The 72,089-nt window shown below is 36.2% G+C and overlaps 4 protein-coding genes across 9 annotated transcripts in view; 1 reads left to right on the top strand and 3 right to left on the bottom strand.

The window, feature by feature from the left end:
• Nucleotides 1-9,141: 9,141 nt before the first annotated feature.
• Nucleotides 9,142-9,744, bottom strand: LOC141594883 (uncharacterized). Its single transcript, XM_074414870.1, has one exon. It carries the CDS (start codon nt 9,742-9,744, stop codon nt 9,142-9,144), a length of 603 nt encoding a protein of 200 aa, XP_074270971.1.
• Nucleotides 9,745-52,586: 42,842 nt separating this feature from the next.
• LOC141596610 (methionine aminopeptidase 1A) lies at nt 52,587-63,126 on the top strand. 6 transcript variants are annotated; one of them, XM_074416809.1, is made up of 18 exons: nt 52,619-52,738; nt 52,825-52,897; nt 52,998-53,081; nt 54,111-54,161; nt 54,870-55,043; nt 55,525-55,600; nt 55,783-55,830; nt 55,970-56,014; nt 56,413-56,512; nt 56,907-56,958; nt 57,042-57,083; nt 58,684-58,745; nt 58,821-58,919; nt 60,606-60,679; nt 60,764-60,833; nt 60,947-61,012; nt 61,489-61,577; nt 62,820-63,126. In XM_074416809.1, the coding sequence occupies exons 3-18, from the start codon at nt 53,008-53,010 to the stop codon at nt 62,895-62,897; spliced, it is 1,200 nt and encodes a 399-aa protein (XP_074272910.1). In that variant the 5' UTR covers nt 52,619-52,738; nt 52,825-52,897; nt 52,998-53,007; the 3' UTR covers nt 62,898-63,126. The 6 variants fall into 6 exon arrangements, with proteins under 6 accessions (XP_074272915.1, XP_074272910.1, XP_074272914.1 ...); XM_074416811.1 differs by having other exon boundaries at nt 52,635-52,738; nt 52,825-52,889; nt 52,984-53,081; XM_074416810.1 differs by having other exon boundaries at nt 52,635-52,738; nt 52,984-53,081.
• Nucleotides 63,127-64,131: 1,005 nt separating this feature from the next.
• LOC141596608 (protein GRAVITROPIC IN THE LIGHT 1) lies at nt 64,132-67,362 on the bottom strand. Its single transcript, XM_074416806.1, has 2 exons — nt 67,260-67,362; nt 64,132-65,750 (listed from the first exon to the last, which is right to left on the bottom strand). Exon 2 carries the CDS (start codon nt 65,682-65,684, stop codon nt 64,416-64,418), a length of 1,269 nt encoding a protein of 422 aa, XP_074272907.1. The 5' UTR covers nt 65,685-65,750; nt 67,260-67,362; the 3' UTR covers nt 64,132-64,415.
• A 2,737-nt stretch (nt 67,363-70,099) lies between these two features.
• LOC141596609 (uncharacterized) overlaps nt 70,100-72,089 on the bottom strand; it is a 6,147-nt gene continuing 4,157 nt past the window's right edge. The window contains exons 7-10 of the mRNA XM_074416808.1: nt 71,456-71,565; nt 71,276-71,373; nt 71,099-71,168; nt 70,100-70,346 (exon numbers count right to left, since the gene is read on the bottom strand). Coding sequence (XP_074272909.1) covers nt 70,257-70,346; nt 71,099-71,168; nt 71,276-71,373; nt 71,456-71,565 — 368 coding nt within the window. The 3' untranslated portion in view covers nt 70,100-70,256. The remainder of the gene's footprint in view (nt 70,347-71,098; nt 71,169-71,275; nt 71,374-71,455; nt 71,566-72,089) is intronic.

Raw genomic sequence — 72,089 nt, 5'->3', positions numbered from 1 at the left:
TCTTTTCTTTTGTTTTAATTTTTTAGACGAAACCAAATATAATCTTGTTCAAATTATTACGAGGCGATGGATTTTGAGTGGTATACATAAATAATGAGGAATACACGTACATTTTGGCTGCGAAAATGGTTATGGCAAGTTTAATTGGCTGGGAGTGTATACGTACATTATCTCTAACCATAACGAATCAAATGACCCATATCACATAAGCATATTGTGTGGCCAAAAGAACAAGATTAGTACAGAACAGTGGCGGATTTAGAGGGGCTAGCAGGGTGGATATTGGAAATTTTCGAATTTCTTAGTTAAAATTTTTAAAAAATTTTGAGGTTTACTTTATGGCAATGCATTACTAGTTCGCCCCTGCTGGAATTTTTCGCCCCCTTAACGGAGAATCCTTACTCCGCCACTTAATACAGAATAACATATCGTACAAAATATCATATCGTAAAAACAAAAAAGTTCGAATCTCCAATTCTCAATATTGTATTGCCCTTGTGTGGCTCATTTGACAAAAAGAAAGTGGAAGATATAAGGAAGAGGTCTTAGACTTGTGGTTAAGAAGAAGGTAGATTGGATAAAAGGTTTTAGGTTCGAATTCCCGATTTTCAATATTGTATTGCCATGGTGACTCATTTGAAAAAAAAAAAAAAAAAAAGTCTAAAATACATTAAGCATGAGCTCATAACAAGGATTATTGTTCGTTTCTTGGTGATTTTTGTATGTCTTGTACATTTCGGATGGAACTTTTAAATTTTGCTCGTTTTATTTGTGGTCTTTCCAAGAATTGGCCAAACAAGATTGTACTAAAATTCAATGTTACGTAACTCTCCAAAATTCATATGATTGAGCAAGTTAGGGAAAACTGGCTAGTAGTAAAGGTACCACTCGCTACCCCAAATCTCTCAAAAATGGTTAAAATTATCAATCTTTACTACCCAAAATTCTTAAATATGGACCTTAGCATAGGTATAAAACAAAATGATAGGAATTTGCTATCCCAAAATATTATTTCTAGCTACTGCAAGGTACATTCCTCAAAATTCAAATGTAGGATATATGACTAATACCAAAATTACAATTCATATATCAGAAGGTAAATAATACGGAGTAACACAATTACGATTTATGTAGAAATGAAATTCATAAAACTTATGATGGGGATAAAAGAGATAAGTTGAGGAGTTTGACGTAAACAAAATCACTGTCCTAAAGTGATTATGCCTACAAATACTGTTACACACGGATTTAATGGCATTCAACCTCCAGGATTACACGACGTCTCCGCCTCCAGTGTACTACAGACTTGCAGAATAAGAACCACATGGACACCGCATAAGAGGAATAACACACGAATAATCGTATAAAGTATGGAGAAGTAATTGTCTTGTATTTCTTGCCCCCTCAAAATGAGAAAGGAGTTGCAAATATATACTTGAAAATGAAAACGTAAAACAAGGAAACCAAATAAGTTAAAAATGGTACTCCGTTGTTAAGTAAAAACACCAAGTTATTGAATGATGATTGAAAAGAATTAAAGGAATTAGCATGGAAATTGGGCGCCCAAATTATTTGCAAAAACCTGTAGAAAGATGGTTTAATAAGTTATTGAGATCATACCTCTCGTGATGAGAGAGAAGAGTATTTTAATTTTTATTTTCCATGTTATGTCTCCCAATAATTTAAGGAGACACGGTCTATCAGAAAACTTACTGAATCTTTTGTTACTCCGGATAAAAAGCATATTGTGCCTAACTCACAAATGAGCCATGTGTGGCAGAAATTTCGACAAAATATTTTCTTTTGTGGAAGAATTTAATTATGTGCGATAAATTGTAAAGACTTCTTTTTAAGTAGTGGTGTGACCTTAAAATAATAAGTGGTGTGATAATAATACTAGGGACGTTCTAAATTCCGCACACAATTTTACTAAATTCCGCGTATTTTTTCTCCTTATTTCAAATGTACCCTCCTCATTTCTCACCCCAGCCAAGAGAAAAATGAAAAAACCCAAAAAAAATAACACATCTCATTCTCCCTTCATCCCCTCCCAATCACCCACCCCCTCTCTCATTAACACCATACTCCAATGATAACTATTTGCAGCAACCAAATCTGGCTAATGCTTAAGAATACAAAGTAAGAGAACACACACCATCTTCGATTAGCATCAATTAAATCGATTAGCACCAATTAAAATCAAAAGCGTAAGAGTAAGTGAGTCTTACGGGTTATTTTAGCCGAAATTCGTTAATAACGCGTGATTAGTATAAAAGGATTCCGTCATTCTTTTTAATCACTTTTTTACTTTCTAAAACCTTTCAAAGAGAGAAAAAGGAGTTACGTTGCATTGTTCTTCGCGTTGTTAACAAATCTCAAGGGCTAAGATCGTCGGATTGTCTTGTTCTTTACGTCGTTGAGTTCGTCGCGTTAAGGGTAAGATTCTTGTATAATTTTTATAATGTTTCGTTGAGTTTTTTTAAAACCCTAATTGGGTAGATTTGGGGGTTTTGGGTGTATTATGTTGATTAGGTGATAATTATATGAATATGTGTTATAGGAGGAGGATTCGTAGAGGAACATTATTTATTAGCTGCTGTGACGGTCTTGTGGTTGCTATTCCAGATAGGGTTTCCTTACTCGGTTATTGTTTACATTGTATTGTTAATGGTTGATCATTGTTGTTGATTAATATCATATCGGAATTGGTAATTGGTAATTGTTGTGGTATAATGTGGTTGGTTGTATAATTATCTGTGGTTTGCGAGGTGCGTCCTCGACTGAGTGGAGTCACTTGCGGGAGTGGCTTCACGCCCTTGATTCGCCCTCTGTGGAACCCGCCACAGAGGGGATGTGCACATTTAGGAACTTGGGTTATCGCTAGGATGAGATGAGCGGGGCTTAGGTGGGAACGGCTGCGGTCCCCCACTGGCGGTGTGGAATACTTGTTGCGATGGGTATTTTGGCAGGACTACACACTTTGTAGTCAGGTGTGTGGAGTTATGATGGAGGTTGGATGATTGTTGTATTGTTTTTGTTGTATTGTTTTATGTAAACAGTAACTGACCCCGGTTTAAATGTTTTGAAAACTGTGGTGATCCATTCGGGGATGGTGAGCAGGTATGAGATGGTGCGCATGGGATAGCTGGGTTGAATTGCCACGAGATGTCTAGAAGTCTTCCATTGTGTCTTAAACATTCTTTTACATTATTTGGATTAGTATTTTGGGAAACTGTTGTATTTTACTTTATTAGTTTTGGTTTTGGACTTGTATCACTTTAAACATATTTATTAAAGTATGTTTCTTTATTGTCTATTTGATATACATTGCCTCGGGTAACCGAGATGGTAGCATTCTCGTGCTTTAAGTGGTCCTGGTGAGGCACTTGGAGTATGGGGGTATTACACTTCCAATGCTACCTTGAAGTTTTTAAATTCCGTCTTTAATTTCCGTATTTCCAATTTCTTGCACTGTAATTCTTACTTAATAAACAAAAGCCACAAATTAACATTTAAGTTATCCACGCTCAAATCCGCTGCCCCACTCGATCTCATTTTTTTCGATGTATGGACCTCACCCGTATTGTCTCACGACTCTTATAAATATTATATATATTTTTTGTCGACCACTATACTCACTATTTTTGGCTTTACCCAATTAAAAATAAATCCGACACCCTTATTACTTTTAACCGATTTAAAGCAATCATTGAAAAATACTTCCAAAAACCGATAAAACAATTCTACTCCGATAACGGAGGTAAATACATCAAATTAAACCCGGAATTACTAAACGACGGCATAACCCACCTCACCTCTCCACCTCATACACCCGAGCACAATGAGTTCGCCGAAAGACGTCATCTTCATGTGGTTGAAACAGGTCTCGCCCTCCTTAGCCACGCCCATATGCCTCTCCAATTCTGGCCTTACGCCTTTGTCACGGCCACTTATCTCATCAACCGATTGCCTACACCCACGCTCCAAAATAAAAACCCGTATAAATTATTATTCAATCAAGACCCGAATTACAAACTTCGCCCGTTTGGCTGCCTATGTTACCCATGGCTCCGCCCCTATACCCATCACAAACTCGAAGCCAAATCCCAACCATGTGTCTTTGTTGGATAATCCAACACCCAAATCGCTTACCTCTATTATGAACCCGTCACCAAGAAGCTTTATACATCGCGCCATGTTCGATTTTTTGAAACCGAGTTTCCCTTCCCTACCCTAGCCAACTCGACCCCATCCTCCCTTCCCTCGACGGATCAGTGGTGCGAGCTCACCATCCCCCTCCTCGAACCCGCTTTACCTATCACCAACCCACATCCCTCGACCCCTCCTCCCTATGCCAGCCCCACCACACCTCCCTCACTGTCATCACCAAATCCCCCCCCCCCCCTCCCCCTCATCCTCTCATGTTGATCCCACTACCCCCACCTCGCATATATCCCCCTCTACTACTACTCCGACATCTGCACAACCCGACTCCAACCCCCCCCCCCCCCCCTATTAGGTTCTTTAACCCTCTTATTAGACATTTCTAATGAAGATTTAAGTTACTAATTAATTTAGATGTGAAGAATCTAGTTGCATGAAAACAAAATAAGAGTAAAAGGAGAAAATGATTTTTCCTTACATTTGAATGAGACGGAAATATGGGCACAAGAATGGACTCCTTCCAACCTTGTTCTTGAGTTATGAATATAAGGATGGTCCTCCAAGTTTCAAAGTATAAACTCTCCTTTTAGTTGCACCCAAGGCTTACCCTTAACACTAATATATAGTTACTAACTACGTAAAATATATTAGTAACCTTAAATTTATTCTAATAATATTATTATTACTACACTAGTAATATTTTGTGATATTAGAATTTTCTAGAACAAAATTTAAGCATAAAACTATTTTATGGTGATAGAGAAGGAGAGATTTTGAGCATCATTATTTTTTAGAATAATAAGTGAACTTATTCTCTCTTTATGGGAGAGGGGGGAGCCGGTTTTTCATAGCATGGGGAAGGGAATGGATTTTCCTTTTTGTCTTACCAAAAACTATAGGCTAGGTTTAGTTGAGAAGGTATAATGATTATGTTTAACCATTAAATAATCAACTACACAGCCATAAACCTACCCTCTTAAAAAACCGGTCCCTTTACCATAAAATGGACTTCCATTTTATTTTTTTAATTTATCAAATGTAATATTGTAGGTCATGTGATATGTAACATGTCATTAGACATTTTAATGCATATTTAAAAAATTAAATATCATTTTAAATCAAATAAATTACATTTAACAAATTAACAAATAATTCACAATTACATGTATATAAAATGGATCACATTAGGTCTAGTTAATATAATTTAAAACATATTGTAATTATGATTAACCAATTATTCTTATCTCAATTGTTTCATAAACATTAATCAATTTTAGTAATATAATATTTTAATTGCTATATTAAATCTTATTTAATCGCATTACAATAAGATATATAATTCTCACTCATTGATAAACCTTTGTTCAATTTAAGGATTTAATTAATCTATATCGACATACAATCAATTAACTTATCAGTTAAGGGAATTGTCCTATAGGTGTGACCTTAAGGGATCAACTGATCACCACCTTCAAACGATAGTAACGTTAAACTCTAGTCAGCCAATCGTTACCGATTAATGTTGATCAGTTGACAATATATTGAATCATCCCTTGTGTATTCTTAATATGAGATTTAAATATGTGATCGCACTATTGTTGAGGATATATACTCCAACAATCTCCCACTTGCCCGACACTTGTCCGAGACATGTGTGCGTCACCAATTCTCTTGTTCTATTACATCTCCCACTCCAATGATAAGTGTCTTGGAGGTCGTACTTGCATGTGATCATATCTAGAGTGGTTTCCTTGATCTAAAGAGTAACTGTTTGAGCGGAATTATTTGCCGTAGATACCTTCCGAGCGTGGCCACGCATTTCGAGTTCACTACTCCTCGAGTGGCCCTGAGATTTAGATAACCATGACAAGGGGTTGGACAATTCCTATCACACTGTTCCCTTTGTTCAGCCACAGTTCATAATGAACCAAAAGATGCCTATTTGCACTCCATATTCGAAAGTCGTAGAGCAAAAATCAAAGCCAATCAGAAACTATGCCAACTTGGGCGAACAGTCTCTAGTCAAAGAATCGACTCAAAAAGAATACTATGGTAACTCTCGCCACGACCAGGCTACATAAAAATTACCATAACTCTATAAGTAGTCACTGCCCGACAGAGGGTCTCATACAGTCTGCCTATGTGATCGACTAGTCATCTCTTATGACCCTATAGCACTTGAACTTGCCATCAGTTGACTCACATTCTAGTCACTAGGAGACGTCACCTCATATAAGTGACTACGGGCTAATACTATGTTAATCCAGTTCACTTTAACAGGGTTCAACGTTGTCCTTACAACTTATTTGGAAATAACAAAGTAATATAAAAGAGTTTTAAAATAAAACTCAAACGATAAATGCGATTATCACATATGAACAATCAATACAATAGTATTGCTTCATATCTCATAATCTTAAGGATATAAAATCCATGTTACTTCATGGTAGTTTGGTCAAACCTGCAATAAAAGCTTGGTTAGAGGATATAAAATATAATCCACTCATCTCAACTTCATTAAATTGCAATTTCTTTCCTTCGATGTAATCTTTTAATTACATGTATTTTCTAAGTACATATCTAGACTTGAATCTAGGCTTGGGCTCTTTTACTTGAAACATGCTCCCACTGTTATCATATAACTTGTGATAAGATCCATGGTTTAAAGGATTTACTTTTAGACCCTTTACAATCCATCTTATCCTTACCGCAAGGTACTCAGACTCTATTTGTAGAATTCACAATGGCTGACTTTTCAAGGTTGTTCTCGCTATTCGCACTTCTGACAATTGACTACAAGATCAGCCTACGAAACTTGAGCTTTTTTAACCCTTAACACAAAACTCCATGTTTCTATAAAATATAAGTATGAATCCTTATTTCTATTCAAGAACTCAAGGATGTATATAGCGGCTATCCATTGACCCTCACATGGATTGAATTGTCTTGCTTAAAGCATACAATTTATCAGTGCTTGCGCATATCTTAGCACATTAGGTCGATCCAATGGCGAAAAAATTGGGAATCGATTTCATGCGTTCAAAAATTTCAGATTCAGTGGATAACTGTGACTCGGTTCAAAGTAATCCCACAATTCATTGGAATAAAATCCCTCTTAAATTTATCCATGCTAAAATCATGAAGAATGTTATCAAAATAAGATTTTTGACTTAGTGCCATATCTTTTTAGATATATCTCCATAGATCTAGATATCTAATATGTGATGTGCCTCACCTGAATCTTTCATCTGGAAATGATTTCCCAACCACCGCCCCTTTACAGAGGCAAGCATCGGTACATCATTCCCAATGACTATTATGTGAAGACAATTTTTGTTCCCACTAAACCTTATGTGTAAACATGGTTCTTCGACACATCGAGTGAAACCATTCTCTATTATCACATGAACTAAAAATAAGCTCCAACTAAAATTCATGTATAATTATGGTTCTTTGAAAAATCAAATGCAACCATTCTCTATTATCACATGACTGAGAAAAATGATTTTTACAATCTTTTAATGCTTTGCTTAAAACCACATATGGATCCCTTAAGCTTACTTAGCATGTTAGAATTCTCAGACTTAAACCTAAGATTAGTGTCACACACACACACACACACACACACACACACACACACACACACACACACACACACACACACACACACACACACACACACACACACACACACACACACACACACACACACACACACACACACACACACACACACACACACACACACATCCTCATCTAATACCTATTTAGAAAAGCGGTTTAACATCACTTGCCATGTTTCATCAAAATGAAATGCGACAAGAGAATTTGGTTGGATTAACATCACCATGTTCATATACGCTATTCTATACTTGAAAGCTTTACTTCAAAGAGACCAATATCTTAAATTAATTATTCTTATCTTTACGTATAGAATCTATCACGAATTGTAAAACCAAGATTTCTTTGCAATAAATTCCGATTTGGATCACTAGCAACAATTCATTCAATAGATAATAGTTCTATTACCTTCTAAAAGCAACTCTATTTATAACATGTGGATGATTTTTTAGAACATTTTCTCATGTCACTATTCTACAAAATAAGTTTGTAGCAAATTTTCTCTCATTCTATCTTTTTAGAAATACACCTATTTTCCAAGAAGATAGCTTTAGGAGCGACAAACAATTTTGTTCTTTTGAATGCAAAAGAGCATTAGGCACATGTTATTCTTGAGTTATATATTAAAAAAATGTTACTATTTTAGAGACTAATCCCTTCCATATCTTGTATGGAGTCTCGTTTGTGATTTACATTGCGCGTTTTCACTTTAAACATCCATACTAACATTAGATTTCAAATCCCCAAATATGAGTTCAATAACTCATTTCAACTCTCAATCGATTTATCTTACATTACATAAGAAATGTCATGGTGCCATGAATCCTCTAATTGGGAATCAAATTCACAACTTAGGTCTTTACCATATTGAACAAATCATCATCTTTCAATATTATCGATTGAGTTGAGTCGATTCATTTTATGTTATAAATATTAATAGAGAAAGAGGAAAGATGTCTTTAAAACTTAAAATGCCATAAACCGAAATGACTAGGGTTGAAAGCCAAGTCATCCAAAACAAAATACAATATTTGTTCGGAGATGCAAAATAAAAGAACCTTCCACGTCTAACATGGAAACAAAATAAGTTTTAAAGACAATGTCATAACATAACTACTATTATGAAGACATATTCAAAATAAAACGCCAAGCCAAGTCCATAGGTCTCCATCTATGCGGCGGCTACTCTAGCTTCCTTTGGAGATACTCCTCATGCTTGCTTAGCTTTTCAACTTTTCCCATGCTCCTAAATTCAATAAGAAAGGCAAGAAACACAATTAGTATCTTAATACAAAGTTGAGTTGGAAAATTAATATCAATAACATAAACTTTTGGAAGAAATATTACCTACTGGAGTCACACGTCCAGCTTTGATGTCTTCCAAATATTTAGGGCAATTGCGCTTCCAATGGCTATGCCATTACAATAATGGCACTTATCTTCGGATTTGACTCCCCTTTTGGGTTTGGAAGAGCTATTCTCAATAGTTTTCCCCTTACTTTTGTAGGGAGTGGGCTTCTTACCCTTATTAGCACTTTTCTTAAACTTTCCCTTACTTTTTGCATTGATGTTGAGCACATCCTTGCTAGTGCTTGCATTAAGCCCCATGTCTTTTTCGGCTTGCACAAGCATTTTGTGTAACTCATGGAGATCGGTTTTCAAGTTTTGCAAGTTATAGTTTACCCTAAACTGAACATAGCCCTTGATTCGGCTTAAGGAATGGAGCACTCGGTCAATCACGAGTTGCTCGGGGATCTCAACCCCTTGCAACTTGAGGGTCTCAACATACTCAATCATTTTGAGCACATGAGGACTCACTTTTTGTCCTTCTTTGATATTGAGGTCAAAGAATTGGGAAGCCGCTTCATACTGAATAATCCAAAACATGGGCACAAGTCTAGTGTAGATTTCATAGGTGGTGCTCATCTTTATGGCACTCCTTTGAAGATCGGGTTCCATGGAGAAAATCAAGACATTCTTGACCGCGGCGGATTCTTTTTGGTATGTCTAAAGGCCTCCCTAAACGCGGTTGTTGACCTAGTATTAGAAGTAGCGGGAGGAGCCTCGGTAAGGATTTGAGCTTGTCATCACCTTCCGCGGTTAAGCGAAGTTGCACATCCCAATCGGAGAAATTTGAACCATTCTTTTCGAGTTTGAAACGATCCATAAAGGATCGAAGCCATGAAACGGTAGTGAGAGGTGGTGCGGACGAGCTAGAGGATGTCATTGTGATATATCAATTGACTACAAAGTATGAGATGAAGGAAAAATTAACATTTATCATGAAAAAGACTTGTAAATATTTTAAACAAGTTTAGCATTTATATAATGACTTCCACCCAATTATATAAACGATTCCAAGACCCAAATTCATATTAACTCGGTTGTGAGTCAACGGGCCCTCTACATCCTTACTAATATAATTTGGTAGGTTAACTCATTTAACCGATTCTACATTTAGAACTCTCGGTCGATGAAATTACACTACGTTCATCTTTAGTCCGGACCTATTGAGACAACGGTCCCTCTAATACTTCCGTTGAGATTAACCAAATTTTGAAATGTAATAACATTTTATTGCCCCACTTACCTAACGTAAAAAGAAAGCACCCCGGTATAGTATTTCAATACCGTATTGTACCCCTAATGAAATTGGGATTCATGAGTTCCTACTATTTGGTAAGGCTAAGTCTCAATTTTATAAAATGTGAAGGTCTTGTCAATTTATTATCTATCTCTTTTATGTGAACTAAATTAGTGATCTATCGATAATTATAATTGACAAGGTCGATGATTTGAAATCAAATGCATGAGATGTTATGGCGATTTGGCATGCATGCAAACATATAAAGAAAGAAAATATGCAAAATAAAACAAATTCCTAGTATGTCATTTCCTAAAATAGAAAATCTAATAATCTATACAAATTCGGAAACCAACTCCTTTACTCCCTTGCAACTTCATGTGACACGCCTCCCAAGGGAAAAACACCGTCTTGATCGGAACTCCTTTCCGAATGGCTCCGTCTTTAGGAAACTCCGGAATTACAAAATAATAATAAAATACATAGATATTCTTATTATACATTTGTAATAAAAATAAATCTATTAAATTACAAATCGATGATGCGAAATCACATTAAAATTACAACCAAATTGATATTCCCTTTCATTACGGGTAATAGCAATTAAAACTAAGGCCATACTAAGACAAATTACATTATTCAAAAATTACATAAATTTAAATGAAATTCATCCCTAAATTATGCAACAAAATATATGTATTCAAACATACAAAATGAATGTGCTAAATCGCCTTACTAGATTATATATAGCTCGGTTTTTATGGAAATGCGTGATTTTTAACTTATTAAAATCACTAATTAATACTTAAATAAAATTTAAGGCCAAGTAAATTATTCTAACTGTCTCAGGACTCAAAAATTAGTCTCCAATAAAAATTTGACAATAATTCAACTTGGTTATACATTGTTGCTCGTATTTAACCCCATTTATCATAACAATTATGAAATAATTCCAAATTTCATTACAATAATCTAAAAATTTGAAATTTAAACTTTGGAACATTCTGAAATATTACCATTACCCTTAAAATATCAAAATTATGGGTTAAAAATTTTGAATTAATTTAGAGAAAAATATAGTTGCGATTTATCGGTTTTATCAAATAAAATACCCAAATCATACGAAAATTAATCTAATAAATTTTCCAACTTTACATCTGATGCGTAGGACATAAATGCAACCTAAAATAATTTTCTCATACCATGGAAATTAATTTAGATATTTTTGCTAATATAATCTCGATTTAATCCAATTTTAACCATTAAAATCATAAATCATGCAAAATTAATCGACTTAATCTCAAATTTTACATACAGTAAGTAAAATATGCATGTGAGATTATATTAAAATTTCATGGTCAGATTCGAACTTTAACTATTTTTAGTTAATAAACCAACATTTTACCCACTTAAATGTAATTATTATACTAAAAATCATAAAAATAAGCAATAAACTTCCATAAACCATTAAAATGACCTAAAACATTTTAGGACCAGAATTTATACATGCATCAAACATTTCGTACATATGTCATATTTACACAAATTTTCCGGTTTTTATTTTAGTCATCAAATAACTCGTAAAAAACTCAAAAAACGATTTGCATGCAACAACAAAACTCTGATACCAATTGTTAGGTTCTTTAACCCTCTTATTAGACATTTCTAATGAATATCTAAGTTACTAATTAATTTAGATGTGAAGAATCTAGTTGCATGCAAACAAAATAAGAGTAAAAGGAGAAAACGATTTTTCCTTACATTTGAATGAGACAGAAATATGGGCACAAGGATCGACTCCTTCCAACCTTGTTCTTGAACTATGAATCTAAGGATGATCCTCCAAGTTTCAAAGTAGAAACTCTCCTTTTAGTTGCACCCAAGACTTACCCTTAACACTAATATAGTTACTAACTAGGTAAAATATATTAGTAACCTTAAATTTATTCTAATAATATTATTATTACTACACTAGTAATATTTTGTGATATTAGAATTTTCTAGAACAAAATTTAAGCATAAAACTATTTTATGATGATAGAGAAGGAGAGATTTTGAGCATAAGCATTTTTTAGAATAATAAGAGAACTTATTCTCTCTTTATGGGAGAGAAGGGAGCCGGTTTTTCATAGCATGGGGAAGGGAATGGATTTCCTTTTTTGTCTTACCAAAAACTATAGGCTAGGTTTAGTTGAGAAGGTATAATGATTATGTTTAACCATTAAATAATCAACTACACAACCCTAAACCTACCCTCTTAAAAAACCGGTCCCTTTACTATAAAATAGACTTCCATTTTATTTTTGTAATTTGTCAAATGTAATATTGTAGGTCCTGTGACATGTAACATGTCATTAGACATTTTAATGCATATTTAACAAATTAAATATCATTTTAAATCAAATAAATTACATTTAACAAATTAACAAGTAATTCACAACTACATGTATATAAAATGGGTCACATTAGGACTAGTTAATATAATCTACAACATATTGTAATTATGATTAACCAATTATTCTTATCTCAATTATTTCATAAACATTAATAAATTTTAGTAATATAATATTTTAATTACTAAATTGAATCTTATTTAATCACATTACAATAAGATATATAATTATCACTCATTGATAAAACTTTGTTCAATTTAAGGATTTAATTAATCTGTATCGACATACAATCAATTAACTTATCAGTTAAGGGAATTGTCCTATAGGTGTGACCTTAAGGGATCAACTGATCACCACCGTCAAACGACGGTAACGTCAAACTCTAGTCAACCAATCGTTACCTTTTAATGTTGATCAGTTGACAATATATTGAATCATCCCTTGTATATTCTTAATATGAGATTTAAATATGTGATCGCACTATTGTTGAGGACATATACTCCAACACTACAACCCCACCACCGCATCCCCCCCCCCCCCCCCCTTCTCGGGCTGTAACCCGACTCTCCAATAACATAGTCAAGCCCAACCGAAATATGCAAAAACCGCGACCTCCTCGTCCCCCCATATCACACCCTCCACCACCACCAAGCAAGCCCTCATTGACCCCCGATGGAGAACCGCCGTGCTTGATTAACACCAGGCCCTCCTCCGAAACCAAACGTGGTTACTTGTCCCTCGTTCCCAAGCCTAAAATGTTGTTGGTTGCAAATGGGTGTATCGCGTGAAGTATAACCCGGATGGAACACTTAAACAATAAAAAGTGAGACTCCTCGCCAAGGGTTTTCACCAACGACCCGGTGTCGATTACTCGGAAACCTTTTGTCCCGTTATCAAGCCCGCCACCATTCGCCTTGTCCTCTCTCTTGTCGTAGCCCAACAATGGCACCTTTACCAAATTGATGTCAACAATGCCTTCCTTCAAGGTCACCTCACTGACTCGGTTTTCATGGACCAACCTCCCGGCCTCATTGACTCCGAGAAACCCGATTATGTGTGTTAACTGCATAAAGCGATATATGGTTTAAAACAAGCCCCTCGAGCCTGGTACATTGAGCTCAAAACTTATCTCCTTTCTCTCGGTTTTCGCAACTCTATATCTGACCCCTCCCTTTTTATCTTACACACCTCGGCCATCACCCTCTTTGTTCTTGTATTCGTCGATGACATCGTCGTTACTGGTCCAAACACCAACCACATTCGCGATTTTATTACTTAAATATCTCAAAAAATTTCGCTAAAAGACCTCGGTCCCCTATCCTTCTTCCTTGGTATTGAGGTTACTCCCACCAAATATGGACTTCACCTCAACCAAACCAAATACCTATCGGATCTCCTTCACAAATTTAAAATGCAAGACAGCACACCTGCCACCACACCCATGGTTGCCCACCCCCCACTACTTAAGGAACCTGATCAACCGGTCGAGGACATCGTGGATTACAGGGCGATTGTAGGTAGCCTACAGTACCTCTCCCTAACCCGTCCTAACATCGCTTATCCCGTGAATAAACTAGCCCGATTTCTTACTCATCCTACCTCCACCCACTGGACTACCTTGAAGCGCCTTCTGCGCTATCTAAATGGCACTCTCCACATTGGCATTCACCTCCACAAATCCACACCCCTCACACTCCATGCTTAATGTGATGCAGATTGGGGGCGTGACACGGAGGATTGTGTCTCCACCACGGGCTTCCTTGTTTACCTTGGCCGAAACCCAATTTCCTGGTCTTCGAAAAAGCAAAAAGCCCTTTCCCGTTCCACCACTGGGGCCGAGTTTCGAGCTATAGCCGACACTACCTCGGAGCTTCTATGGCTTGTCTCGTTACTTACCGAGCTTGGTTATCATCATGCCTCGTCGCCTGCCATCTACTGTGATAATCTATCAGCTACTCACTACTCGGCAAACCCTGTTTTTCATTCGAGAATGAAACACCTCGCCCTCACGAAAAAAAAAAATTAAAAAAAACTAGAAAAAGGATAGACTGTCGCGATAAACACAAACCAAACAAACAAAATAAACATCGATAAACACAAACACAAACAATAAGACAATAACGTCGACTGCACCACGCCACCACCTGCCGTCGGCCTCCTCCTTGGCTCATCTTTTCTCCAGCCGTCCGTCACCGTCTGCCTGGACTGTCTCACGGCTCACTGCCTCACTCCATCACTTGCCCAGGTAGTCGACTAGTCGGTATCGCTACGCCAAATAATAGGTGCAACAACGGTTAGATAAGGTGATATACTGTTGTAGTACAAAATACGGAACTGTTATTACATTGACCGTTGTTATTTTATGACCACGGTTGTTAAAAAGGCGGAACCGTTATGAAATGTAAATAACGGGTTCAAATAACCGTAATATAATATTAAGAACGGTTCAAAAACCATTGTCTATAATATTGAAAATGTGGTAGTATTAGTTGGAATGCTCTACGGAAACCTATGACAACAATTTTACTGAAACAAAACCGTTGTAAAATATTAAATATGACAACGGTTTATGCTTAATAAACCATTTTAAATATCATGAATTCGATAACGGTTTTATTTCGTTATATTATATTTTTGGCCGTAGCATTATGGATGAATATGTCAACGGGTTTCGATGTAAATGCGACCGTTGTCAATATATTTATTGACCACGGTTTTATTTTTAACCGTAATCGAATTTATAAATATTTTTTAAAAAAATTGGTTTAGCGAGTTCCAAAAGCCATTCTTGAAATGCTAATTTTTGCGATGATGCGAGTTCAATTTGAAATGCTACGCAAAATAGCATTTCGATAGTTCGCATTGCAAAAATTCAATCCTGCAACATCAGAATATTACACAGAATGATCTATTCAACCCAGCATCAAAATATTATAAACAGGGTGACAAAAACTAAATACACATGGCTCTATATACACACATACATAATGATCAGACTATGATCCGTTAATAAAAGAAAATAAGTGGTCCACTTATTTCTCATGTCGGCGATGTCTTCCTTCGAATAGGTTGGGTCTTTGTTGTTGATTAAAGGTGGGAACTACAAATCAAAATAGACAAAATAAGTGGAATATTACACAGAATTAAACCCAAGTTACGTTTGAAATAGTTATTGAAACACACTAACCGGTGACTTTATGCTGGTATACTTTCAGGTGATAATCTCCCACATGGACCGACAACAGAAAAAGGCGCATTGTTTGCTGTCTGGTCGTAGAGGAGACTATTATATAAATCACATACAAATAAGCTAAATTAGATCAAGCTCTCGCATAAACATAAAATAAATGATAGGAGTAATTATTAAGAATACACTTACTATTATACGGACAATAGTTGGACTTGATGATCCAATTGCTCGAAACACACTAATTCATAAATATATACAGGAAATTATAATTAGTATTTGGCTCAGTATTATTGATGGGACATTAAAAGGAGCCTAGTCTTCAAAGGTCATACAATAACAAATGACATTATAATATAAGGTTGTAAACTTATTCAGTTATCATCTTTACAAATTTTTCAGTGGGACTATGTCCGCAAGAGTCAATCCAGTACACTATGCTTTTTGTCACATTGATTGTCGTTAGCAGCCAATGCTGCTATGAAATATTGAAAATTGAACTGTTAGTTCATATACATGCATGTAAGCATGTTAATAAATAAATAGAATCGTGATTCATTATAATAAAGTACTATACATACAAATTCTCATTGTATGGGGCAAACCATAGGCTTTTGGGCGTCCTCAACCGTTGAGCAATTTTATCGATGTGTTCTCCGTATGTGTATTCAATCACCTTTTGAGAGAAAAATTCAGGTAACAAGAATCCGTAGTCATGAGAAACATAGTTCCCCTCAGCGATGTGTGTACACATATACCTATTACGTCAAATGAAACGAAGAATGTTATTTTCATTGATGATTTAAATAAACATCACTATTCGTAAAACCAAATGACAAGTTTAATTAATGAACTTACTTCATCCAAATTACAATGTGCATAACAACTAACTCGTCAAGGTCGATAAACTGACACAGTGATTCCCCATCCATCATAACAATCGTACCTTCGCCCATAACATCCTTTTTGATCTCAATCATGAGTACATCCCCAGTAGCTGCCTTCCTTTCAGCCAGCTGGTGCAAAGCTACGAGCGTTGTAGTATTCCATTTTTGCTTATAATCATCGCTCTGATATTTACCTTTAAGAGGAATAGCAGGGTTGTGTGAAGCAAAAGTAGATGGCTTATAATGTACGTCGCCCGTTTTAACCCCGGTCTACAATTTAAAAAAAAAAAAAAATATATATATATATATATATATATATATATACACATACATTACACGAGACGTCATATATAATTTAAATAACCAAAACAAAGGAAAAACTCACAATCTATTTTTCAAATTATTACTACCTTTTGAATTTTGGGTGGAGAGGTAGTCGAATCAGTGACTTTGGGTGTTCACGTAGTAGTCCTAACTTCAGCCATAATGGCTTCGTGTAACTCCTGCAAATGTAAAAATTGAAATACTTACTATATGTTAAATAAGGTTATCCTAATAAATTTAAAGGCATTCATTATATAAAATGCGTTCGCTTTAACATAACTACCCCGGAGATGTCAACACTAATGAATGCTTCAGGCCGGTGCACAATAGAACCCACGACATCTTGCAAACGTCAATTATCACTAAGTGGTACTATTAGAGTACCATACTCCTCCAGATATAAGTCGGTCACTTCCACTTCCCTCCATTTCTGACGGAGGGCAATGCCTTCAACCCCAACTTCTTGAATTTGGTCGTAATAGAATGATGCTCCCCTAGCAATAGCAATTTTGCCGGATGCTACTGCAGGGGCATTGTAGTAAAGAACACAAGGCTTTTTGCAAACGCCCTTTACTTTTTTAATTAATTAGTATATATGCATGCACTACTTTAATTAATAAATATAATTAATTAGTATATATACAATAATTATAAACTAGTCGTAGTAGCTAATACCTCGTCAAAAGCCGGATTTGGAGATAATAAGAACGTGTCATCATCAACTACCTCCACCTCCTCTCTCACGGTCTTCATGGCTTCTTATTCAATTACCCGAACTCAATCTATAACCACCTCTGGAGCCATGAAAGATGCTCTCTTCCTTTGAAATGTTCTCTAGGTTCTGCTTACTCATCGTCTTCATAAAATGAATTGCATCGAGTAACGTAAGCATATTTCTTAACTTATTAAATGATTACTAATAAAGTGTTCCCAATGAGTCGCAGATAAATTACCTCAAACTTGTCAGACTGCCTATAAGCGATCAAGTTATACAAATCTTGCTGGCTGACATATCAATACTTCTTCGTTGGTGGTTTCTTGTTTATCTCCCCGGTTTTCTTGTTGAACAAGTGGTTTCGAGCAACCTTTAACTTCCATGCTCTAAAGGATTCCCCTATCTTTTTTTTAGGTAACCATCATGTTCTTGGGGGACAGTGTAAGCTGCCTGCATATATGGTGAGCATATTTTGTTAATTTCGGCTAATAGCACATATCGAATACTAAGATAATTTCATTTTACTGCATTTATTATTGTATATACATACCTTTATTCTCCCCCGTAGCTTTTCCTTCAGGTCTTTACTCAACTGATCGATACGCGGTAAACCGAGAGGCACATACTCTCTTACACAACAACCAATCTAACTCGCAAATTTTGCAGCAAAGATACCATCCGGCAGCCTCGTTAATTAATCTCATTGAAGTTTATTAGGTATCCCTCTCTCTATTTCTTCTAGGGAAACCCTATGGCGCCTTCGCCCAGTATCCGATTCCAAATTATTCCCATCCTCTGAATCTTCTTCGCCTGACTTTTTCCCATCTTTTCTTTTCCGCTTTCCACCCATATCTAAACCAAAAATTAATAAACTACTAACATTAAGCATTAAGTCGACATAGCAGGAGCACCGTCTCAAATAAATGATCACACAGTATACCTAAAAATATAGGTGTTGTTTAACACACAATATACTTAAAATAATAGGTGTTGTTTAACACATAATAAACCTAAGATAATTAGGGGATAATATCACAACTAAAAATGAAAATAAAGACATTAAGTTAATGAGACTAAGGAGTAGGGTTTATTATTACTTCTTCGAAGAGGAGAAGTCGGGTCCGGTATGGCGATGACGGAGGGGACGGCAGAGGCAATGGGGATGGTGACGGTGATGGCGACGGCGTCGGAGAATACTAGTGGTTCTAGGAAAACTCAGTGCTCGAGGGTTTTAAATGTGCAAGGAGAAGATTTGCATATATGTTGGTTGAAGAATTATTTAATTGAAACTAATAAACACGGGTTAAGCCAAACTGCCTTCTTTATTTTGCAATATGACAACGGTTGATTAAAAAATCGTAATTATTTTCATTATAATACAGCGGTTGGTGTGTAACCGTTGTCATTTATCTTTCATTGTGTCAAGTTTTTCCCGCCAAAAAAAAAGCATCTTCCATATTTGGTACTCCCTCCATTCAACTCCACGTTACAAGTTTCTCTTTTGTACACTATTCACAAGTGAACATTCAATGTCGATTTTCTCTCGATATATAAGTGAAAATATATTCATGTGAGATCTTATTTGATTCGTCTTTAGGAGTACATTAAGAATATATAACGTTTATAATTTTCGCAAATACGTAGCTAAAGATATTACCGCGTAAAACACGCGTTAGCAAACGTGAAAAAGCAAACTTGTAATGTGGAGTTGAATGGAGGGAGTATTGAGTTTGTACAAAGCGTCTTGATTGTAACGGACATTATCCGTCACCAATAAGTCTCACTTGTGACGGATATATCCGTCACAAGCTTATGACGGGTTAAGTATCTCCCACTTGTGTAGATAAGACAAGTCTAGGGAATCACAAAATGTTTGTCTTCACCTACTCAAGTGGATAATATTTGACCCGTCACAAGCTTGTGACGGATATGTCCGTCACAAATGAGAATTTGTGATCCGTCATAAGCTTGTGATGGATATTGCTCCTCTCACAATAAGGCAACTGGGATAGCAAGTGGGGGAAAATGGAAATTCAAGACTAAATTATACACAATCCAATGTAATTAATGCATATATTAAAAACTTATTTCCTTAATTAGTTTCCTAAATACAACCCATTAAGCAATTAATAAACATATCCCTACCCTTTAAAAAGAGAGGACTTGGTGGTACTGTAGCTATGAATAGTACCACCCAAGTCCTCCCCTCCACCGTTGGATCTACCTTTTAAATCTCAATCCTCCATTTTTCATTTGCTCACAGCCACAACTTTCCCATTCATTCTAACGCTCTACTCCACTCATTCCCGTTTCACACTCATTTCTCAGTTCTCACTACTCACTCTCACACACTCAGTTCCTCTCAAATATCACACTGTGATGATGATGGACGATGTCGACTTCTTTCTTCATCACAGTTGCTGCGCATCCATATAGGTAGTTATCATCCATCCTCTATGATGTTTTTCGCTGTTGATTGTTTACATTGTTGTTTTTGTTCAGTTTAATATTATTTGATCTGATTAATTGTTAATTATATTGTTGTAGTTGAATCAGGCGATCTTTAAAAATTAGGGTTTGTTGATTTCCCCTTCTTTAGTACTATTGGTTGATTGTTTTCATTGTTGTTTTTGTCCAGTTTATTTGATCTGATTAATTGTTAATTATATTGTTGTAGTTGAATTAGGCAATCTTTAAAAATTAGGGGTTTGTTGATTTCCCTTTCTTTAGTACTATTGGTTCTTTGTTCCATATAATCCGCCTAATCTTAAATTAATGCGCTGACTGATCCTTGTGCTTTCAGGTCCTGTGGAGATCAGCAGCGCCAAAATTTGCGCAACTGACCAGATTTCGCGACCCAATTCTCTTGATCGTCCGTACCACCAGAAGATTCTCTAGGCTATACTTCGCTCGGTATCAGCATTTATCAGAGTGCCATAGGTGTTTGATCTTTCACGGTATGTCTTGTAACTGGGACTTGATTAGCGTTTTGCAATCGTTGATTACTTCAAGTGCTATTATTATTTTTTATTACTATTATTATTGTTATTGTTATTGTTATTGTTATTGTTATTGTTATTGTTATTGTTATTGTTATTGTTATTGTTATTGTTATTGTTATTGTTATTGTTGTTATTATTGTTGTTATTATTATTATTATTATTATTATTATTATTATTATTATTATTATTATTATTATTATTATTATTATTATTATTTATTATTATTATTATTATTATTATTATTATTAGTTTTGTTACTATTATCGTTGTTTCTATATTAAGATTCGTCGTCCTTTACCAGATGGTGGCGTTCGACAGTCCATTTAGCCTCATTTGTTTCCCGCCGCTTGCAAATTTGCTTATCTCCATATTTTCAGGTATTCGTCTATTTCTTGATTCATGTTCATTTGTGTAATAATATCTGCCATGTTGCAATCTTCTTTGTGCTTAATAGTGATTCATAGATTAGATAGTTAGGCTCGTTGCTTTTGATTCTAGGATGTGATAGGTTAGCTCTTGTTTTTGGATTGTTTGCAGGATGCTTTTGAGAACATGATGATTTTGTCCTTAATTTTGGCATCTCTGTATCTGATTATAATATTCATTCATAGGTTTTATATAACATTTTGGGTGCTTTAGAGTTGTTTGGGAGTGTTCGGAATTTAACATTAGTGGAGAGTAGACGGAGATCTCGAAATCACTGCGTAGAAACACCCCCCGTATTATTGTATTCTGGGGTTTTTTAATCACTATTGTTCAAGTTGAACCATTCTTTTGCCATTCGCATTATGTACTTTGTGGTTTTTGAATCACTAATGTTTTCAAGTCGATGCATTTTTATGCCACCTTTTTTTTTAAGTCACTAATGTGACCCCTTTTCGTTCCATGTTAAGAGTTCATCCATGGGGTATCACGACTATGGTCATGCTTTACATCAGGTTGATTGATTAGGGTGTTTATTTATCGTGCTCACCGTTGAACATCCCAATAAACCTAATTTCTCCTATGTAGGTATTATGTACATGTAACTTTTGATTTATGTTGTCGCTTTGTTATTCTTGGTTTATGGTCTTGGTTTTGAACTTTTTTGTTCTTTTTTTTATTCTACTATTATTACTGTATTCCTAGGGTTTTTGGTTGCTAATTGAAACTGGCTTTAATAACCAGGTTGTCGTCGCGGTGGTTGGAGTTGTCTCGGCTACGGAGTTAAACATTGAGCTCGGAACATGAGGTATTGGTTCTAACCCTAATTAGTTATTTGTTTTTTTTAGCGTAATTCCTCTTGCGTATACCCATCTTATCATTTACTGTTTTGATTTTGGTTTTCTAGCTTGGTTGCTTACAGTTTGCAAATATTCAGATACAAGGTTGTTTTCCATTTTTCGGAATGCCTCGTTGTTGTTTTTTGACGCCTCTGGATATCCTGGGGTTTTGGGTTTACCCCTTCCCCTACCATAGGTGAGCAATTTTTTAACTGTTGCCTTCCTTTTATTGCTTTTATGGATTTTCACTTAGGTTCACCCTCTATAAACCTATCATCACAATCGTTTTTTTTTCTCTTTATTTGTTCAGGAAGAAAATTCATTCGGGTAAGCCTATCAAAGTACAACCTGAGCGAATATATTGAACTTCCGAACAACTGCAGCCGGTTTACTTGGTTTCTTGATGCAGATAGCTGAGTTTTGAAAGGTATGGATTACAATCCGAGCTCGAAAATTAAAAGTAGTTGTTGATATAATGTTCTTACTTTGATTTTTCCTTTTGATTGCTTTAAAAAAAATTATCGTTCAATTAGTGTATTGGATGTTGGTAATCACATAGGTTTCTTAAAGACCGTTATATGAGTAATTAGGTCTGCTCTGGTGTTTTATTAACATCATTATGTTTTGAATTCCTTATTATTATGATTATTGCTTTCTGGGATTTAATCTAATTTTTTTACTTTTGATCTTTGTCTTATTGTTTTGCCGAGTATTAGGAGTACTTATTTGTTGAATCACCGAATTAAATACTTAATTATTATTTTTAATAAACTTATCTGCTTTTATGTTTTCTGATCTGGATTCTGGTTTAGCTCTGATTTGGTTTTTCTAGAATTCAGAATATTGAGTATAAGCAGCATAGTAGGATCTTGATGATGGTGATTGACAATTTTGGATGACTATCAATTTAGTTGGATTAATGACTACGCGTAGTCGCTTACGACAACACAGTTTTCCCATATTAAATCATATCGTATAATTTTCCTATATCAAATCGAATCTTACTTGATATTGTGAATGGTGGTTCCTTTTCTATCTATATGATATGATGGTGAACGTAAGCATAGGGTCTTAAACTGGGACTCTGATATTCCTTTCAAGTTTATCACTCTCATCGACTTTACCCCCTTTGCCCTTCCACTACTATTTACATCACCTCTTAAGGCACTTGGTTATGTTGTTATTCTTCTACTCTCATGTCTCAAGGTATCAACTTTGGAAATTGAGCTTTAGGATCTATGCTATTTTTTTTGGTAATTGCATTTTTGATACAACAGAGGGTCGATGTAAATGAATAGCTAGCTGATGGTTTCATGAAATATACAGAACTAGCCTTTTTCTGTTTTGCCTCCTCCATCAATCATTTAACAGATTTTGTTCCTTCGTGTTATGTCTTTCTCCATTTTCTAATACTTGTGGGGTGCAAATACTTTTAAAGGTCAATTTTAGGTTTCTTTTATGGGTTACTTGACAATATTACCCTTATTACGGATGACCAACTTCACATTTTCTATATTTATAAAGTTATTCAGACTTTCTGGTTTTGACAATCATTCTACTTTTAGTCACACATCGTTTGTATTGTACCAAAAGCCTTGATAAATGCTAAAGTTTTTGTACACTTTATTAGTATCTTTTGATGAGTTAACCTTTCCTCCGCACTTCACCCAATTCGAAAACATAGAATGTAGCCAATTGAAGCTTTGAATGCTTGGTTATATTTTCCTAATCTGGTATCTCATTCCCGCATCATATAAATGTTGACCCGAGCTTTCTTTCCATTTTTACCAGTTTTTCCCGGGCACATAGATTATTGCTTCAGAGAACTAGCAGGAGAATCACTTTCAGATGAGCATGGTTTTCATCAATGCCCTTTTTTAAGAAATATCGATGATCCAAAAAAAATTTCCTTCACATCTTCGCTGGACTTTTCTTTACCTGTAAGTCATGACTTTTCGAGAAATTTGCTGGAAGGATTTCGCCTTTAAAATGTATCTTCATGATTAAGAAAATGTTGATTATTTTGACATTGATCTAACTTAAATTGTTTCACTCATTTTGTTGTTTCCGTTGTATAATACTCCGTTGTTGCTTGCTTTTTACATTGTGCTAACTTGTTCCACTCGTTTTGTTATTTCTGACGCATTTCATTTGTTATGTTTGTGTAGGTAGGTAGATCTAAAGGTCTAATTTTTGAAGATGGGCCCAATTTTGACACGGCGTTCTGGTTATTTCATGGGCATGATGGAGTTGTCCCACTTTCTAAGAGATCATTTGTGCGGTCTGAGAATCTTAAACATGGCCCAACTGCTCCTCAGTTTAACTCATTAGGTGCGAAGGTTGCCACAATCAGCCTCTCAGGTTTGAGGTTTCTTTGGTTTTGACGCATTCTCTGAGAAGTGGAAAAACCAACAGAAGAAGTCTCAATCATCAAAGAAGATTTCTTCTTCAAAGGTAATTTAAGTTACTTCCATTTCCAATGAATCGATGGGCTCTCTATCATCCTGGCTCCAGATTGTGATAGAATAATGCAAAATGCCTTGCTAATCAATTGGATTTCTTTTTATATGGAGCAACCATTGAAAGCAATTATCATTATGAGTTATCTGGATCCCGGAAACAATATCCTGATACAGGGGTAAGGTTATGAATGTCTGATCCCTCATTAGTAGGGCTGAGCAAAACCGGTTATCCGCTCCGGTTTTGCAAACCGGTTTGGTAATCGGTTTTAAAAAATGGTTTTTTTTCAACACCGAATCCGCTCCGGATTAATCCGGCTAACCGGTTTTTTCGGAATTTAAAAACCGGATCCGTAAACCGGTTTACCCGCTCCGGTTTTTATAATCGGTTTCAAGAAAGATCCACAATCAAATGCATAGAAACACATAGAAAAATTAGGTTACCGGTTTAAAAACCGGTCTCTGGTTTTAAATTTACATTATTTTTGACTTTTAGTTTCTAAAAAAGAAACCAGTTGGTTTCAAAAAAAACTAAAAATAAAGAAACCGGTATAAAAACCGGTCCCCGGTTTTGAATTTTCTACAACCGAATCCGCTCCGTTTTTATAGTAAAAAATACGGTTCGGTTACCGCATCGGAAAAAAACCGAATATTCGGACTCCACAATTCGGTTTTCGGTTTAAAAGTACGGTTCAAACTTTTTTGCTCAGCCCTACTCATTAGCCCGTCATTTACGGAACCCGTTAGGAACCATGATAACAATGTTGTTCTATATTTGATGAAATAAACTAGGCTTTTATGTTATTCTGCATCATATGAAATCAAAAAGCCCTTTATCTAAAATTTATTTCATCTTGTCAGTTGTCACACATGACAAAAGTCTTGACTTCGTTGAATCTCAAATCTCATAATCGCTGCGGCGGACATGTGAAACATAGTATTGATCCTGTATTACCCCTGGAAATTATCTAACATGTTGATTAATATCTATATTTCCAGGGAGGCGACGGAAAGTACGAGTGATTGAGTAACGAATGGCTACATCAGGGAACTGTCTAATTGCCAAGTCGTATAGGGCCGTGAGTAGTGTTGTACAAAGAGGCAGCTTATTATTGATGCTACTGTTTGATTTATCGCGTCGTATCCTTGTATTTAGTTCACTTAGTGCATAGGATATTGTGTTGCTTTTATGTGTTCGCTTCCCGACTCCTAATCTAGCGACATAGTCGTCGTCTTCTTCACACTTGATTAACTATTGCACCTCTATTAAGCAAGCTTTTACCAGTGGATCTTGTATGAAACATCTTACATGTGAGACCACCCTAACCCTTGTGTACTACTTATTCGAGGCAAGTTCATCATGCCTAGAGAGTATGACAAGTTATTTAAATGATCATGTATGTGCGACCAAACCAATCCTTTTATGAGCCATTACTCTCTTACGTAGTAGGTTGTGACAATTAATCGTGTTTAATGCAAGGGGGATCGAGATTTAGGCATGAACTTGCTTGCATTTTAGCCCCCCACTAGAATTTCAGTTGGCGGCCATGTTAACAATCGGCGACGGTAGATGCCAAGTCAACCATTCAACCTACACCTTTTGGTGGCTTCCCATCGCCAAAGGTAGCTGCCATATCGACCTTTTGCTCTACACCTTCTTGTTTGATCTTGTTGCATGTATCCGTGTTTCTATCCTTGTGCTTTCAGTTTGCATAATTAATGTTCAATTGAAAAGGAGTGTTGACCTTACTAGGACTTCAGGTATTCGCATATTTGGCTTCTTCGATAGGGACTGTTCATACTTCAGGTACACTATCCAGCTCTCGTTCTTAATTCTGACTTTTGGTACTTACAGATTATGTTGTCAATCTATGATACTAATTGTGTTTTGGCTTGAATCTTTGTGATTTTAGTTTAGCAAACTGATTCAACAAAAATTGAATGAGTCCGCTGCAAGTATGGTTTTACATTACAAAAACTATAATTGTCTGTTTATTTTTTACACTCACATTTATTTTATCCGCTCTCAAGTGTACTTGGCCTGATTTTATTGTTGTCTCTGTATTTTGTATTTTTTTGGACTGTTTTGTGCATTTATTTTCAATCACTATTTGCATCGTTTGGATAAGATTATAATTTCAAAGTTGCCTTAATGGGTGAGTAGGTTAGACGCACCAATTGGTGGAGTTAGTGAAAGATCATAGATCCAAATTAAACTCTCTAATAAAAATTAAATTATCTCATAATTTATCATTTAAGTGATCTATGTAACATGCATGCAAATATAAAACCATAAAAATGAAAGTTTAAGGAAAAACAATTTCCTTACATTGATTTTATGGTAATAAGGGCACAAACTAGATCACCTTTCTAGTTTGATCTTGAGCTTATAACAAATGGATGATCCTCCTTGAAAAACCTTCAAAAAGAAAGTCTCCTTCAAGTTGCACCCAAGAACTCAACCCAAAAATTCTAACAAGTATTTAACTAGAAACTTGTTAAAATTATACCCTTGATAATATTTTAATATTACTAACTCTCTTAGTAAATATTAATTTTGTATACTAACAAACTTAGTAAGAGGATGCTTTATTATTTTTAGAGAGAAGTAGATACACATGCAAAATGTTCAAATGTTGTTGTGTGTAAAAATGAACAAACATTTTGGAGTGTATATGGGGGGAAAACCGGTGGGAGGGTAGGTGAGGTGGAGTGTTCAATTTATCTTATATTTTTAATCTTACATCACATGCAAAATCTAATATAAGATAACTTATGGTAGTATATAAAGTAAGGTGAAATGATTATGTTCCTAATCATCCACTACTCTATTTTACACGGTCCACTTGCCCATTTACGGGTCCATATTGGTTCTTATATTTGTTGCACGAATACGTGTAATTTTATTTTAAACATCGTTTCATGTTTAAATACTTCCATAATTAATTCGTTCAAATCACTCCGTAAATATACGTGTACCACTACACATATTATTTACGTACTAATATTAATCACATTACTCAGTTAGTACAATTTTAGTGAATTAACAATTAATTAACTAAAACCCGTCTCCCAAAATTTATTATTCAATTATCGCATAATTAAATAATAACTGATGTGTCTCGAGTTCGCAACTCGAAATCTCTCTAAAATAATCGACTAACCTTTTAGTCTATAAATCAAGGGACTAAATAAATTGTATCTCATACAATTAATTAGTTTTCAATTGGGGTTCGTTCCTTTAAGTGTGACCGAAACGAGGGTCGATTGATCACCGCCGTCTCACGACAATAACGTCAAACTCTAGTCAGCCAACCGTTATCGATTTACGTTAATCAACTGACGAGGATCAAATAATTAAATATCTGATGATATTCCATTAATGAGATTTATTATGTAAACGCACTATTGTGGAGGACACTAACTCCAACAATCTCCCACTTGTCCGATACAAGGTGTGCGCTACCAATTCTCTTGTCCGTTTTAATCTCCCTCTCATTGCAAGGTGTCTTTCAGGTCGCACTTGCACGCGAACATATCGCGAGTGGTTTTCTCGATCGGAAGTGTGACTACCTGACCGGAAAAATCTCTCACAGATTACTTTCGAGCGTGGCCACGCATTTGTAGTCATTAACTCCTCGAGTGGCCTTGAGATATAGTTACCCAACGTGGGTGGACAATTCATGTATGCCCTATCTATCCTATTGCACAATACAGCTCACCATGACCTAGTAAATGCCCTTTTGGCCTCCTTTCACAGCACGACCTAGGACAAAAACCAAAGTCACTCGGAAACTGCACTTGCTCAGATAATAGTCTCCAGTCAAAAGAATCGACTCATTAGAACATCTTAGAGATCCCCGCCACGACCAGGCGTCTATAATAGAACTTAGGGACTCTCTAAATGGTCATTGTCCGGCAAAGTGTCACACACTCTGCCTATGTAATCGACCAGTTATCACATATGACCTTATGGTGTTGAACAACAATCAATCGACTTATAATCTAGTCACTCCGAGACGTCACCTCATTAAGTGACTAGGGACAAAATACAATGTTCATCTTATTCACTTGAATAGTGTTCAACATTGTCTCCACAACTTATTCAGATAAACAAGGTATTTAAACTTTAGTCACATTAAATAAAAGATTCATAAAAGAATGAATGTGAAAACAATGAATGTGATTATCATATATATAATAAGAGATACACTATCCAATTATTACATATCCATAATCTAAAGAACATCTGGTACTCGTCTCAATCCCATAGCGACGACATTACCATCATGCTTAGCCTTTGATAAAGGCTTGGTTAAAGGATCAGCAAAATATTATCATCTGTCCCAACCTTACAAATGTCAATTTCCTTCCTTTCCACATAATCTCTAATTACATAATATTTCCTTTCAATGTGTCTAGATTTGTTACTAGACTTCGGCTCTTTGGCTTGAAAAATTGTTCCACTGTTATCACAATATAGAGTGATAGGATCTTTGGCGGAATGGACTACTCCTAGCCCTTCCATGAATTGCCTAATCCAAACAGCTTCCTTTGCAGCCTCAGACGCTGCAAGGTACTCAGCCTCTGTTGTAGAATCCGCGGTAACGCTTTGCATGAAGCTCTTCCAGCAAACAGCTCCTCCATTTAGCATAAACACATAGCCGGATTGGGATTTCATGTCATCCCGATCGGTTTGGAAACTTGCGTCCGTGTAACCTCGTACACGCAACTCAGTTTCTCCTCCAAATACTAAGAACGAATCCTTAGTCCTTCTCAAGTACTTAAGGATGTTCTTTACAGCTATCCAGTGACTCTCACCAGGCTTGGCTTGATAACGACTTGTCATGCTCAAGGCATACGCAACGTTGGGACGAGTGCAAATCATAGCATACATGATAGACCCAACAGCGGAAGCATAAGGGACGGTCTTCATGTGTTCAATTTCCTTAGGGGTGGAAGGAGACTGTGACTTGCTCAAAGTAATCCCTTGGCCCATAGGTAGAAATCCTCTCTTGGAGTCTTTCATATTGAACCGGTGAAGAACTTTGTCAATATAAGCTTCTTGACTCAATGCTAGTATCCTCTTGGACCTATCCCTATAGATCCGGATACCCAAGATTCGTTGTGCCTCTCCCAAGTCCTTCATTTGGAAGTGTTTCCCTAGCCACTCCTTAACGGAAGTGAGTGATGGAACATCATTCCCAATGAGCAATATGTCATCCACATATAGGACAAGGAATTCAACCTTACTCCCACTAAACTTCATGTATAAACACGGTTCTTCCACACTTCTAGTGAAACCGTATTGTTTAATAACATGATCAAAGCGATGATTCCAACTCCTAGATGCTTGCTTAAGACCATAAATGGACTTCTTGAGCTTACACACCTTCTTAGGGTTAGATGTATCCACAAAATCTTCAGGTTGTATCATGTACACCTCTTCTTCTAGAATCCTATTCAAGAAGGCGGTTTTGACATCCATTTGCCAAATCTCATAATCATGAAATGCGGCAACCGCTAAGATTATCCTAATGGACCGAAGCATAGCGACTGGAGCAAAGTTTTCATCATAGTGTAAACCATGAACTTGGGTGAAACCTTTTGCCACCAATCTAGCTTTGTAAACATCCACATGTTTATCCACGCCGAGCTTAATTTTATATATCCATTTACACTGAAGGGGTCGCACTCCCTCAGGTAAATCCACCAAGTCTCATACTTGGTTCTTGTACATGGAATCCATTTCGGACCGCATGGCTTCTAGCCAAAGCGAGGAGTCGGGACTAGACATGGCCGATTTGTAGGTAGTGGGTTCATCACTTTCAAAAAGTAACAAAACACCATCCTCTTCGATATTACCAAGGTAGCGATCAGGTGGATTAGAAATCCTACTTGACTTTCTAGGAACAATTACCGTTTCAGAGGAAGAGGGAATGCTATCCTCCACGTTCTCCTCTACCTCATTCTTGGTTTGTGGCTCTCGAACTTCTTCAAGTTCAAATTTTCTCCCACTCTGTCTCCTAGAAATAAACTCCTTTTCTAGGAAGACAGTATCACGAGCCACAAACACTTTGTTCTCGTGTTTATTGTAGAATTAATAGCCACGTGTTTCCTTTGGATATCCTACAAAAAGACATTTGTCAGACCTGGGTACAAGCTTATTGTCAGACTTGATCTTAACGTACGCTTCGCAACCCCAAATACGCATGAATGACAAATGAGGAACTTTCCCTGTCCATATCTCATATGGAGTCTTATCGGCCGCTTTAGTCGGGCTTCGATTTAGTGAAAATACTGCAGACAAGAGGGCAAAACCCCAAAATGAACTAGGAAGCTCAGTTAGACTCATCATAGACCGAACCATATCTAGTAAAGTTCGATTTCTCCTTTCGGCCACACCATTTAATTGCGGCGTGCCAGGAGGAGTCCATTGTGATACTATACCACAATCTTTTAGGTGTGAATCAAATTCAATATTAAGATACTCACCACCACGATCGGACCGTAGGGTTTTAATCTTTTTATCCAATTGGTTCTCTACTTCATTTTGAAACTCTTTGAACTTGTCAAAAGCTTCACTCTTGTTCTTCATTAAGTAGACATACCCATATCTACTTAAGTCATCAGTAAAAGTAATGAAGTAGTGAAAACCTCCTCTAACGGTGATGGTTAATGGTCCACACATCCGTGTAAATTCGGTAAGTCACGTTGACTAATTCTACCTCTAGAACTCTTGGTCGACGAATTTCCTTAAATCCATCTACTAGCACCGGAACACAAGACCGTCTTATATCCCGTTGAGTCCAACCAATTTTAGCGTGTGATAACCGTTTACCACCCTACTTGCCCAAGGTAAAAAGAGAACACCCCGCTTGGGCGAGCGTGGCTCTAATGAACAAGAGATTCATAGGTGTTACTAATTGGTAAGGCTAATCTCAATTTTAGTTATGTGAGAGATCTTGTCAATTTAGTCATAAATTCCATATAAGTGAACTAAGTCGGTGAATGTAAATGACGTGAATTGACAACCGCGAAAATAAAAATGCATGTGAGTGGCGATTTTGGCATGCGCGAAAATAAAACAAGCAAACAAGTAAGCATATGAATAAATCCTAGTATGGCCACCTAGTTAATAAAAACTAGTCTATTATATTTCGGAAACCAACTCCGTGGTCCCTTGCCTCTTTGATGAGTCATAATTATATACATATTTATGCCTCCCCTTAATTACTTTTGATACGGTTTTCGTGCTAGTTTATATCATTTACATGCCTTTTATGTTAGAATGTTGATACTTCCGCCTTTTGATGTTTAATGAAGGAATGATGCATTTGAGGAGCAAAAGAATGAAATGGGCATCATGGAGTGAGCATGAAGGGATACACGAAGCATGACACGAGAATCCATAAGAATGAAGGAAGAGAAGTTAAGAAGAAAACACGAAGAAAAGAGCTTCTTATTACAAGTGCCTCCTTTGAAGAGCCATATCTTGAGTTCTACAACTGATTTTCAAGTGATTCTAATTGGAGGTGAAATCTTATCTTCTTAGCTTTCCAACGCCGCAAAAATCACTTGTTTCTGATAAGTAACGAAGAAATGGCGGCCGTTTTAAGTTCAGTGCGCGAAGCAGGAAATTGGTGCCTCGATCGAGTCACCCTTGGCTCGATCGAGGAACCACTAGTTTCCGCAATATTCCGCAAATTTCCTTAAGTCGGTTATGACTACTATAAATACCAAAACTCGTACCCTAGGTTAATTATGCTTTATTTTACATAGGTTTAGTATAGCTACCTTAGAAAACTCTCTCAAATACTTAGTTTAGTTTAATTATTGTTCGGATCTATTGCCTTTAATTACGGTATTGTTCTAATCTTTCTTCAATTATTATTTCAATTACTTGTTTATCTTTATTATTGTTCATCATGTTTTCCATTACTATTATTGTTATTCTTTCTATTATGCGTAGCTAATTTCCTCATCTAGGATGAAGGGGATCTAGGTTAATTAAAAGGGAAAATTGATTAATTGCTAGGGAAATCATATAAGTTGTCGTTTGATTGTTGTTCTTATTCTAGTTAATTGACTTAGGCCTGAGTTATTAATTAGTGTAGCGAATTAATCCTTTCATCGACCGGGTTAGAATTAATATAGGCTGCGATAATCAAATAGATTGTATCTAATTATAGCGACCGCATGTTAGAATCGATCTAAAGGACATAATTGAGTCGACCGATCTTATGACCTTAGACAGCTTGGTAGATCTAGCAATTGATTAATAGACCCCATATAATTGACCTAGTGAACCGGAAATCCTAGACCTTTAATATTATTGTTATTTGTCTTTTAATTACTTGCAATTAGCTGTTAGCATACAAACAATCAAAACCCCCACAATTGGTTACTTTAAGACAGATTTAAATATAAACAAACTAGATAATCACCGCCTCCCTGTGGATTCGACCCTGACTTACCGCTAGCTATTTTGTTAGTAGTAGTTTAGGTTTACTTTGATTAAGGTGATACGACTTTAGCCTTATCAAATTTTGGTGGAGATGCGGGATTTGTATGTGCATTAAACATTAGCTCTGAGTCGTTTATTCGCCATTTGTATGATTGTCTTTTGTATTGTGTGTTGCTTTGCTTGAGGACAAGAAAAGAGATGGTTTGGGGGAGTTTGATGAGTCACTCTTCATTCCAAAAGTGGCTCTTCCTTGTGGGATTTGGAACACCTTCCAAAATAGACTCCGTCTCGATGTAATCCGTCTTTTGGAAACGCCGGTAAAAATAACTATTACAATTGAATTACATAGCTATTCCTATTATACATTAATTAATAAAATAAATAAAACTATTAAGTAATTACAAACTGACGATACGAGATCGTATTTAATTACAAACAAATCGATATTCCCATTCATTTCGGGTAATAACGATTAAAATTAAACTAGGCCATACCACAACAAGATAAATACTTTAAATAAATGACAATCATTCATTCAACTTAAATAAATATGCTTAAAATGCTGTAAAATCATGCCAAAATCGCCCTATCTATCAATCGTTGGTATCCATCTCGGTTTTTGTGGATTAATCGATTTTTAACATGTAAAAATCAATAATCAACTCTTACATCTCATTTAAGTCCAAACTAAATTTCCAAACTGTTTGAACCTCAAAACTAGTCCTCACTAATTTTATGATAAATAATTAGTTTGATTTGGTGATATTTTGCTAATTTAATCGATAAAATCATAATATTTAAGTAAAAATCCAAAATAATTGAAAAATTACACAAACAATTGAAAAAATTTTTTTGAGTATTCTGTAATACTCCCAAGAATACCAAAATATCAGAAAAATTGCCCCAAAAATCCGGATAAAATTTATGAAGAAAAAGATCGATATTTATCGGTTTTTAACCACTAAAACCAATAAACATCAAAACAAAGTGAAAACACATATTAAAATTCACTTTTAATATTTAAATAATATTTTTAAATGTACATAAATTTAGCAAGGGCAGAATCAAATGTTTCGAAATTATGATTATTTTATTTCACTTTTATCGACTTTTATCTCATAAAATCAATAAACATGAAAAAATTCGAACCAACCTTCAACCTTTTGCATACAATAAGTAGAAAACATGCATGAAATACCATAAAAATTCTATGGACCTAATCAACTTTTAACTATTTTTAGTCAATTTTTAACTAAAATACGGCATTTTGACTCGGTTTTCTACCAAAAATCATTAAAAATAGCAAAATAACTTCAAAAATCACCAAACTTAACCACAAACCTTTTAAGATCATTAGTTATTCATGCCCCAAAAATTTCGTGCTAAAACCTCTTCTAACACAATTTTTGAGTTTTTATAAATTATCTCATAATTCATTAAAATGTTTAAAATCAACATGCAAATTACAAGCCTAAGCTCTGATACCACTTGAAAGATCATAGATCCAAATTAGACTCTCTAATAAAAATTAAATTATCTCATAATTTATCATTTAGGTGATCTATGTAACATGCATGCAAATATAAAACCATAAAAATGAAAGTTTAAGGAAAAACAGTTTCCTTACATTGATTTTATGGTAATAAGGGCACAAACTAGATCACCTTTCTAGTTTGATCTTGAGCTTATAACAAATGGATGATCCTCCTTGAAAAACCTTCAAAAAGAAAGTATCCTTCAAGTTGCACCCAAAAACTCAACCCAAAAATTCTAACAAGTATTTAACTAGAAACTTGTTAAAATTATACCCTTGATAATATTTTAATATTACTAACTCTCTTAGTAAATATTAATTTTGTATACTAACAAACTTAGTAAGAGGATGCTTTATTATTTTTAGAGAGAAGTAGATACACATGCAAAATGTTCAAATGTTGTTGTGTGTAAAAATGAACAAATATTTTGGAGTGTATATGGGGGGAAAACCGGTGGGAGGGTAGGTGAGGTGGAGTGTTCAATTTATCTTATATTTTTAATCTTACATCACATGCAAAATCTAATATAAGATAACTTATGGTAGTATATAAAGTAAGGTGAAATGATTATGTTCCTAATCATCCACTACTCTATTTTACACGGTCCACTTGCCCATTTACGGGTCCATATTGGTTCCTATATTTGTCGCACGAATACGTGTAATTTTATTTTAAACATCGTTTCATGTTTAAATACTTCCATAATTAATTCGTCCAAATCACTCCGTAAATATACGTGTACCACTACACATATTATTTACGTACTAATATTAATCACATTAATCAGTTAGTACAATTTTAGTGAATTAACAATTAATTAACTAAAACACGTCTCCCAAAATTTATTATTCAATTATCGCATAATTAAATAATAACTGATGTGTCTCGAGTTCGCAACTCGAAATCTCTCTAAAATAATCGACTAACCTTTTAGTCTATAAATCAAGGGACTAAATAAATTGTATCTCATACAATTAATTAGTTGTCAATTGGGGTTCGTTCCTTTAGGTGTGACCGAAAGGGGTCAGTTGATCACCGCCGTCTCACGACAATAACGTCAAACTCTAGTCAGCCAACCGTTATCGATTTACGTTAATCAACTGACGAGGATCAAATAATTAAATATCTGATGATATTCCATTAATGAGATTTATTATGTAAACGCACTATTGTGGAGGACACTAGCTCCAACAGTTAGAATGCTGGAATGTTTGACAAGTAGGGTGGATGGTGAGATTAGCTTGTAGTGGTAATGTTCAGTAGTTGATGTTATCGTCAAATGGAGTCGATCCAGCTCACATGACATTACAGGATTGTTCTATGTTTCTTGGGGGGTTGGTTTAGGTTTGACCATCCAACTTGGAACTTATTCCCCACTGCATAGGCCTCATGTACATGTAGCTTGGTGATTTACGTTGCCGAATTTTTATTGTGTAAAATGTTGGCTGCTTTGATGTTTGGGTTTAGCGTCTTTTTGGGGCTTAGCTTTTAAAGAAGCGCGAGTTGAGGGGGGGGGGTAATAATTGTGTGAGATTTGAACTTTAAAGGGATGTTTTCTGTGTATTTTGTAGGCCTTGCTTTGCGAGTTTCCGGTATGGTGGTGATTTGCGTAAATGTTCAGCTATGGTGTAATGGCTAGGTTAATTCCCATCTATGACTTAAGTTGCCATGGTAATTTATCGCTTGGTGCCGTGGCTAGGAAAATAAGGGTTGAATTTGGTGCATGTGATATGTAATACTACGTATTTATGAGTCTCTGGGTACTCTATCGAGTAGGCCTTACTCTGTCGAGTAAGGGCGAGTTGCAGATTAAAATAGTTTCTGACCTGTTGGGTACTCGATCGAGTAACGTGGATACTCGATCGAGTAAGGGGGCACTCGATCGAGTACCTTAGCTACTCGATCGAGTAGCCGGTTTACGGGGGACGATTTCTCGGGTTTTGTTAATAATGCGATTAAGTATATAATAACTTCCGTCATTGTTCTTTAAACACTTTTAAAACCTAATTACTGTGAAAAGAGAAATCAAACTACGTCATTCGCTTTAATCGCATTGTTGGCAAATCCCGGAGCTTGGAAGGTCGGATTTTACCTTTCTTTATACCGTTGTGATCCTTGCGTCGAGGGTAAGACCTATATACCGTTTTTATAGTATTTCATTAAAGTTGGTTAAACCCTAATGTTGGGAATTGGGGGTTTTGTTGTGTTTTATGCTTGGTAGTGATTATATGTTTATATGTTAGGAGGAGGATTCGTAGAGGAAGCATTTTGATATCAGCTGTGAGATCGTCTGATTGTGTTGTGCTTTCCAGGTAGGGTTTCCCTACTCAGTATTAGTCCCATAATGCATTGTTGGTGTTGTGTAATTGCTGATTATTATCGTATTGGTTTTATGACGGTTGTTGATTGATTGCTGTTGATGGTTGTGATTGTTTGTCTCTGGTTCTCGAGATGCGTTCTCGACTGAGTGGAGTCACTTGCGGGAGTGGCTTCACGCCCTAGTTTCGCCCTCCGTGGAACCCGCCACGGGAGGGGATGTGCACATTAATGGGACAGGGTTATCGCTCGGTATGATGAGCGGGGATTTGGTGGGTACGGCTGCGGTCCCCCATCGGCGGGGTTGGTCCAAAGGGGACGGTCGGTGACGGAGATTGATTGGATTGGGTGATTGTGTGTGTGTGATTTGTTTGAGCTGTGTTGTTTCTTTGTCTTGTTGGTTATATAAATTGTGTGATTAGTCTTGACCCGTTTAATGTTTTAAAATCGTGGTGATCCATTCGGGGATGGTGAGCGATTATTGAGCGGTATGAGTCGAGTTCTTGGGATAGATGGGATGTGCCACGATGCGATGATAGAAGTCTTCCATGTAGCTAGTAGTTTAATAAACATTTCGATTAGTTTGTTTAGACATTGGTTTGAGAACATGTATTCGTATTTTGGTTTTGGTTTTGAGATTGTAACCTTTCGTTAAAGTATTTCTATTTAAATGTTGTTTCATTATTGTTTATTTGATTATCATTGCCTCGGGTAACCGAGATGGTAACATCCTTATACCTGAGTGGTCCTGGTAAGGCACTTAGAGTATGGGGGTGTTACATGATATTTCCCTTCTACACATATTCTTATTCATTGGTTGCTTTTTTTGAAGTGAAATTCGAACATGATTTTTTAAGCTCTGAAAAAATTTGGGTGATCAAAGCCAGCATAGCTGGGCATACGCCACAGGACATTTAACATTTCCCCTAATTAGTCATTGATTGTTTAATTTTAATTGATAAGAGTTCGTTCGGCCTGATAGTTTGTTTGACTTGTTTGGGCTCGACTTGATAGGATGTGCCCTTTCTGATAAAGTTAGCAACTGTATGATCTTTCTCAGGTGGTATCTTTTCTTAGACCTATACGCCCTTCAGCTAAAATTAGTTGCGTTGTGAAGTGCATTTATCCATCGTCAGTCTCTATGTATTTGTTGCTAACATAGATGTAACTAGGTAGTGCTATGTACACTGGTTATCCTTACCCTACAATATGCGGAAGTCATCAATTTTGCTTTAGATTTACGCTGTAATATAGGAGGTGCTAATTCAGACCAGAAATTTCGGTCATTTTTTATCTAATTTACACGTTGAGTAAGATGGTTCGGTCGCTTCTTTCAAGTCAGCTTTATTAAAACTCCCATAGTGTTTCGCGAGCTCATAGAATAGTGTAGTACTCTAAAACAGCCACTTAACATGGATAATTTCATGGAAGGTCATGTTTTCATTCTATTTCACATAAAATTTTGCAAAGTTTTTATGAACATGGTGGTGGTTTTCTTGTTGCTCCTGAACTGAAATGAAACTTGTTAGCCTTATAGAGATGAACCAATTGAATGGAGTGGACTAAATCAAATGAACCACCTTTTAGTGTAGGTGCATACAACCATTTGCATCAGTTCAGCTCATGCTCATGTCTTCACAAAGTAATAGAATTTGGCCTTCTGTTCTCTTTCCCCAACCTTCTTAATGTGAAACTTCTTGTGGAATTTCATACTACTTGTTTGCTCTAGAGCTGCTTTATTTATTAACGATTTCCAGAAATATTGTGCATTAGGACCATGTAACTATGTTACTATGTTTTATCGTTCTTTGTTACTCTTAAACTCTCAAATGGTTCCCTTGCATTGTTGAGCGATTGAAAGCCGACTTGATGAGATTGCGAACTAAGTTTTGTTTATTTTGATATGGGTGGTTCAATTTGTTCATGAAAATTTCAAATTCTTTTTTTAAAGAGTATAAGTGTCATGTTCTTGATGCCCATGTCTATACTCGATTGACTTACTATTAGATTTATAGACTGTGTAAGGTTAGACTTATAACATATCTTTAAGTTTATATATTTAGTCGGAGTTTCACTTATTAAGCTGGCACAAGGGAAATATTAATCGATGAGTTTAATTAAGGTAGTAAGTTGGTGTATAGGATGTCATTCATCTGAATATCTTGATACAGCTGAATAATTTAACAAGATAGTCATATCCTTATTGTTTGTGCCTCTTATTTCTATTTGGTTTTTGTATTAAGTGAGAGGGAGTTGAGATGTTATCCTTTGTCACACTAAATATATCAACATGGATAAAGAGTATGACACTGGTTAGATAGAGGGAGGGAGGGGGGCCATTCGAGTCCATTTGATGCCTTATACTGATGTCATTGATGCCATTTTCTTGGTAAATATTTATGTGATTTTTGTTACACGTACCTCAAAAGATAAAAAAATGTTTCATATCCATTTGTGAATCCCTGGTCCATTTAAAGCTTCATATCGGATATTTTCAGGGCATTGATGAAATGCTTCTATCTTCCCTTAGATCTGACGATTTTCTGGTGGCAATGCAGGAGAGTTTACAGCTTGTGTGTTTAATCCATAACGTCGATCAACTATGCTCGGGTTCTCCATGAAGCCAAGCATGAAGACCAAACGCTTATGGTTGTATGCGCCTACACTGCTGTCCGTCTCTCCTTGCGCGCCCTGCACTCAAACTGTTGTAATGGCCTACCATAAGAAACTCCAAGAATAACTTTTTATGCGTATCATGTTGTAGTTTGGTTTGCACAATGTACTTTAGTTTTTAGAGGAAACAGGTCTCCCTTACTGACCATGGGTTTTCGGTTTATGTTTATTCTAAAGCCATGGTATTTTACGTAAATGTCTTTCTTTTACACGCTTGTCTTACATGTAGTATAATAATTGCTATGTTCTAAAATCGTTTTCACAAGGTGAAAGGCAATTATTGTTTTTATTTCAATGCCTCACAACGACGCTCTGTAAACAACTAATCAAATTGGAGTTCCGCGCCCGGTAGGGTGTAGAGCAACGACTAATATTAATCAAATGACCCAAAATATACTACGTCATGGATAATATCTCTTCCCATTAATGATGGTGTAGGAGTCTATTTCAACTCTAGTCTTTTCCTCCAAATCTGACATCACCTTCGATGACCTAAACCACCATTGACGCCAAGCTTTTGTAGCTTTACTCACGGTAGATATATACCAATCGCATCAGGGTAATGTATACCCCACCATCAAATCCTCAGAAGAATCAACTTCGAAAGCCGATGAATTCTCATCTGTGTAACACCCCCATACTCCAAGTGCCTTACCAGGACCACTCAGGTATAAGGATGCTACCATCTCGGTTACCCGAGGCATGATAATCATAAGACAATGAAGAAACATACTTTATTAAATAAGTTTTAGCGATTACATAACAAAACCAACTGTAAGCAAAATACAACTGTTCTCAAACTATAAACCAATCGAAAGGAACTGTTTCTAACAAACACAACAGAAGACTAAAGACTCTGATATGTGATGACTCCATCCCAGCTAGATCCCACGCGTATCCAAGATATACCCGTCAAGCAACCGCTCACCACCCCGAATGGATCACCACAGTTTTAAAACATTTAAACGGGTCAAGATTAATCACACAATTAATATACATGTCACAATAAGATAAACAGACAACTTAATCACACACATACACAACCAACCAACTCCAATCATCTCAATCATCGATCGTCCACTGGACCACCACCGCCATGGGGGACCGCACCGCACCCACCAAATCCCCGCTCCACATAGTGAGTGATAACCCTGTCCATTAATGTGCACATCCCCTTCCGTGGCGGCTTCCACGAAGGGCGAAACTAGGGCGTGAAGCCACTCCCGCAAGTGACTCCACTCAGCCGAGAACGCATCTCGAGAACCATAGGCAACCAATCACAATCACAATATCAACAACCGTCTCAATTTATCAACAGTGCAATCACAATCATCACGGTAGTCACAATACAATTACTATATCAAACAATCAATCTCAACACATCAACAATCATCCCATTATGGGACTAATACCGAGTAGAAATCCTACCGAATGCAACACAAACATTAGACGATCTAGCAAATTGCCTCAAAACCTTTCCTCTACGAACCCTTCTCCTATACACATAATCACATAATCACTACCAACACAACAAATCATAAAAACCCTCAATCCCAAAATTAGGGTTTAAACAAAGTCAACCAAACGCTATAAAATTGGTATGTAGGACTTACCCTTGACGCAAGGAACACTATGATGCAAAGAACAATGAAATCCGACACCTCTAGCTCCGGGATTTGCTAACGATGCGATGACAGACAAACTACGTAACTCCTTTTCTCCTCACTTAGGTTTTAGAACATATAAAAGAAACTAAGAAAAGTGACGGACAACCTTTTATACTTATCTCGCATCATTTAACAAAACCCGACAAAACATCCTCAGAAAACCGGCTACTCGATCGAGTACCCAAGGTACTCGATCGAGTACCCCCTACTCGATCGAGTACCCCAAATACTCGATCGAGTACCCAACAGTCGAAACTATTTTAAAACGCAACTCACCCTTACTCGACAGAGTAAGGCCTACTCGATAGAGTACCTAAAGACTTATAAATACGGAGTATTACGCCTCTTCCCTCCTTAAAAAGAACTTCGTCCCCGAAGTTCAACCCATACATAAAAACAACCATACTAACTCGACCAAGACACAACAACATAACTAAGAACTCAAGAACTCGACCAAACATAAAACATGAACTTTTAACACCCACTCCACCAACTATGTTTACTTCCCTAACATGACTCACGATATCGTATCCACCACATATATATCTCTCACGACACCAACTCCTTACATAACCAACTACCATCCTCTAACGCTGCTAGCTCCATAATATCATCCACTATCAAATCCAAAATCAAGACACTCATAGACATCAAACGGAATGTTACATTCTACCACCCTTAAAAGGAACTTCGTCCTCGAAGTTTACTCACACTCATAATCTCATCATCCAACTGTCAACACTATCGAAGTATTCTCGCATTCCTAACATCAAACTACTACAAGCACGTCCGTGACCTTTTAACACTATCAACCACAACATATACAAATCCATATCTTATGCTACACCAACACTCTATTTCCAAATATACTACCATATGAACAACCATCAAAATCTCTTTTATCGCATCCTACTCCTCTTAAGATAAATGTTACGTCCTCGTAACCTACTAATACTATATCCTTAGTTATATCTTCTCATTATTCTCATCATCATCACATGTCATAGATAACCACCTATACTCTAAACACTCGCCATGCATGTATCCAAGGCTCTCTTACTTAAACAATTCTCATACTTCAATTCACTCGTCACACCACCTAACCTATACCTCAAAATCTTTATCTTAACCCAAAACTTCAACTTTTCCACATTACCGCAACATGACATACCTCTCTATATAAACTATATGAAACTCCCATCATCAAAAGCATAACTCACGATCCACACTTGTTACGTGCACTCATTCCAGATCCTCAAGTTCTTTCCTTCATTACCGCAAAACTCATACATAACTTAATATGACACTAATTCCCCCAACACCCTACACTCACCGTCCCAACAAAAGATTATGAACTACCCGCCGCTTTCGCATCATTACAACACATGTTCCACGAATCATTTTCCATTACCATGTCTACTAAAGCCTTATCTAGAACAAGATCAAAATTACTGTAACAACCTCTCACAACCGTGTCCCATCAATAGAACATCACTATACCATGATAACAACGAAAACATATTCAACTCTATTTATATTAAACTCTACCCTCCTTCTCAAACTGAAACTTGTAAGGAACATCAGCAAACAAAACAACAGTCTATTCGTTCAAACTGAAACTCACAGGAAACAACAACAAACAAAACAACAATCTATGTATAACTGGTATGTACTTTCGAAACTCGAATCATAATCATCCCGCCTACTCCACCACAACCGGTGACGGCATCACAACACCGCCACCAACAACCACACCGTAGTGCGAAAATACCCGTATCACAGCACTAAATATCGTGCCCGGATCACCACCCGAGGCACCACAACCACATCGATAGACATCACAACTACATACAATTCCATAAATACTCACTCGGAAATAACCTTTCGGACAAGAAAACTTACTCAAATCCACTTTACTCAATCACAACGCCACATATTATATGAATAAACAGATAAGCATCTCATGAACATCATCTCTACCATTTCACGGAATACACATGTGTTATTAATACACATAAAATTATAACTAGCCATGTCAAATTAATCAAATTATTACCTTTTTGGATATCATTCAATTAAATTACCGTGTCCAACATATATATTACAGAACATTCATAAAACAACTTTATAATTATCACACCATACCACTTCTTGTGAGGTCAGAACCTCACACAAACATTTACACATATCATAGACCCGTAATCACAACCAACTAGTCAATCCTGACCACGTAAGTTACCACTGATAAAGGTTACCCTCGTCAGCTCCGAGTTTAACTCATATGCCCCTCATAACATATTCCCCCATTCGCACAACCATCACTTCCTGCCAAATATAACCATACCTTTACTATTCAACTATTAGCATCCGCCTCATCTAACCACATCTTATACCCTCTCACAATCATACACAATAATCAGGTCCCTACCAAATCAGCCTCTTTAGAATTGCTACCTTTCTAATATACCATCACTCTTAAGTCTTAACCACTAGTGATAACACCACAATGCCACCACTGCTCGTATATCAAACCTCTTACACTCATATCAAAATAACATGGTTTTTTTCTCCTATTTTTTTGGTTAACATTCCAAATAACGAACATCAAACCCATCCACAAAATTACCTCAACATTATTCCCAATACTATCTTATTTGTATTGTCATCCAACTCTCCACCAAATATCTCGTATCGTGCCAATACTCCACCAACTTCTTACTCCCTTAATTCCTCAAAACTCATTATCAATCATGTTGTCCTGAAACTCCTATATAACCTTCAGCTAACATCCTCGTGATACTATCACACATTTCGATGATTCCTTACCTTTATATCACATAACTCCGGTGAACATTTTCCTCAGCTTACTTTTATCCTTCTTTTCTCTTTACACTCAATAATACCAATTAATAGTTCAACTCCTTATTCCTTCTAGCTAACTCTTTAGAAATCCAGTTACCCCTTCGTTGTTCCAAAACTAAAATTCCATTATTTTCTACCGACATCATCTCACTCTTTCTCACCATGGATCTTCTCTTATTATGCTATCACTCACACTTGCCACTAATCCATCCATAGAATCAACGTTTAATGTTCAAACAATTGCATCTCCCTTTTTACATCTCTAGAAATCAGAATTCATTTAATACCGTTAATTACCCAAGGAAATCACACAGTAGTTTCGTCTCTCGATAACACAAATTTCCAAACTCGATCACTATCTCGCAAATCCACGTCGCGACATGTCCCATTAAGTTCGCTATATACCACTCTTCTCAATTCCTCTAAAACGACCTTTCATTACATATATTCTTACTCAACACTATTTCTAACCATCTCCCTCCATAATTTATTATACATCTCAGGTTGCTACTATCCACATCCTTTCTTTCAATCTTTTCATTCTCACGTTCCTTAAACTTACATCATGCCTTGCCCACATTCACTTACATTTTCATTACTCAACATACAATCATGTCACTCATCTCGTCTCACACAACATGCTCTATGCCTCAATTAAGTCTTACCAATCCCAACACATATAAATCATGTCCTCCCCACCGAACTCATACTCATCATAGGTGCCACTCTTTACACCACAAAATTGGGTAACTTATGCGTCAAGACCAACATACATGTAAAACAATGCATAAAGAAGCAAAATAACGCCTTTGAATTAAACATAATATGCAACGAAGTCAAAAGATAAGCATATGACCCAAAATAGAGGTCACTAGATCGAGTACAGGACACTCGATCGAGTAAGGGACTTACTCGATCGAGTAGATGAAGATCAGAAGCACGTAAAACAAATTACCAGGGGACACTCGATCGAGTAACGACGTACTCGATCGAGTACCCCTTCTTCGATCGAGTACCAAGGCTACTCGATCGAGTACCTACGCATTTCTCAAGACTGCCTTTGTCCAGTTTTTAAAAAGTCATAACTCACTCATTTCTTGGTCGTTTTGGGCGTGTGACCTATCGTTAGAATCGTAAAAGGACAAGCTATCACCTCCAATTGGAATCACATCAAAATCATTTATGCATCTCAAGTTATAACAGTTTAAAGACAACTTTGTCTGTAATCGACGACATAACTATTTGATTTTTACTTCCAAACAAATTAAACAACAACCAAGCAAACAAAACCAGTCCAAATTCATAAATCCAGTATTCATAATCATATGTTACTATTTTCAAAAGCCAAACAACAACATTCATCATGCACATAATTTATCTAACTTGCCAATTATGACTTACCCACATGTTTTTTATTCTATCACTTTTCGTAAACAAAATCACAAATACACGACATCAAGTCCCCTATTCACATGTTACTAGCATAACAACATTATAAAATAACTTCCATTATATAACATGCTTAATCAGGAACCATGTTATCACACCACAATGATTCATCTTTTCCCACTAATTCATCCATCATACCACATATTTACCCACCATATTCGTTCAACATATTCACCCAGCACATGTTCAATTCACACTCCCAACCTTCTGTACTTTTACTCAACACGACAACAACAACATGTATACTTACACATCGCTTTATATATATATATATAGACAAAACACTTTTCCTTACATAATTATAACATGCCAAATTACATGTATCAATCATTATACTTTCATGCTTTACAATCAACCAACATACAATTCACGTCATCATCATCAATTCATGCAACATACTACTACATAGATACACACAGCACACAATATGCACATAACGATCCCGACACATATCCCATGGTGACTGGTTCAAAATTGTAGGGCGAGTTCGCGACTTTAGGACGTCTCCCAAGTCTTTGCATTAGCTCCTACAACCTTTACCCGGGTTCATTTTAATTGACTTCCTATATTCATTGGATTTATTGGTTACAGGTTTCAGGATCGTCGCTCTGATACCATTTGTAACACCCCCATACTCCAAGTGCCTTACCAGGACCACTCAGGTATAAGGATGCTACCATCTCGGTTACCCGAGGCATGATAATCATAAGACAATGAAGAAACATACTTTATTAAATAAGTTTTAGCGATTACATAACAAAACCAACTGTAAGCAAAATACAACTGTTCTCAAACTATAAACCAATCGAAAGGAACTGCATTCTAACAAACACAAATGAAGACTAAAGACTCGATATGTGATGACTCCATCCCCACTAGATCCCACGCGTATCCAAGATATACCGCTAAGCAACTCGCCACCACCCCCGAATGGATCACCACAGCTTTTAAAACATTTAAACGGGGTCAGTACTAATCACACAATTAATATACATGTCACAATAAGATAAACAGATACGACTTAATCACACACATACACAACCAACCAACTCCAATCATCTCAATCACTCGATCCCCACTGGACCACCACCAGCTGGGGGGACCGCAGCCGTACCCACCAAATCCCCGCTCCACATAGTGAGCGATAACCCTGTCCATTAATGTGCACATCCCCTTCCGTGGCGGGTTCCACGAAGGGCGAAACTAGGGCGTGAAGCCACTCCCGCAAGTGACTCCACTCGGTAGAGAACGCATCTCGAGAACCATAGGCAACCAATCACAATCACAATATCAACAACCGTCTGAATTTATCAACGATGTACAATCACAATCACAATCACAACAGTCACAATACAATTACTATATCAAACAATCAATCTCAACACATCAACAATCATCCCATTATGGGACTAATACCGAGTAGGAAATCCTACCGAATGCAACACAAACATCGACGATCTAGCAAAATGTCTCAAAACCTTTCCTCTACGAACCCTTCTCCTATACACATAATCACATAATCACTACCAACACAACAAATCATAAAAACCCCCAATCCCAAAATTAGGGTTTAAACAAAGTCAACCAAACGCTATAAAATTGGTATGTAGGACTTACCCTTGACGCAAGAAACACTATGATGCAAAGAACAATGAAATCCGACACCTCTAGCTCCGGGATTTGCTAACGATGCGATGACAGACAAACTACGTAACTCCTTTTCTCCTCACTTAGGTTTTAGAACATATAAAAGAAACTAAGAAAAGTGACGGACAACCTTTTATACTTATCTCGCATCATTTAACAAAACCCGACAAAACATCCCCGTAAACCGGCTACTCGATCGAGTACCCCCCTACTCGATCGAGTACCCAACAGGTCAGAAACTATTTTAAAACGCAACTCACCCTTACTCGACAGAGTAAGGCCTACTCGATAGAGTGCCTAAAGACTTATAAATACGGAGTATTACAATCTGTACCTTCAAGAATTATATGTTTAGGGGGGAACTTAATGAAATGGAAAGGACATCGTTCCTTTAACCTTTCTCGTAACGCATCCATTTTCTTCTCGCTTTCAATATAGCTCGGTTGACGACGCAATTCTCTTAATCTATTATTTTCTGCTTCTTCTGACAACTTACGATCCCTCTGCACCCATGAACTCGCAATATTTGTACCTTGGTTAACGACCATAATTTTGGAAAAAAATTAAAATTATAGAATCACCCACCAGTAATGCAACGTTGATTCAAACCCATCAATAATGCAACGTTGATTCAATAAAAAATATATGAACAGTCCGTGCATTGGTCAAATCAAGAATAATGAGAAATACTTACCACGGCTTAAAAAATCACGTATGGTCAAACAATTATTTTTTTTTTAATATATTGAGTCATATGGTCATATCTTACATGTATTTATTTTTTTAATATATTGAGTCGTATGGTCAAACAATTAATAAACGGTCCACGTTGAAGTTAGAATGTCACGATTGACAACGATTGTAGGTGAACCGTTGTTGATGAACCAATTGACAACGGTTGTAGGTGAACCGTTGTTGATGAACAAAATTTACAACGGTTGTAGGTGACCCGTTGTTAATCAGTATTATGTAGCAGCAATCTTGATCTTGATTACTGAGTGATCTATGGAGTTCAAAAAATTGAAGCAAATCAAACAAGCATAACTCAACACTTTCAAAATGATCATCATTTAATTTTAAACCAAATACATTATAGCATTTATCAGAAATCAAAAGATGTATAATAAGCCGAAACAACCCCGGTTAAGAGTAAAAAGCGCTTCTCAACCTGCCACCAATTACGCCACTCTGGTATACCGCTAACTTCCGGGTCATTGGCTTCATATTTTGCAATAACAGATTGAATATATACAAGGACACGACTTGCATGTAGAGATAAGGTTGGAAGAGTACAACTCAACCTATCTTTCACTGCAGCCAAGTTGCGAGTAATAGGCCGACGAGGGTATGAATATGATGATGATGATGATAAGGCTTGGTTGACAAGCCGGACTGCTTCACGCCTCGTAATCCAATAATCCCGTTGATGTTCAAAGGGTGATTTGATTAATGGATGTTGATCGGCGGGAAACCCGGTGAGAACCTTCCCATCATCTGCAATCGTTTGTGTAAGTCATTCTTCGTTGTTGATAAAATTTGGTTCATTGCCATGTTGTTTAAAATTTGTGTAATGGGGATGAAATATTGTGATTTGATTAATGGATGTTAGTAAAGGATGCTTTAACATTTATAGTCACATTTATAATTTTTTTCAAAATCGTTGGTAATTAATTCCTAAACATTAATTACCTAATTAATTTAATGTAAAGTTGACTTATTAACAAATATTTTAAACCTACGTAACTTGTAATAAATAATTAGAAAATAAAATACACTACCATGCATATATTCAAGAAAAACACATACATAACAAGAAATTAAAAGACGCGCGGTTTTAACAACATTAATTAGAATAATAGTAATAATTAATCAACATAATCATCTTGTAATTCCCCTGCGATTGAGATAAATATTGGGAATTCAATATGTGGATTATTAGGAGGCATTTGTTCCGCCTCCCATGAACGAGGCACGGTGTCAATATAGTGCCGATATGTTCTTAATAGATTAATGTCACAATCGGTTGCAATCCATAAATATTGCGCTTGTAACATATCATCCATATAATAATTTTTCTTCCCAGCATCATGATCCTCGTATCTTCCCTGGAGTTTTTTCTCTTGACGAAAAGATTCCAGCTTCTTCCCAAAACCTTCAAACTCGATCATTGCGTAACCAAGAAAACCATGAACTTTAGTCCAAGCTGGGTGAACCTTTTTAACGTTCGTATAACCACCTTGACGAAGCATATCTCGCATCCAAGTAAAACTTCTCGAAAAAGCCTTACCATTGTCATCATATTTGATTGGAAGGTTGTGTATAATATAGGTAATAGGATGGACATAGCGGGTATTTGATTGTGATTCGGCGGGTGTAGAAGACGAAGACGGCATGGTGATCGAACCTATGTTAATCCAACCTATGCCTCTCCTTCTTATATTAATCCAACCTATGTTTTAACCTATATTAATTTGATCTATACACTCATTTATCTTTCACTGAACTTACCCTAATTTTTACCTGTTACAACCTGTACAGTTTCCGATCACAAGGCTATGGACCCTATTTTTTTTGTTCTTATTTACTAAACTAAGCCAATTTATCTTCTTCTTTCAACTTTTCCCAAATTAAAAACAAACTCAGAAAATCACTTCTCCCTTTTATCTTCTTCTTCTTCTTCTTCTTCTTCTTCCTGGATCTATTTCCTCTTCATTCATTTCTTCTTCTTACTTCTTCATTATTATTCTCCAGTAATTTCTTCTAAACAATAGAGTCATTCTCCACACATCCCGGCTAAAAGGGTAACATTGTGTTACCCTATCAATTAAAATGCACAACTGAAAACAATAATAAACAATACCTGCAAAACCCAAATCTTAATATTGAGCACAAACCTTAAATCTCAAAATTAAACACAATATTTATCCATCAAAATGTATAACTACTAGAACTCTAAAGAATTGAAATATAAATCCACAAAATCAGAAAAGGGGAAATCGAAAGGTTAAAACTTAGCTTGATTGTAAAATGCAATACCGTGAGTTTTGACGATGCGAGGTTGATTGTATTTGGTGGCATAACTATGACGCTTACGATAACGGAGACATTCCACCATTTTCTCAAATTGATTGATTTATGTCTTGCACTCTCTAAATTGAGCTGCAAATTCTCCCACAAGTCACCACCACCATTATCCACATAAATCTCCATTGATTAGCCACATAAATTCATTAAAAATCACCTTTGCGCCTCAACAATCTCTCTATTTGTCGATTTAATTTAGTTGGAGTTGTAAATTTAGATAGTGCAAGAAATATCAAAAAGACCGACACTCGAGCTAGCCAACGGGTTTTCAGATTGAAGATTTTTGTGTAGCTCGCCAAAAGTTGTTACTTCACTTATCGTATAATCCGTTTCAACCTTCTTATTTTCAATTATAGGTTGAATTCAGTGCTGGCGAGATTCTTAATTTCAAGGTTTGTCACATTTATATGCAATTCTTAGTTTTTTCTTTCATAATTATACTTTTTAGCTTGTAAGGTATTCGCAAAATTTAGAATTTGTGATTTTTTTTTCTCGCCGATGAGGCCATTGAAGTGATTACACTAGTGTTGGGGAACTGAAGTAATTATAAAGGGAGTTGATTTTACTTTTATGAATATGGCCTATAGACTACTATAGAATTTCGCTTGCCGTCATTTCACATGTATAATGTACTCTTTATCATTCTTAATTATAATAAACTCACCGGTATTACAATTCTTTACACTTTAATATTAGTGATAAATTTCAAGGGACTTGAAAAATCTTATATTAGCGTCCTCCTTTATACTCGATATTATGTTTGAATTAATTGTGATTATTTCATCGTATTTCCCATCTACGTAACTTAATTTTACTTATCACCAAAAGAAAGAGGAACACCTCTCTAAGCAATATAAACATAAACATTTTAGGAAATACTTGTAGTATATTGTACTAATGCTAACCTGGATACAAGGAATTATGTGATTTTGAGAAAAGAAAGAGTGGTAGTTACGTTTCTTATTAAAACATATGTTATCATGGTTAAGAGGAGAGGGATGGACGATTTAAGGGGAAGGGGATGGGATTAAGGATGCCGAATGGAATAAATGAAATCATTAGTCTTTGTGAAGTTCAGTGAATACTTCGCACGAGTAGTTTAGACTTTAGACAATTTCCATCAAAGTTAAGTTTTAGGCGTGTTTAAATTAAATCTCAAACGGGTGGTTTGGAATAAGGTGTTACTTATTCAGTAAGTGGATCATACATTTGATGTAATACATCATATTGGTATAATTTTTTAGCATTAAGATAAAATTTTTGAGTTTTAATTTAAAAATTTTGAGTTTTATTATAAAGTTTTTGAGTTTAATTACTTAAACATTAATTTCAAAAAGTTACATTATAACTCCAAAAAATTACATACAAGTCCATAAAAAATTGATTTTTGACATCATAAAACTTAAATATAATTTATAAACTCTATAAAACTAAAAAAAAAATATACAAAAACTCAAAAAATCAATAAGTGTGAGGTAGTACATCCGATGTACAATCTTTTTTCTCGTTACTTATTCCATGCTTATTACTCCTTTCGATTCTTTAAAATGTCTCGTATTTCATTTTTTGGCATATACATTAGAAATGTCTCATTTCCATCATTAATATGTACGAGTATTTGTTAGTAAAAGCAATTTACTTTATTGATAAGACTCGCCACTCCACTCACAACATTAATCCTTGTAAAAAAAGGTAAATGGGATTAGTGGGAGTATATGACCCATTACTGTTCTACATAAATCGCCCTTCTATTGTTTGGATAAAAATATGGAGGAAAAGGGTGGGACAATGAAGAAATTTAGTACTCCGTAGTTAGGTTAAATGAAGTGGACAATTTATTTTGGTAACTAATTAAACACAAAGTTTGATGGGACATGGTGGTGATAATAAAGAGCATGTAGCCCTAGATAAAAGAGGTCCAACGTCTCCATTATCATAAATTTTACTCTGTACAATCAATCGTATAAAAATTACTATAAGTTTATTAGAGAAAATGAAAAAATCGTTAAAAAAGAAAAAAGAAAAAACAAACTTACCTAAAAACAAAAGGAGTTACCTTAACAACACCGTAAGTATCACGTGTTACAAAACTAGTTTAAGAGATTAGAACCCTTAATACTCACACCCACCAACTTTAGTCTTGTCTCTCCAAATTACGACTTAACAAGTTTAATTACCTTTTTACTCATGAAAAAGAAGAAAACAAAACTAGTTTAAGAGATTAGAACCCTTCATACTCACACCCGGATGGTGGTTAGATGAAAAAGAAGAAAACAAAGTTAATCCTTGTTGTTAATTGCGCAGTTAAAAAGTTAAAACCACAAACATCATAAATTGGGCTGCGTTCTAGACTTCTAGTCTTCCTCCCCGCCAACTTTTTCTGCAACCCTAGCTCCCCTCAATCTCTCTTCCCCTTCAATTCAACCTCATTTTTTATCAGGTAAATTTAATCACAAATGCTTATTCTTAATACCCATTTCTTCATTTTTTATTTTTTTAATTGTTGTATTTTTGCTTCGGAAACAGTCTCTTTGTGTTGGTAACACAGGGGTAAGGCTGCGTATACCTTGTAATTTGCGGAAGCCCTTGAGGTATCGGGGTAATGTTGTTGAACTTCTTCTTGTTGCTGATGTTGTATGTTTGCTAATTGAATTTGATTATGTTAATAGCTAATTCAACTTACAGTCAACTTTTTGCAGTCATACAAAGATGGCTGGTGGCGATTCGGAAACTGGGCAATCAGCTATTTCTTGTGCTCGATGTGCTAAACCTGCTAATTTACAGTATGCCCTTTTCAGCTATTTCTTGTGCTCGATGTGCTAAACCTGCTAATTGTGTTTTGGTATTGTTATGATTAACTTGGTTTATGTAGTTATTTCGAAGTGGGTTTTTGTTATGATTAATTACTTGTGTATTGGCATTTGTATTGTTATGATTAGCTTGGTTTATGCTTTATAAAGTGTTTAAAATGGACTTGGCAAAAGATGAACTTACAAAGCAAAATAGTAAATAGGAAAATACCCAATAACTGAGTTCATTACTAGTTGTGATCTTTTGCAAAAAGAATAAAGCTATACTCCCTTCGTCTCGGTCATTTGTTTACCTTTGGTTTTGGCACAAAGACCAAGGAAAGAGGAGGGGGTCAATTAGTAGATGACAAGTGTACCGATTTGAGCGTGTAGGAACAAATTGCCCATCAAATGCATTCCTAAAGTAGAAAAGTAAACAATTGACTGGGACACCTCGAAATGGAATAGGTAAACAAATCACCGGGACGGATTAAGTATTTGAGATTAATAAGCTAATTAAAGACATTATTTTTACGCTAATCATTGAACTAGTTTGGATACTCCTCGCTCCTTTTGGCATTCGGCTGACATGATTGATTTGGAAGTGTTTTTATCTATGTTGCTCAGACTCCTTTAGAAGGATCCGATACAGGTGCGTGTCCGCGTGTCGGACTCGGCCATTTTTATGAAAAATATGCATATTTTGGCTTAAAATGAAGGGTCGAAGTGTCATGCCCTTGTCCGAGTGTCGGACACGGTCACACGGGTACGTGAAGGAATTAGAAGAGTCGGAGTAACATAGATTTTTACAGTTCGCGTGTCGAGATGTTAGGGTGTATTAGTTGGTACTATTATACTCTTGGATAGTAAATGTATATCTGTCTCATTATTAACTACGTGGTTATGATGATTGCCGTCTTTTTTTTTTTTGGACCTAGAATTGCATTCCCATTAGAATGTGAATTTTACAATGTGTATTCAAGAAATTAGTTCAAAAATCTTAGTAATAGTTGTTTATGCTAGGTGTCCGAAGTGCGTAGAGTTGAAGCTACCTCGTGAAGGCGCTGCATTCTGGTAAGTTTTTTTACGCTAATTTTGTTTTTCAATGAGGTTCAAGCTCGTTAGCTTAGGATTAGTTTTCTTATTGATCTTCTTCTTTGATGCATCTTGCCCTTCCCGATAGTATTAAAAATAGCCTTTATGTGTCGGTTGACTCTTGACACTTTGCTAAGGGTGTGTTATTCTGCCCCTGGCCCTTACCATAGTATTAAATCTCGGTTTGGGTTGTGGTATTGATTTTATTGGCCTAACCGCGCTAAATGCGGTCATTATCGCTTTGAATCATTATAAAATACGGCCGCATTAACCCCAAAACCTTTATAAATTCATACCTTGGTCCCTGTCGTCACACCGATATGTTAAAACTATGCCGGTATGCCCCCCTACCCTGTCATTCACAAGAACCTTTGAGGTATTAGAGTAATGCTATTGGTGACTCTGTTTGGCTTTAGAGAAACATGTTTCTGGCTATAAATTGCTAGTATGTTCAATCGAAAGCGGTGGTAAGCAAAAAAGAGTCGTCGAGCAGATTTTTGTTCATTTAGTTGCGTGGGGAAAATAGCAGAAAGGAGAGATAGGTAATTATAACGTGTTTGTGTTGCCACAACATACAGGGTTTTGAAATACATGTGTAGCATGCTTGTATTCAGAACCCTGTGTGCTCAGTCTCATTATAAGAAACAGGCTTATATCCCATTGATTAATAAATGATGTTTATGGAAGTTCTCAGGACTGTTTTAAGGCATCTTGGAGTTCTCATAAGTCAGTTCATTTGAAGGCAAAGGCATCCTCTCTAGAATCAGGAGCAGCTGGGGACAAAAATAATGAAGGTTGGCTTTATTGCATAAAAAGAGGACAAGCTCGTACACCAAAACTTCCGCAGTTCGATTGGACAGGGTACCTTGTCAACTTTTATTTGTTTGTAGTTACGTACACTTCTTCTTTTAATATATTAATGTGTTTAAACTCTCTACTATCACTTCTCTTGACAATGAGATCGTTGAGAGTAACCTAGATAAGTCCTCCATTACTTGTAGTTTGCCATTTGGTATTTCTTGTCATTTGGCGGGTATTTATTATGTTATGCTTTGTAGTACCACAACTTTAAGCTTCATACAATTTTTTTTCCGGTCTTGTTTGTGACTCTTAATGTTATATTTGTGGTTGAAGATCATAAATTTCTTTCAGGATCCACATATCTTACTGGCATAAATTTGTAATCAAATGATTTTTACATCATGCGGACACGCATTTTTTTTAATACATGTTTGTGACCGGTCAGATTAATTAGCTTCTCTTTGAGCATAACTGTACTTCTATGAGTTGCCTTGTCTCTTTCTCTCGTTCTTTTCTAAGATGTAACCTTGCCGTAATGTAGGCCGTTAAGACCATACCCTATATCAAGTAAGCGCATTGTACCGCCGCACATTGAGCTGCCTGACTGGGCGCATGATGTAAGCGTTTATTTTTGTTAGTTCATTTTGTTCCTTTTATACGTAGATATATGTTATAGAATTGTTGCGTCAATGGATATAAACCAATTTTGTATAAATGGTCTAAGCTTTCTCTTTGCTCTTGCATTTGAAGCTCTTTTACTGTCAATACAAGGTTCATCTAATATATCGAAACCCTGCAGGGAATTCCCAAGAGTGAGCCCATAAGTGATTTTCAGCAAGTTGTTGAGGTACACATGGAAATAGTCTAATACTAGTTCACGGAGAGCCTTTTTTTTTTTTAAATGCCAATTGTATGCATTTTTCCCTCCTGCCTATTTTGTCCTCCCTCTGTGTCCTAACTCCTTTCTAATGACTCGATTTCTGCAGATCAAAACACCAGAACTGATTGAAAGAATGAGAGAGACTTGTAGGGTATGCATATATTTATTAAGGTTTATTGTTGTACATATTTAAATTTTGACCTTGCCCTTTGTTTCCTAGTATTTGTTGCTCTGGTAAACTTGTTCCATTATGCTCCACAATAGAGATGGTCACCCCATCATGTCTATATTTTAGCCATCATCTACCCTCAATGAGAGATTGAGAGGTTATACCTGAATTAGGTCTAGTTTTTGTGAATATTGGATTTAGTTTTCAGACTTATGCTTGGTGATGGTTATCGATCAAGACCTCTAATAAGAAAAAAGTTTCCATTGTGGTGGAAATTTTTATTGGGTGGGTATGGGCCTACTCTTCACCTCTATTACTGTCAGCTAGGTCCTGTGCTATTTCTTCTTTCTTAGTCTTTTTCTGAAGATTGCTATCTCTAGATTGGCAGAGAGGTTTTGGATGCTGCTGCTCGAATTGTTCGTCCAGGCATCACAACAGATGAAATTGATCGTGTTGTCCATGAAGCTACTATAGCTGCAGGTATTTGTTGATTTATCCAGACAGGAGTTCAAAGAGATATTCATTTCTGTTCTTAAATGTTGAAATTGATCGTGTTGTCCATGCACTAGCCAAGCACTTCCGCGCGCCTCGTAGCGCAGTTAACGAGATGTGCACTGCTATGCAGTTTCCATATATTGCACCTCTTCACCCCTGGCCATCGTGGCCCTGTTGCACCTTCCTAAACCAAGTGTTGTATAGAAATTGCGTTTTGTGGGAGGTTATTAGTACGTACAGGCAAATAGGAATAATGAACCATCCATTTTCAATTTGTCTGTCGCATCTAGATCAATTTTTGGATAATAATAATGAGTTGCAGTTTCAGAATGGGCTGTCACCTCTGTACCTCTTAACAAATGAAATTTTTTGTATGCAGGTGGCTATCCTTCTCCATTAAATTACCATTACTTTCCAAAATCCTGCTGCACGTAGGTACTTCTACTTGTTAACTTTCGTACCCTTTTGTATATGATACCTTTTTCTAATATGAAATTCGTTTGTTTGGGTGTAGGTCTGTCAATGAAGTGATTTGCCATGGAATTCCTGATGCTAGGTATTATCAATCCTTCTATCTACATTTTATGTTCTGTATTATATGGATACCGCCATCCCCCTTTTTCTTGGTGTGATATTCGTAGATGTTATTTCATTTCCTTCTTGATTGTTTCCATTGGCTTTATACATACATTGAGCTATTGAGATATTACGTAGTCTCCTATTTTTCTCATTTCAACAAAACGTATAGTATAAGAGACTATCTCTCCCCTTAGCTCCCAACTCAATATAAACTAATGTCTACTTTTGGGAGACGTGATCAGAGAGAGTACTCCTTGAAAGTCTAAATAAGAAAGCTTCGGTGAGTATATTTGATTAAGTAGGGAGCAATTAATAAGAAATGTAAGATGCTACTTTTAGGAGACGTGATCAGAGAGAGACCACTGCAGTATTTTCGTTCTTCTTTTAAGGTTGCCATTAGAAAGGTCTTTTTCCAAAATAGCCGTTTAACTCAAAGTAAGTCCAAAATGACCATTTTATAAGTTTAATTAAAAAATGACCATCTTGGTTATATAAAGTTGCCGAAAAAAAAGACACCTAAACTATTAAAACAATGAAAAAATTTACAAAATTGAAGGGCATGTTTGGCCTAGTTTGTTAACAATGAGTTTTTATTTCTTAAGCTTAATTTTCTAAAAGTGTTTTTCAAAATCTAGAAGCACCAAATTGGTGGTTCTATTTATAAGGGCAAAAAGATGATTTTTGAGCTTTTAAGAAGCTATTTTCAGCTTTTAAATAATTGTGTGTTTGACCGATTTGTGTTTTTTGTCCAAAAAAACACTTTAAAAAGTTAGGCCAAACACACACGAAAAATAGTAATATTTCTAAATTATTTTCAGAAAATTAAGAAAACTATCTATTGGCCTACAAATCTACTTTTGAGTGAAGGCATATGAATTATTTTTAAAAGTTACAAAGGTAAAAACGTATGACACGTCCATAAAATATTTTAAAAAAAGTACAGTATAATAATAAAATAAAAGAACATGCAGTTTCTTTTCTATTTGTCAAAGCCCTAATAGTAATGTTATTATATTACTGTATTTCTAAGTTTTTAGCTATTAATGAATTATTTTTTAGCTATTAATGAAATATAATGGACATATGGTCATTATGGTTATATAGTTTAGGCCAAATGGCTATTTTGGCAAAATATCCGTCATTACTCCTTAGACCATGTATATCGGATTCGTTATATGTATTTTCAGTAAGTGATAGGATAGAATTCGCTCTGAATGATTCGTGATTCATAGGTTATCCGAGCGAATCCGAAAACCCTGCTTTGGACAACCAATGTTTTTTTTACCACCCATTCCCTCTCTTATGTACCACCATGAATGTAGAAAAGTAAAACAGAGAACTTCACCCATATGATTATATTTTACCTCATGTATGTGTGTCTTATTGACCCCTTTATATAGCATTTTGGGAATGTCAACCATACTTCATGATTTGCTATTTGTTAACTATGTTATGTAGTTTAGAGACTACTTCGAAGCATCATCTAAATCCCTGATTGAATGTTGAAAGGCCTTCAAGACTGACTTGTTAAGTCTGTATGTATGTTTTTTCAACAACTAATACATGGATTAATTCAGGGTGTTAGAAGACGGGGACATTGTAAATGTTGATGTCACTGTTTACTATAAAGGAGTTCATGGTAAGAATTATATTCTGGGTACTGCTTTAAATTATTCAACTGTGGAAGTCATAGCTAACTTAAAGAAATTTTCAGGTGATCTTAATGAAACTTTTTTTGTTGGAAACGTTGACGAAGCATCGCAGAAGCTGGTCCAGAGTACATATGAATGCTTGGAGAAAGCTATATCAATTGGTTGGTACCTCAGTACTCTCATAGAGCTTATTCACATGATAATGGTGTTGTTTGGCCAAGTTTATGTGAAAGTGTTTTTACTTCTTAGAATGAGTTTTTTAAGAAACTACTTCTTGAAAAAGTTGAAGTTGTTTGGTCTAACATTTGTAAAAGTAGTTTCTTAAAAAATTGATATGTTTGGCCTACTTACTTTTATCCTATTTTTTCACTTTGTTTTTTGTTAACTATATTATTTATATGTAAAACGGTCTCATAAATTATAGCACAAATTATAAGATGATCTCACACCGTAAGACGGTCTCATGATGTAAGACTTCTACGGAGTATAAGTTTGGCCAAGCAGAGAAGAGAAAAAGTGGAGTTACAACAAGGATTGTAAAGACACAAATTCTTGTTTCAGACGGTTATTTTTCGTCATATGTGATCATTTTATGGTGAAATGTAACCACAATGATACAACCACTGTTACCGCTTATGATAACTTGTTTTTCAATAGTGGTCACATTTGACTGTAAGTTACAAAATCTCATCTTATTATTTCAAACCAAAATAACCCGTCTGAAGCAAAACCAACTGATATAAAGAAGTAATGGTCTCCTGGAAAAAAAAAAAAAAAAAGCACATTAGTAATGAATTTTTAGCACTTTATGTGAAAAGTAGTAGAAGTAGAAAATACCTACTTCTACTTTTGGGGATAAGTTATTACTTTTTGACTTTTTAAAAGCTGTTTTTGAAACTCCATAATTTAGGGTGTTTGGCCTAGCTACTACTTTTTCAGTTACAAAAACAGTTTTAAAGCTTGGCCAAACAGCACCAATGTTTCATTAACTTTCAAAGCAAGGATTTTGAGTTAATACTTGTTCGGAAAACAAAACAACAACATCAGAGCCTTAATCCCAAAATGATTTGGGGTCGGCTGATATGAATCATCCTTTAGAACCGTCTATGGGTGAACACACACCTCAAAAAGCAAATTGAAAAGGGAAAGTGAAAAACAAAAGGGAGAGCGAGAATGTAATGAAAAGTCGAGATAAACTTAGAGGTTTTAAAATCGAATTCCTGATTTCTTTTATAAAAACTTCAAATTTAAATCGAGAGAAAAGATTAAAACGATTTTGAAAACCGAAATAGAATTAAGGATCCGGAATGCCTTAAAAGTAAACCAAGTAAAATATATAAGAAAGTGGTTGGTAAAAAAGTGTAATAAAGGAGAGAAGAACAAATAATTTATTTATTTTTAAATTAAATAAAAACCCTAAATATGTCCAAAAAAAAAAATCAAATACTAAAAATTCACATGTATCCTTTTCCTCCATTGTGCCCTCACCGTCACCATACCCTCCTCGAGCCCCAGAAATCTCATATCTTGCTCTATCACTCTCAACCATGTTTGTCTCGGTCTTCCTCTACCTCTAGGGACCTTTTTTGTTCTCCAAGTCTCCAGCCTCCTAACCGGTGCGTCCATAGGTCCGGAAAACAAAAAACAAGCAAAAAAGAAGAGTTAAAAATGAAAATCTTGTAGCTTGAAGGATTGGTCTGGGAGCAATAGCGTAACTGCTTATATGCCCCTTTACTTTGCCTATGACATTTTATGAATAATTTAATTACCATTTCTAGGTGCCAACTGCCACAACCCCTTTTTTCTCTGTTATGATTCAATTGATGCTCTACTTTTGTCATGCTCAGTGAAACCTGGCGTGAGATTCCGGGAAATAGGAGAGGTTGTCAATCGACATGCTTCGATGTCAGGGCTCTCTGTGGTATGTAGCCTATGACAACAAGGAATTCTCTTACTTTAGTGACGTTACCAACTGGTAATTTACTTGTTCTCGTGATTTTTACAGGTCAAGTCATATTGTGGTCATGGTATTGGAGAACTCTTCCACTGTGCTCCAAATATTCCTCACTATTCCAGTATCCTTGAATAATGAATGATTGGTCATAAATCCACTCTAGTTATCTGCCGAACAAATTTGTCTTTAATATTTTGCTGTAGTTGTACATATTTGGTTCCTTAACCTATACAGGAAATAAAGCCGTTGGTGTGATGAAGGCGGGACAGATCTTTACCATCGAACCAATGATTAATGCAGGTACTTGTTGTAGTTTTGTTTAATTAATGACTTGTTACGCGGTCCTTGTATGGTAGACATGGGTACATGTCCAAGTGTCAGATTCACCAAGACTCTAGTTTTGGACATAGGGGCTATTCTAAAATGAGGATATGGGTGTGTGCATGTGTCAACGCCTCTTTGAAACAAAAATATATTTGTAAATTTGGAATATATGGTTTGAGTTTATAAACTTCATTATCGAGTTTTACCCTAAATTAAAGGCTTAAAAGCAGTAAATAATCATCAGTAGTATTATGCCTCTTATAGAACAGGCCGAGTTGTAGGCTTTGGCCTTCGTGTAAAGACTTCATACCCATATCCTTGCCTATGTTAAGTGTTGTGATAGGCTCGGGTACTGCCGCTAATGCGGAGAGTCAAAGTAACACGGGTTTTATTCCTGCATGTTTTTCAAATGTTCTAATCATTTCCTGGTATCTGATTATATTTTCTTATAGGAGTATGGCGAGACCGAATGTGGCCTGATGGCTGGACTGCAGTTACTGCAGATGGAAAGCGCAGTGCACAGTTTGAACACACTCTACTGGTGCGCACCCTATACCTTATGATTTATTCTATTTTTTTCCCTCGTTTCTAGGCACTTTCTACTTCACCTAATTATTAGGCTGAAGGCCTAAGCGGATGACAATTTAGATAAAGGAAAACCTTTGGGCCTAATTCCATAATGCTCATAATTTAAGTGCTCTGTTTATGCTCATTCTGAGGAGTAGCTCATTTTCTTAGTTCGCGTTATCTTACTTGGATTCGGGAAGGCTTATCGGACAGAATTACATATCTAAGTGCTCTGTTACTCCGACACTTCACTTAACTGCCGTGTCGCGTGTCAGACACGTGTCGGTGTCCGACACGACACGACACTTCGACGCTTCAATTTAGACCACAAAACAGGAAAATTCACCCCAAATAGCCGTGTCCAACACGCCGACACGTGTCGGCGTGTCTGAGTAACACAGTCTAAGAGTCAGATTTGTCACGACTCGTATTTTGGGACACGGGTAGTTCGACTTAAGATAAACCTATGGATATGGGAAGTGGGAACACATCTTTTAATAAAAACATAATCTAGAGTATGAATATTTAGTGCTTTTTTAATAAAGTGGCGTTCGCTCTACTTTGCTTCAGTGCACAAACATTGTAACACCCAAGTTAGTGAGAGGAAAGTTGTCCCATATCGGGAAAATTAGAGGTTTGTGATATTTTTATAAAGGATTCCACCACCACTTAGTAACAAGGCCTTGTGCTTTTGGGCTCAAGTGAGGACAAATAATGAGCTCAAAGGTACACATCCCATCTTATTGGGGTTGTGTTACGACGGTGGTAGGTCGGGTTGTTATAAACATACTGCGCTCTTATAGTCATCTTTTTCATTCACTATTTACTGGAGTATTAGTTTTGATGATTAGCAATATGATAAATTTATAGGATAATGAAACTGATCTTCAACAAGTGTACTAATTTTTTTTAACCTTCGCTCATTATTGAAATTCAAATATTGCAAGATGGGCAAATAGTCAAATACTTGTAACATCTCAATTTATATTGTGATAATCTGCCTTCTGCACAATATACTCCGCCAAAAGAATTTTACAATTATCTTATTTATAATATGCGACTGACTTATTCGATAAATCATTCTACCACTTTCCCATTAGCTTACTAACTCAAATGAAAACAAATCCCCTTTATAAATCAGAGAGAATTTATGTTAACGTGTTTGAACATTCCGTACTTGGAAACTGATGTTAATTCCGACATTGTGATGCTGCAGGTGACTGAAACTGGGGTGGAGGTACTCACAGCGCGTTTGCCTTCTTCTCCCAATGTATTCCCTTGGCTTAAAGCTTGATAAAAAAAAGCAGTCGGCCTGACAAATTGCAGCTGTCTTTTTTCGTGTCGGCTTTCAACTATTAACAATAAAAATTGTTTTGTCAGACTAATGTATTCATTTTTTTTTGCTTTAAAAATTCCATTGGTGAGTTTTGAATTAGTTCTAATGTATGTGATCTTCGGTTTATGATTGAATACAAGGCTGTGATTGCAGATTTGCCTATTTGAGTATTTGGCCTTCTTTTCAACACTATTGCTCAGAAAGCGACTTTTGTGTATATCCTTTTAGAATCGGAAAGTCACAAATTGTAAGGTAATACTCCCTTCTGTTCACTGAAATTGCAACATCACTTGAATACATGTGTAGTATTTTAATGGAATGTTGCAATTCCTGAGAACCGGAGGGAGTACCGTTTGACCATGTGTCTAGTTCATAGCCTTAGCTAGTCCTATAAAAAGTTCATGGGACTAAACAAAATTTTATTATGATAGAATGGTATTTTATGTGATACCAATTTTGAATCAGAGAAGATATCATATCATTCATATTAAACAAAATTTTATTATGATAGAATGGTATCATATGAAATACCAATTTTGAATGGTATTTCATATGTAGCTTTACTTGTTTACATGTATGTTTTGTGATGACAGTGACTCACATTTTAGTCGCAAGTCACTCAATGACGGTTGGATGACATGCAATGGCTCTGTTGCACGTTAAGCACCATAAAAGAGCCGTTTTACATAAAGTACGACCATCTTACACAAGAATTACTCATCGACAAGTTATCATTAAAACCCACAAGTACAAGGCAAATTAGTTGCGGACAACCAAGAATCACCGGCTGTCAGACTTGTATGATTTGTAATTTTGTATGATACCTGGAGAACAATGAGTTGGAACCCGTGATCACATCTCTCCCCGGTTCCCATAGCACAAAGTGCTCACGGCAAACATACCCTCTACTCTAAATCAACACACTTCAGATTGATGAAATTATCCACGTCTGTACAAAAACAGGTAGGGTATCATAGGCAGTGGCAGCCTGGGTATACAGGCACACTAATGACTAACCCAACCATTGTTGATATACTCATTTTGATTCAGGTCAATCCGGCCACATGCAGTAAGTGTGTTAGTCCCTACTGGTGGATATAGGATTCACCAGGCGCCACACTCATACTGGTTCGGTATAATTTTGGATCACCATATGTACAGACAGAACAAAACAGTTGCGAGAAGCTAAAGGAAAAAAAACTACTGCAAAATGAAAGTCGATCCAAATAGAACAGATAGGACAGAATCACACAAATCCCTCCAACTTTGGGATTTGACACCCTACCGGCTACCACACTCAAATCATACATTCTAGTTGCTACAAATACAACACCACAGTGATTCTGAAAGACACTTGTGACACTGAAGCAATTCCGACAGAGCAGCCATCGACTTGAAAAGATAAAGTTACATACATATGGAGTATGATATAATAACACAGGTTACATTACAAGTGGGAGGCATTGCCGGGAAAGCTCACTCAGCCACCTTCATGCCAGTTAAGTAGACTCGACTCTGAATTACAGTTCCTCCAACCCAAAACCCGGGCATAACCATCAAGCCAACCTTTGGCTTTTCCTCGTTTTCATCCATTATCAAGTTTTTCACCACGCTTTCCATGTAAACCTCGGAGAATTCGTTCCCCTTGTTCACTTGAAATATTTTCACACTTGGATCAAAGGAATGAGCCAACCTATGCAAAAGCCAAGTTGACTTGGCTAGTTTCAAGAAGGCCTGATAGAATGGGGTTCGAGGGTGCCCGCCTCCCATAACATAGTTGCGTTGATCCAAATTGCCGAAGAATGAGGCCTCCATTTTGGGATGGATCACAACTAGATACTTGCTCCTGCAGAATTTACCAAATATAGAATCTGGGTTTTGGCCCAGAGCATCCAACGGGTCCATTTCTCTCAAAGCAAGGTACTGGTGAAAGAAACTCTCAGTGTTCACTGAAACATCTTCGGGTTTCTCTGTGAATGTCTCTTGTTGAAACCCCAAGAACATCTTCTGGCATATGTAGGATTCAAATGCATATTTTTTGTGGGCCCTCTTGGCATAGACAACACTAGGCTCAATTGACTGAGCTGCGGCATCAAGGTCCCAACTAGCTGCTTTCATCATGTTAATTAGTGGCTTTGAGAAATCGTGAATAGCTTTATACGCAGTTTCAACAGCTGAAATGAACAAATCAGGGGTCAAATCCACAGGAAAGAATCCGTTTTGTTGGCCAGAAACATCAGATTCTCTAGTGGACAAGCCTCGCATCTTCAGATTCTTTTCCAGCTTCTCTCGCTTTTGACCTGCCTCTTCCACTAATTGCTGCAATTGATGTATCTCAGAATCCTTGTTCTGAATTTCTGACTGAAATTTTTTCACCATGATTTCATATGTTTTCAATAAACTTTGCTGTTCTTGAATCTCGGCAGCTAATCTGGAATCCTGAGGAGAAACACATGCAGGTTTTGGATTGTTTTCCCGGTAAAAATGCTTTAGTTCAGACAGATGTTTTAACTCTGAGATGACTTGTTTGTCAGCAGCTTGAATTTTATCGGGATCATAAGGAGTATGAGCAGCTTGGAGGTTGATATAAGCGGTCTTCAGAGATGAAATGTTCGTAAATATTCTAGAGATTAGAGCATCTATAGCTTCAACATTCTGATTCATGGACTCCTCCATAGGTTGAGGGTGGACTTTCTGGCTATTGCTCTCACGAAGTTGACTTTCTCTAACTTCAGTGGGTAGCATAGCTAATTCTAAACAAAATGGCGGTCAGACAATTACCACTCCCCTCACGAAATAGTCGAGTTCAACCTGTACAATTGCACACAGTAAAAGTTTGAAATCATTGTACATGAGTACAGGATCAATGGTTATGGCAAACCTTATTAATCAAACATGTCACCCAAAGATCGTAAAAAATTGCATAGAGAAGTGGGATGTAAAATATCGGTGGTATGAACTATTTATATACTCCCAAGTCTCCAACAGCATACTGTGCAAGTGCACGGTGCATATATATGGTCTTTGGTTGCAAGGTGCATATATACGGTCTTTGGTTGCAAGGTGCAAATCTCTAGTCTTTGGTTGCAACTTGCAAGGTGCAAATCAAACTTAAAAGCCGAGGCTTGGGAAGAAAATGCTGTATGATAGTGTTAATAGAGTAATCAAAAGCAGTTGTGACACTCTACATTAGGCGAAATGTTCGAAGGAGTCATGTTTTGACTATTTAAGTTACCTCAAAGAAGCAGTACATGGGGAAACAAAGGAATGATTAACGGGGGTATTAAGAGGAAAAACAAAACTAGCCAGCTGAAATGCAGACGCACTACCTAAATGATTTGAGCACAACTATCTCAGAGCCTACACTGATACAATACAACAACAAGACTCCCAAAATAATTTCCGTTGTCTGATATGAACAAAGCAACATTTATGGCTTGAGACTACATATGGAGCATTGCCTCAATTGCCTAATAACTGAGCTAGCATACATAGTCGATATTATAACTTTCCTTCGGAAAGATAACTGGCCTAAACCAACAACAACAACAACAACAACATTACCCCAGTGCCTCAATGGCTCCCGCAAATTGCCGGGTAAGGGGGGGTCGGATGTACGCAGCCTTACCCTTGTGTTAGCAACACAAAGAGGCTGTTTCCGAATGACCCAAGATGAAAATTGCGTCGAGAACTGCATCGAAGGACCGCCACTTTACAAAAGAAAGAAGCGCAGCCACTTTAGTGAGCCATTTTGATTTATTCCATTATAATCCATAACCAAAGAATAATGAGTCTTTGGCTCCATTGGAAATATAAAACATAGATTGCGAGTCCGGCCGACTTAAGAATACATTAAAGTAACATAGAAAAACCGATTTTTTTTTATTAAAAATCATATTTTTTTTAATGCTTAGGGAGGTAACAGCTAGTACCCAAGAGCTAGCTCCCTAGTTCCGCCACTGCCCATCTTCGACGACAAAAATACCCAAAACCAAATCACAACTTAGATCTATTTCCACAATTTCACCATCCTAAACGCACAAAATTGCAAAATCTGAAAGCTGCCCATATAAATCCAAAAAGACTACATATTTTTAATCAATTAACACAAATCATAAATTCATCATTTCTTGCGAATCAAAAATTACATAAATCAGTACCCAAAATCTAGAAATCGCCTAAATTTCAAGAATTTAACCTATCTGAAAAAGCGGAAATAAAATTAATAACAAAAGATTGAAGTTAAAGAAATGCAAGATAATTAAATAAATAAATAAATAAATAAGAGGAAAATAGAAAAAGAAAGACGAAGAAAGGAACCTGAGGAGTGAGTAGAGAATGGAGAGAGCATGAAGAAAGGAGAGAGAAGGAGCCTAGAGAAGCACTAAAGCGTTCGAGTGTTTTTGGCGAGAGTAGAGCTGATCAAAATGCGAGCTTGGGGCAGGACGTGGTAGATCTAACTTTTAAAAAGTGTTCGACGAATCAGATTTGTATTTAATAAGAAAACATAAGCGTAATTTTCCACTGTCCGTACCCGCCTACTTCAAGAGAGCGGGCCGGCCCGTGAGCCTGACTAAAATAAAATACAAAAATTAGTGTTTCTATTAAAACACGAGTTTGTTATAGCTACATCCCCTAAATCTTAACAATTATCTTTAAAAGCTTACCCTTAAAAAAGTATACTAATTTTCAAAAGATAAGTTTACTAATTTTGGAAAAAATACAAGTTTGGCAATGTTCTACTACAAACATCGAAAGTTCATTTTTGCCTCGGTATTTGTGCGGCACTATTAGCGGTTACATACACTCCCGTGTAAATATTTGAAAGGTACTATCTTTATACGACAATCCCGTTAGCATGTCCAATCTCGGAGAATCTTTATACGACAAGTGTAAATACCGACAATCTCCCTCTTATACGTAAGGCATAAATATTCATTTGCGCTACCTAATTGATTTAGAGTGTACAAATTGCAAATGAAATGAGCGGAGAAACGTCGAGATTGAGGTTTGAGGACTTTTATGAGGTTCTTAATAATAATAGCGGGCTGTGCGGCCAATGGGCAATTTTGTTTAGTCCAAGCCCGTCCATTTATTCTAGCGGGCCTAATTTTCTTGTCTGTTACCCGTTTAATTTTTGATTTTTCTTGTCCAAGCCCGCCATTTCAGTGTAGCGAACGATCGGTCATACCAAGACTTGATCAGCTCTAGCGAGATGGTAGTCAAGGGTATATTAGTAATTTGCATTAATATATTATTATTATTATTTTTTTCAGCCAGTCTTATCCCGTCACAAGCTTGTGACCTCTCACAAAAAGGGAGAGGGGAAAAGGTGGGGTACCCCGTGTGCTTCCCACTCACCATTTAATGGGTATTTTGTGAGAGGAAACGGTATCCGTCACAAGCTTGTGACGGATATCGCTCGTCTTCAATGAGATTTTGTGTTTTTTTTTTTTGTATAGCTCTTGTTTAATCTGGATTTGAGCTGGGTAGGAGTCTAGATCAGGTAAACGGGTTATTTTGTTTGGTTTTGAAACCGATATCGAATTTACCTTTTTTTTCCAATTTCAGTTTGATTCCCATCGCATTTCAGTTAGCCTATTTGATCGATTTATGCTCTTTCGAGCCGGGTACGGCTCGGGTCTGGTTTCATATCAGTTCAGTTGAGTTTTGGGTCATACTTTTCTGAAGTCAACTTAAATTTAGTTTTGGGTCGGGTCAGTTATTATCAAGTTATTTAAAGATAATGATCAATGCACAACAATAAATATTGGGGTCGGGTCAATTCGAATTTCGGACAAGTTCGGGTTCTCAGTTCGGGTGTTTGGTCAAGTCATTCGGGTCGGATCAATTTTAACAGGTATATTCTCAGGAATCAAAGTCGTAACCTCTGGTTAAGGTAGAACAATCTCTTTCTGATTGGTCTAAGGTCACCGTTTTTTCTTTCACCTATTTATTTAGGTAGTTCATTCCTTATTCTTTTCGACTTAATTTTAGCTCATTTAAGATCAACTCAACTTCCTCATATTAGTTTATACAACTTAGGTTATCTCTATTCTTAGTTCATTTTTATTCAGTTCAACCCAACCTCGTTCACTCATTCAGTTCAAATCGGATCGGTTGCGAGTCGGGTTTGTAACATCAAGGCACTCTTTCATTAAAATGGACACCTATGTTGTAGCATTGCATGACACTGTAATTTATTTCTCTCATGTTTTGGACAGCGGAGGGGAGTTTGGTTACGTCTGGAGGGGGTACGATTCCTATTAAATTATCATCCATCCGACCATCCCCCATCAACTTAATGATCGAGTACTAAATATTCACACACAAAATCATTTGCTCCCCTTATTATTTGCTCCAAGATCCGCTAGTGTTTGGAGACGACGTGCATTGCTAGCTCCTCACGCTCACAAATGCACACTAGTTATGTACTTGGTGGTTATGACTTATGAAGCATGAAGCATCCTACTAACTAGACCAAGTTATGTACTTGGTTACTTTCAACCCGGTCACTATTAGCGCTAATTTTATGTCGGATAAATTGCTCCATCAATATGAAGTTAAAAAAGAATAAGGGACCATTTCCATCAAAGTATGTTTTTGTATCGAAGAATGATTTGGTATCGAAGTATGTCCATGTTCTTCTCGGCTCTAACGAGGATGGTACGGAATCACATCCATACCAACTAAAACAAGTTAAATTTGATCATGAATGTCTTGAGCTTAAACCATATACCGCTTTCAGGTTAAGACAGTCTCAACTACAATTTTGTATTCCTGAATATGGTACAAGATAAACAAGTACTGCTCGAACTTTGCAGCACTAGAGAAAAATTGAGGCAGTATTTAGATAGGATTAAAAGATCCCTCAATATCACACTGTGTAGAAGTAAGAATTTACGGAGTAAGAGGATTAGATTTGGCTTGCTAGGGAGAACAAATACACAAGAAATCATTAAATTTCCCTCTATTTTCACAAAATAAGAAGAAAAACTGCATACATTCCTCGGGCCATTCCTGGCCTTATGTGCAGTTCGTAACGTCTCAAAAATTAAAGAATCAAAGTCAGCTTTCATTCAAACAATGATAAAATGAGCAAATTTCAATTTCCGAAGAAGACGATGACTGAACTTGAAAAGATAAAAGTGCAAAGCCAATTTGAGTGACCGAAAAGTACAAGACAAAGTACTATGAAAACTCGGTATTTCAAGGTGAATTTCATCTCATGAATTTAAGAATTCTTACAAAACAAAATGGCCTTAAAGTACTTGGACCACTTAACAGAGTAATCCGAAAAATTTAGAAATCAAAACATCAACGTACTGTCATGCTTTGCATTGCATGTGCAGCATCGTCAGTTATCTTGTTCGCCTGAATTGTATTGACTACATTTGCTATGTTACCCTGAAAATATCGCACAACAATAAAAATAAGAGCATAAAATGGAGCTAAAAATATCAGTAGTCAAAAGAGCCAGTGGAATCATTCCATTTACCCACTAGTAACTTGTAAGTTTAACCATCAGTAATTGTACATATCACAATTTATAAATGTGACTGAGTCCCGTCTCACAAATGACTAAACAAGTGACGAAAATATCAACGTGAGAACTTTGCAAGAAAAATATTATGGCTTTCGGAACAAAATATCCCTCTAATGAAATGAGAAACATTTTGAGAGATCTTGTAGAAAGTAAAGGTCTTCAGGTTTTTGGTTTTTAAAGATAGACAAAACATATCGAGTGATTTGAGAACGTGTATACTTGAGTTTAGAAATGGCTTTTAATGATTATGCAAATTTGTTGTTAAGCCAAAGTGTGGATTTAAAAGGAGAGTTTCTCCTTCTCCAAAAATGCAATGATGAAAAATGCTCACACGCATTCAATACTATTTATTTGGCATGCAAGTGTACTTCGGAAACATATGCAGCCAGGCACTTCGTGCAAGAAAACAAAAGCATGGTTATAGCAGGTCATTAATTCATACTGACATATTGCTATCTAAGTGAACTAATCTGAAAGCTAAAAGTGTAGGATGAAAAATGAACCCAACATCATTTGCTAACAGCGAGCTATAATTTCCATCGTGATTGACTATTAACCAAACTAGGTTCAGATAAATGAATGAATTGTTTAATTTAAAATGTTGAAAACATACCCTCCATGTCACTAATTTTGATTGAAGATCCACCCATTGTTGATGTCCAAACAAGCGTTCAGTGCGGCGGCTAAAAAAAGAGAGTAATTTTCATCAACAGTTAAACAAAAGACATGCTACTATAACAGAAACAATATAGTCAGAAGCGTGCGATTATTGAATCATGCAAAGACTTACCTAACAATGACAACTTGGTTCATTTGGTCCATCTTGCAGTCAAGAAGCTTGGCACTAATTGCTTTAACGACCCATTGCTCTACCTCATTATCGTTGACCTGTGGTAATATTGAATAAATCAACCAAGACATAGTATACTCAAAAAGGAGAGAACAAATAAAAGAAATGAAGAGACTCAACTCTAAGAGTATCCTTTATAACGGCATATGGAATCTGTCCCGACTCACTAGAAGCAAGATCTACTAAAGACAGAAGCCTCATTTTTGCAACGCAATCTTCATGGACAAGACCTGCACAACAAATTTAAAAGAACATTTAATCTTAATAATAAACTCGCTTCTAAAATAGTATTCCATACTTCATATGCCAACCTACATGGCATGTCCATAATGAAGTTGTGTGACGTGTCTTTTATTCCCAGCTTCATGAATTCTCATCCTATGTGGACCCAATTTTGATAAATAGCCAATTTGATATTTTTTTAAAATCTATTTAAATAACAGGTGCACATAATTTTTATTTGAACATCACCAACCTTCAAAGAATCAAAGAATTCAAATAAGCTATTTAAAGTTAATTACATTTATATCCATGTGGAAACCCAACAAAGCACCAAAACAACTGGTAGAACATGCACAATACTTGTTTTAAGTAATCCGAGTACGAAAACGTATAAATGCAAACATCCATATGTCATAGTTTGACGTCCCTTTAGACTCAAGCCTAAGAGTATAGCACAAAGATCCGTGAATAGCCATGATATTTTGAAGTACATGAAATGGATGAAGTCATTTGCTTTCAATTAATTTGCTAA

The sequence above is a fragment of the Silene latifolia genome, chromosome 8 (genome assembly GCF_048544455.1).
Source record: "Silene latifolia isolate original U9 population chromosome 8, ASM4854445v1, whole genome shotgun sequence".
NCBI lineage: Eukaryota > Viridiplantae > Streptophyta > Magnoliopsida > Caryophyllales > Caryophyllaceae > Silene > Silene latifolia.
The sequence above is the reverse complement of the archived record's forward strand: the minus strand, read 5'-3'. Positions and strand labels throughout refer to the sequence as shown.

Coding starts and splice junctions, on each gene's coding strand:
- LOC141596610 (XM_074416814.1), top strand. CDS start 53,008: ATGGCTGGTGGCGATTCGGAAACTGGGCAATCAGCTATTTCTTGTGCT. Junction 56,513..56,906: donor TGAAGCTACTATAGCTGCAG/GTATTTGTTGAT, acceptor TTTTGTATGCAG/GTGGCTATCCTTCTCCATTA. Junction 61,578..62,819: donor AGTTTGAACACACTCTACTG/GTGCGCACCCTA, acceptor GTGATGCTGCAG/GTGACTGAAACTGGGGTGGA.
- LOC141594883 (XM_074414870.1), bottom strand. CDS start 9,744: ATGGAACCCGATCTTCAAAGGAGTGCCATAAAGATGAGCACCACCTAT.
- LOC141596608 (XM_074416806.1), bottom strand. CDS start 65,684: ATGCTACCCACTGAAGTTAGAGAAAGTCAACTTCGTGAGAGCAATAGC.